The sequence below is a fragment of the Bombina bombina genome, chromosome 10 (genome assembly GCF_027579735.1).
Source record: "Bombina bombina isolate aBomBom1 chromosome 10, aBomBom1.pri, whole genome shotgun sequence".
NCBI lineage: Eukaryota > Metazoa > Chordata > Amphibia > Anura > Bombinatoridae > Bombina > Bombina bombina.
The window spans coordinates 191,305,564-191,373,986 of NC_069508.1; the positions used below are offsets into that span (position 1 = coordinate 191,305,564).

The following is a 68,423-nucleotide window of genomic DNA, read 5'->3' on the forward strand; positions in this document are numbered from 1 at the left end:
TTTTTTCTAGCAAATTATATCCCTAGAAAAACTTAAACTGCACATACCTTATTGCAGGATAACCTGCACGCCATTCTCCCTCTGAAGTTACCTCACTCCTCAGACATATGTGAGAACAGCAGTGGATCTTAGTTACTTCTGCTAAGATCATAGAAAAACGCAGGCAGATTTTTCTTCTAAATGCTGCCTGAGATAAAATAGTACAACTCCGGTACCATTTAAAAACAATAAACTTTTGATTGAAGCAAAAACTAACTATATTATACCACTTTCCTCTTACTACCTCCAGCTATGTTGAGAGCTTGCAAGAGAATGACTGGATATGGCAGTTAGGGGAGGAGCTATATAAGAGCTCTGCTGTGGGTGATCCTCTTGGGAAGAATATCCAACAAGTAATGGATGATCCGTGGACTGGATACACCTTACAAGAGAAATATATATATTTTTTATTGGCTAAAATTTTTTTTGCAATTTTTCCCCCCCAGCTACATGTTGTGCAATGGAGAGGCACAAGCAGGTCTGCCCACCATTACACAACATGCTGCGCCACCTACTGGAGGAAAGTGGTTAAGATCATTGCATGGCCCATTAACTGCTTATTTGAGGCAGTCCTATTTGGGCTGACCCAATCCAGTGAGAGGCATTATTAAAGGGACAGTTTACTCAAAAATGTTCTCCCCTTTAATTTGTTCCCAATGATCCACTTTACCTGCTGGAGTGTATTAAATTGTTTACAAGTAGCTCCTTTACCCTTATAGTGGCATTTGAAATTGTTAATTTAGCATGTGGTATCCCCACCTATTCTGAAAGTTTGTGGCCGCGCGTACCAGCTATAGATAAGCTTTGTAAACACAGCCAGCAGAAGAAATTACACTCCCAGTGTGATAAAGCAGAGAGAAGGTAATAAAATGTTGATTTTCCATTGTTCTCTCAAAGTATTGGTGATTGTTTTAAGGACAGATATAAGATAAAGAAGCAGGTATATGTGCACAATGTGATACAGTAATGAGATCTGATTATACCTACAAGCTTAACCCATTTTATTAGGCTGTGGCTTCAAAACACAAAATCAGAGCTTTAATATACAGAAATAAACCTTAAAAAGCTAATTTTCATACATGTTTTACTCTGCAGTTGGTAAAAAAAGAAATTGTAAACACATTAAGGGAAAAACTATTTTACAGTATACTGTCCCTTTAAGTGGAACTTAGGGTTGGGGCTGGATGTTAAATCATATAAAACAAAAACGGATAAACACAACTTTCATTTATTTTGTTGCTGTCCTGTGAAGCTGCCAGCTTTGCTAAAGGGAAAAAGAGAGTTCTGTACTTCCCCTCTAAGTGCAGTGGAATGTTCCACTGTCACTTCCTTACAGAGCAGGAAGAGATGCAGTCAATGAGCAGGTTTTTAGCCACATCTTATTGAAGTGCTACAACCTTAGATTTTACGGAAAGGGATTCCGTTAGTGAAAATTATAATTTAATGAATGTATTTTAGTGTTTTTTTACTCTCTTACATCAGTTTAAGGATTGTTTTTGTATTTTTTTTACTCAAAATTTACACCCACTAACTTAGCAGCTTGCCTCTCTGTAGCTCTGCTGTTTTATTACTTAAAAATGCAGTGGTCCCTCTCCCCACCCCCTTTTGTGTCTCTATCTATCCCTCTCCTTATGTGTCGTTCTCCCCCATGGTCTCTTTCTCTGTCTCTCTTCCTCCCCCTCTGACTCTCTCATCCCTTATGTGTCTCTCTAAACCTGTGTGTGTGATTGTGCCGCTCTCTCTAACCCTGTGTGTGATTGTGTCTCTCTCTAACCCTGTGTGTAATTGTGTCTCTCTCTAACCCTCTGTGTGTAATTGTGTCTCTCTCTGTCTAACCCTCTGTGTGTAATTGTGTCTCTCTCTGTCTAACCCTGTGTATGTAATTGTGTCTCTCTTTCTAACCCTGTGTGTAATTGTGTCTCTCTCTCTAACCCTCTGTGTGTAATTGTGTCTCTCTCTCTAACCCTCTGTGTGTAATTGTGTCTCTCTCTAACCCTCTGTGTGCAATTGTGTGTGTCTCTCTAACCCTCTGTGTGTGATTGTGTCTCTCTCTCTAACCCTCTGTGTGTGATTGTGTCTCTCTCTCTTTCTAACCCTCTGTGTATGATTGTGTCTCTCTCTCTCTTTCTAACCCTCTGTGTATGATTGTGTCTCTCTCTCTAACCCTCTTTGTATGATTGTCTTTCTCTCTCTAACCCTCTGTGTATGATTGTGTCTCTCTCTAACCCTCTGTGTATGATTGTGTCTCTCTAACCCTCTGTGTATGATTGTGTCTCTCTCTAACCCTCTGTGTATGATTGTGTCTCTCTCTAACCCTCTGTGTATGATTGTGTCTCTCTCTAACCCTCTGTGTGTGATTGTGTCTCTCTCTAACCCTCTGTGTGTGATTGTGTCTCTCTCTAACCCTCTGTGTGTGATTGTGTCTCTCTCTAACCCTCTGTGTATGATTGGGTCTCTGTCTCTCTCTAACCCTCTGTGTATGATTGGGTCTCTCTCTCTAACCCTCTGTGTATGATTGGGTCTCTCTCTCTAACCCTCTGTGTATGATTGGGTCTCTCTCTCTAAACCTCTGTGTATGATTATGTCTCTCTCTCTAACCCTCTGTGTATGATTATGTCTCTCTCTCTCTAACCCTCTGTGTATGATTGGGTCTCTCTCTCTCTAACCCTCTGTGTATGATTGGGTCTCTCTCTCTCTAACCCTCTGTGTATGATTGTGTCTCTCTCTCTCTCTTTCTAACCCTCTGTGTATGATTGTGTCTCTCTCTCTAACCCTCTGTGTATGATTGTCTTTCTCTCTCTAACCCTCTGTGTATGATTGTGTCTCTCTCTAACCCTCTGTGTATGATTGTGTCTCTCTCTAACCCTCTGTGTATGATTGTGTCTCTCTCTAACCCTCTGTGTATGATTGTGTCTCTTTCTAACCCTCTGTGTATGATTGTGTCTCTCTCTAACCCTCTGTGTATGATTGTGTCTCTCTCTAACCCTCTGTGTGTGATTGTGTCTCTCTCTAACCCTCTGTGTATGATTGGGTCTCTGTCTCTAACCCTCTGTGTATGATTGGGTCTCTCTCTCTCTCTCTAACCCTCTGTGTATGATTGGGTCTCTCTCTCTAACCCTCTGTGTATGATTATGTCTCTCTCTCTAACCCTCTGTGTATGATTGGGTCTCTCTCTCTCTAACCCTCTGTGTATGATTGGGTGTCTCTCTTTCTAACCCTGTGTGCAATTGTGTCTCTCTCTCTCTAACCTTCTGTGTGCAATTGTGTCTCTCTCTCTCTCTAACCCTCTGTGTATGATTGTCTTTTTCTCTCTAACCCTCTGTGTATGATTGTGTCTCTCTCTAACCCTCTGTGTGTAATTGTGTCTCTCTCTCTCTCTCTCTAACCCTCTGTGTGTAATTGTGTCTCTCTCTCTCTAACCCTCTGTGTATGATTGTCTTTCTCTCTCTAACCCTCTGTGTGTAATTGTGTCTCTCTCTCTCTAACCCTCTGTGTATGATTGTGTCTCTCTCTAACCCTCTGTGTGTAATTATGTGTCTCTCTCTCTAACCCTCTGTGTGTAATTGTGTCTCTCTCTAACCCTCTGTGTGCAATTGTGTCTCTCTCTCTAACCCTCTGTGTGCAATTGTGTCTCTCTCTAACCCTCTGTGTGCAATTGTGTCTCTCTCTCTCTAACCCTCTGTGTGCAATTGTGTCTCTCTCTCTCTAACCCTCTGTGTGCAATTGTGTCTCTCTCTCTCTAACCCTCTGTGTGCAATTGTGTCTCTCTAACCCTGTGTGTGTGATTGTGTCTCTCTCTAACCCTCTGTGTGTGATTGTGTCTCTCTTTCTCTTTCTAACCCTGTGTATGATTGTCTTTCTCTCTAACCCTCTGTGTATGATTGTGTCTCTCTAACCCTCTTTGTATGATTGTGTCTCTCTATAACCCTCTGTGTATGATTGTGTCTCTGTCTCTCTCTAACCCTGTGTGTGATTGTGTGTCTCTCTATAACCCTCTGTGTGTGATTGTGTCTTTCCCTCTAACCCTCTGTGTATGATTGTGTCTCTGTCTCTTTCTAACCCTGTGTATGATTGTCTTTCTCTCTGACCCTCTGTGTATGATTGGGTCTCTCTCGCTAACCCTGTGTGTGTGTGATTCTCTCTCTCTCTCTCTAGCCCTCTGTGTGTGATTGTGTCTCTCTCTAACCCTCTGTGTATGATTGTGTGTCTCTATCTAACCCTGTGTGTGATTGTCTCTCTCTCTCTAACCCTGTGTGTGATTGTGTGTCTCTCTCTCTCTTTCTAACCCTCTGTATATGATTGTGTCTCTCTCTCTTTCTAACCCTCTGTGTATGATTGTGTCTCTCTCTCTAACCCTCTGTGTATGATTGTGTCTCTCTCTCTAACCCTCTGTGTATGATTGTGTCTCTCTCTCTAACCCTCTGTGTGTGATTGTGTCTCTCTCTAACCCTCTGTGTATGATTGGGTCTCTGTCTCTCTCTAACCCTCTGTGTATGATTGGGTCTCTCTCTCTCTCTCTAACCCTCTGTGTATGATTGTGTCTCTCTCTCTAACCCTCTGTGTATGATTGTGTCTCTCTCTAACCCTCTGTGTATGATTGTGTCTCTCTCTCTAACCCTCTGTGTGTGATTGTGTCTCTCTCTAACCCTCTGTGTGTGATTGTGTCTCTCTCTAACCCTCTGTGTGTGATTGTGTCTCTCTCTAACCCTCTGTGTATGATTGGGTATCTCTCTCTCTAACCCTCTGTGTATGATTGGGTCTCTCTCTCTCTAACCCTCTGTGTATGATTGGGTCCCTCTCTCTAACCCTCTGTGTGTAATTGTGTCTCTCTCTGTCTAACCCCGTGTGTAATTGTGTCTCTCTCTGTCTAACCCTGTGTGTGTAATTGTGTCTCTCTCTCTAACCCTCTGTGTGTAATTGTGTCTCTCTCTCTAACCCTCTGTGTGTAATTGTGTCTCTCTCTCTCTAACCCTCTGTGTGCAATTGTGTGTCTCTCTCTCTAAGCCTCTGTGTGTGACTGTGTCTCTCTAACCCTCTGTGTGTGATTGTGTCTCTCTCTCTAACCCTCTGTGTGTAATTATGTGTCTCTCTCTCTAACCCTCTGTGTGTAATTGTGTCTCTCTCTAACCCTCTGTGTGCAATTGTGTCTCTCTCTCTAACCCTCTGTGTGCAATTGTGTCTCTCTCTAACCCTCTGTGTGCAATTGTGTCTCTCTCTCTCTAACCCTCTGTGTGCAATTGTGTCTCTCTCTCTCTAACCCTCTGTGTGCAATTGTGTCTCTCTAACCCTGTGTGTGTGATTGTGTCTCTCTCTAACCCTCTGTGTGTGATTGTGTCTCTCTTTCTCTTTCTAACCCTGTGTATGATTGTCTTTCTCTCTAACCCTCTGTGTATGATTGTGTCTCTCTAACCCTCTTTGTATGATTGTGTCTCTCTATAACCCTCTGTGTATGATTGTGTCTCTGTCTCTCTCTAACCCTGTGTGTGATTGTGTGTCTCTCTATAACCCTCTGTGTGTGATTGTGTCTTTCCCTCTAACCCTCTGTGTATGATTGTGTCTCTGTCTCTTTCTAACCCTGTGTATGATTGTCTTTCTCTCTGACCCTCTGTGTATGATTGGGTCTCTCTCGCTAACCCTGTGTGTGTGTGATTCTCTCTCTCTCTCTCTAGCCCTCTGTGTGTGATTGTGTCTCTCTCTAACCCTCTGTGTATGATTGTGTGTCTCTATCTAACCCTGTGTGTGATTGTCTCTCTCTCTCTCTAACCCTGTGTGTGATTGTGTGTCTCTCTCTCTCTTTCTAACCCTCTGTATATGATTGTGTCTCTCTCTCTTTCTAACCCTCTGTGTATGATTGTGTCTCTCTCTCTAACCCTCTGTGTATGATTGTGTCTCTCTCTCTAACCCTCTGTGTATGATTGTCTCTCTCTAACCCTCTGTGTGTGATTGTGTCTCTCTCTAACCCTCTGTGTATGATTGGGTCTCTGTCTCTCTCTAACCCTCTGTGTATGATTGGGTCTCTCTCTCTCTCTCTAACCCTCTGTGTATGATTGTGTCTCTCTCTCTAACCCTCTGTGTATGATTGTGTCTCTCTCTAACCCTCTGTGTATGATTGTGTCTCTCTCTCTCTAACCCTCTGTGTGTGATTGTGTCTCTCTCTAACCCTCTGTGTGTGATTGTGTCTCTCTCTAACCCTCTGTGTATGATTGGGTCTCTCTCTCTCTAACCCTCTGTGTATGATTGGGTCTCTCTCTCTCTAACCCTCTGTGTATGATTGGGTCTCTCTCTCTCTAACCCTCTGTGTATGATTGGGTCCCTCTCTCTAACCCTCTGTGTGTAATTGTGTCTCTCTCTGTCTAACCCCGTGTGTAATTGTGTCTCTCTCTGTCTAACCCTGTGTGTGTAATTGTGTCTCTCTCTCTCTAACCCTCTGTGTGTAATTGTGTCTCTCTCTCTAACCCTCTGTGTGTAATTGTGTCTCTCTCTCTCTAACCCTCTGTGTGCAATTGTGTGTCTCTCTCTCTAAGCCTCTGTGTGTGACTGTGTCTCTCTAACCCTCTGTGTGTGATTGTGTCTCTCTCTCTAACCCTCTGTGTGTGATTGTGTCTCTCTAACCCTCTGTGTGTAATTGTGTCTCTCTCTCTAACCCTCTGTGTGCAATTGTGTCTCTCTCTCTTTCTAACCCTCTGTATATGATTGTGTCTCTCTCTCTCTCTAACCCTCTGTGTATGATTGTGTCTCTCTCTAACCCTCTGTGTATGATTGTGTCTCTCTCTAACCCTCTGTGTGCAATTGTGTCTCTCTCTCTCTCTAACACTCTGTGTGTGACTGTGTCTCTCTAACCCTCTGTGTGTGATTGTGTCTCTCTCTCTAACCCTCTGTGTGTGATTGTGTCTCTCTCTCTAACCCTCTGTGTGTAATTGTGTCTCTCTCTCTAACCCTCTGTGTGCAATTGTGTCTCTCTCTCTAACCCTCTGTGTGCAATTGTGTCTCTCTCTCTTTCTAACCCTCTGTATATGATTGTGTCTCTCTCTCTCTCTAACCCTCTGTGTATGATTGTGTCTCTCTCTAACCCTCTGTGTATGATTGTGTCTCTCTCTAACCCTCTGTGTATGATTGTGTCTCTCTCTAACCCTCTGTGTATGATTGTGTCTCTCTCTAACCCTCTGTGTATGATTGTGTCTCTCTCTAACCCTCTGTGTATGATTGTGTCTCTCTCTAACCCTCTGTGTGTGATTGTGTCTCTCTCTAACCCTCTGTGTATGATTGGGTCTCTGTCTCTCTCTAACCCTCTGTGTATGATTGGGTCTCTCTCTCTAACCCTCTGTGTATGATTGGGTCTCTCTCTCTCTCTAACCCTCTGTGTATGATTGGGTGTCTCTCTTTCTAACCCTGTGTGTGATGGTGTCTCTCTCTAACCCTCTGTGTGCAATTGTGTCTCTCTCTCTCTAACCTTCTGTGTGCAATTGTGTCTCTCTCTCTCTCTAACCCTCTGTGTATGATTGTCTTTTTCTCTCTAACCCTCTGTGTATGATTGTGTCTCTCTCTAACCCTCTGTGTGTAATTGTGTCTCTCTCTAACCCTCTGTGTGTAATTGTGTGTCTCTCTCTCTCTCTCTCTAACCCTCTGTGTGTAATTGTGTCTCTCTCTCTCTAACCCTCTGTGTATGATTGTCTTTCTCTCTCTAACCCTCTGTGTGTAATTGTGTCTCTCTCTCTCTAACCCTCTGTGTATGATTGTGTCTCTCTCTAACCCTCTGTGTGTAATTATGTGTCTCTCTCTCTCTCTAACCCTCTGTGTGTAATTGTGTCTCTCTCTAACCCTCTGTGTGCAATTGTGTCTCTCTCTCTAACCCTCTGTGTGCAATTGTGTCTCTCTCTCTCTCTAACCCTCTGTGTGCAATTGTGTCTCTCTCTCTCTCTCTAACCCTCTGTGTGCAATTGTGTCTCTCTCTCTCTAACCCTCTGTGTGCAATTGTGTCTCTCTCTCTCTAACCCTCTGTGTGCAATTGTGTCTCTCTAACCCTGTGTGTGTGATTGTGTCTCTCTCTAACCCTCTGTGTGTGATTGTGTCTCTCTTTCTCTTTCTAACCCTGTGTATGATTGTCTTTCTCTCTAACCCTCTGTGTATGATTGTGTCTCTCTAACCCTCTTTGTATGATTGTGTCTCTCTATAACCCTCTGTGTATGATTGTGTCTCTGTCTCTCTCTAACCCTGTGTGTGATTGTGTGTCTCTCTAACCCTCTGTGTGTGATTGTGTCTTTCCCTCTAACCCTCTGTGTATGATTGTGTCTCTGTCTCTTTCTAACCCTGTGTATGATTGTCTTTCTCTCTAACCCTCTGTGTATGATTGGGTCTCTCTCGCTAACCCTGTGTGTGTGTGATTCTCTCTCTCTCTAGCCCTCTGTGTGTGATTGTGTCTCTCTCTAACCCTCTGTGTATGATTGTGTGTCTCTATCTAACCCTGTGTGTGATGGTCTCTCTCTCTCTAACCCTGTGTGTGATTGTGTGTCTCTCTCTTTCTAACCCTCTGTATATGATTGTGTCTCTCTCTCTTTCTAACCCTCTGTGTATGATTGTGTCTCTCTCTCTAACCCTCTGTGTATGATTGTCTCTCTCTAACCCTCTGTGTATGATTGTGTCTCTCTCTAACCCTCTGTGTATGATTGTGTCTCTCTCTAACCCTGTGTGTGATTGTGTGTCTCTCTCTTTCTAACCCTCTGTATATGATTGTGTCTCTCTCTCTTTCTAACCCTCTGTGTATGATTGTGTCTCTCTCTCTAACCCTCTGTGTATGATTGTCTCTCTCTAACCCTCTGTGTATGATTGTGTCTCTCTCTAACCCTCTGTGTATGATTGTGTCTCTCTCTAACCCTCTGTGTGCGATTGTGTCTCTCTCTAACCCTCTGTGTGCGATTGTGTCTCTCTCTAACCCTCTGTGTGCGATTGTGTCTCTCTCTAACCCTCTGTGTGCGATTGTGTCTCTCTCTAAACCTCTGTGTGTCACTGACGCCGCACGCCACGCTAGTAAAGCAGGAGGAAAAGAGAACTCATTGGGTGATATTATACACCGCATGTTTTAATCTTTTAAATTGTGAGTGTGATTCTTATGTGTGTTTTATGTCACAGACAGACAGTCTGCACTTAGATGCGTTTTTGGGCGCTCTTTTTTTCTCTATTTTTCTTTTAGGTTATTACAACAAGTTCGTTATGGGACTTTTTTAAGGAGCTGCCTGCATTATCAGTATCTGAAAGGAACATGGACTTTTAATTTGGACATTTTTATATCAGATTTGTAAGATCTTTATATTCTTATTTGTACCCTTATTTGAATGTATCCTTCTTACTGTGGATAATACCTGTAGATATAGCTTTATTTTTACTAGAGGTTAACTAGTACATAGATCTATAGTAGCGCCTTGTATACCCTTTCTTTTCTGTGAAACCTCTGTGTGTGATTGTGTCTCTCTCTAACCCTCTGTGTATGATTGGGTCTCTGTCTCTCTCTAACCCTCTGTGTATGATTGGGTCTCTCTCTCCAACCCTCTGTGTATGATTGGGTCTCTCTCTCTAACCCTCTGTGTATGATTTGTCTCTCTCTCTAACCCTCTGTGTATGATTGTGTCTCTCTCTAACCCTCTGTGTATGATTGTGTCTCTCTCTAACCATCTGTCTATGATTGTGTCTCTCTCTAACCCTCTGTGTGTGATTGTGTCTCTCTCTAACCCTCTGTGTGTGATTGGGTCTCTCTCTAACCCTCTGTGTATGATTGGGTCTCTCTCTCTCTAACCCTCTGTGTATGATTGGGTCTCTCTCTCTCTAAACCTCTGTGTATGATTGGGTCTCTCTCCAACCCTCTGTGTATGATTGGGTCTCTCTCTCTAACCCTCTGTGTGTAATTGTGTCTCTCTCTGTCTAACCCCGTGTGTAATTGTGTCTCTCTCTGTCTAACCCTGTGTGTGTAATTGTGTCTCTCTCTCTCTAACCCTCTGTGTGTAATTGTGTCTCTCTCTCTAACCCTCTGTGTGTAATTGTGTCTCTCTCTCTCTAACCCTCTGTGTGCAATTGTGTGTCTCTCTCTCTCTCTCTAACCCTCTGTGTGTGACTGTGTCTCTCTAACCCTCTGTGTGTGATTGTGTCTCTCTCTCTAACCCTCTGTGTGTGATTGTGTCTCTCTCTCTAACCCTCTGTGTGTAATTGTGTCTCTCTCTAACCCTGTGTGCAATTGTGTCTCTCTCTCTCTCTCTCTCTAACCCTCTGTGTGTGACTGTGTCTCTCTAACCCTCTGTGTGTGATTGTGTCTCTCTCTCTAACCCTCTGTGTGTAATTGTGTCTCTCTCTCTAACCCTCTGTGTGTAATTGTGTCTCTCTCTCTAACCCTCTGTGTGGAATTGTGTCTCTCTCTCTTTCTAACCCTCTGTATATGATTGTGTCTCTCTCTCTCTCTCTCTAACCCTCTGTGTATGATTGTGTCTCTCTCTAACCCTCTGTGTATGATTGTGTCTCTCTCTAACCCTCTGTGTGTGATTGTGTCTCTCTTTAACCCTCTGTGTGTGATTGTGTCTCTCTCTAACCCTCTGTGTATGATTGGGTCTCTGTCTCTCTCTAACCCTCTGTGTATGATTGGGTCTGGGTCTCTCTCTCTCTCTCTCTCTCTCTAACCCTCTGTGTATGATTGTGTCTCTCTCTCTAACCCTCTGTGTATGATTATGTCTCTCTCTCTAACCCTCTGTGTATGATTGGGTCTCTCTCTCTCTCTAACCCTCTGTGTATGATTGTGTCTCTCTTTCTAACCCTGTGTGTGATGGTGTCTCTCTCTAACCCTCTGTGTGCAATTGTGTCTCTCTCTCTAACCTTCTGTGTGCAATTGTGTCTCTCTCTCTAACCCTCTGTGTATGATTGTCTTTTTCTCTCTAACCCTCTGTGTATGATTGTGTCTCTCTCTAACCCTCTGTGTGTAATTGTGTCTCTCTCTCTAACCCTCTGTGTGTAATTGTGTCTCTCTCTCTCTCTCTCTCTCTCTCTAACCCTCTGTGTATGATTGTCTTTCTCTCTCTAACCCTCTGTGTGTAATTATGTGTCTCTCTCTCTCTCTAACCCTCTGTGTGTAATTGTGTCTCTCTCTAACCCTCTGTGTGCAATTGTGTCTCTCTCTCTCTAACCCTCTGTGTGCAATTGTGTCTCTCTCTCTAACCCTCTGTGTGCAATTGTGTCTCTATCTCTAACCCTCTGTGTGCAATTGTGTCTCTCTCTCTAACCCTCTGTGTGCAATTGTGTCTCTCTCTCTAACCCTCTGTGTGCAATTGTGTCTCTCTCTCTCTAACCCTCTGTGTGCAATTGTATCTCTCTCTCTAACCCTCTGTGTGCAATTGTGTCTCTCTCTCTCTAACCCTCTGTGTGCAATTGTGTCTCTCTCTCTCTCTAACCCTCTGTGTGCAATTGTGTCTCTCTAACCCTGTGTGTGTGATTGTGTCTCTCTCTAACCCTCTGTGTGTGATTGTGTCTCTCTTTCTCTTTCTAACCCTGTGTATGATTGTCTTTCTCTCTAACCCTCTGTGTATGATTGTGTCTCTCTAACCCTCTTTGTATGATTGTGTCTCTCTATAACCCTCTGTGTATGATTGTGTCTCTGTCTCTCTCTAACCCTGTGTGTGATTGTGTGTCTCTCTAACCCTCTGTGTGTGATTGTGTCTTTCTCTCTAACCCTCTGTGTATGATTGGGTCTCTCTCGCTAACCCTGTGTGTGTGTGATTGTCTCTCTCTCTAGCCCTCTGTGTGTGATTGTGTCTCTCTCTAACCCTCTGTGTATGATTGTGTCTCTCTCTCTCTAACCCTCTGTGTATGATTGTCTCTCTCTAACCCTCTGTGTATGATTGTGTCTCTCTCTAACCCTCTGTGTATGATTGTGTCTCTCTCTAACCCTCTGTGTATGATTGTGTCTCTCTCTAACCCTCTGTGTATGATTGTGTCTCTCTCTAACCCTCTGTGTATGATTGTGTCTCTCTCTAACCCTCTGTGTGCGATTGTGTCTCTCTCTAACCCTCTGTGTGTGATTGTGTCTCTCTCTAACCCTCTGTGTATGATTGGGTCTCTGTCTCTCTCTAACCCTCTGTGTATGATTGGGTCTCTCTCTCCAACCCTCTGTGTATGATTGGGTCTCCCTCTCTCTCTAACCCTCTGTGTATGATTGTGTCTCAGTCTCTAACCCTCTGTGTATGATTGGGTCTCTCTCTCTCTCTAACCCTCTGTGTATGATTGGGTCTCTCTCTCTAACCCTCTGTGTATGATTATGTCTCTCTCTCTAACCCTCTGTGTATGATTGGGTCTCTCTCTCTCTAACCCTCTGTGTATGATTGTGTCTCTCTTTCTAACCCTGTGTGTGATGGTGTCTCTCTCTAACCCTCTGTGTGCAATTGTGTCTCTCTCTCTAACCTTCTGTGTGCAATTGTGTCTCTCTCTCTCTCTCTCTCTAACCCTCTGTGTATGATTGTCTTTTTCTCTCTAACCCTCTGTGTATGATTGTGTCTCTCTCTAACCCTCTGTGTATGATTGTGTCTCTCTCTAACCCTCTGTGTGTAATTGTGTCTCTCTCTCTCTAACCCTCTGTGTATGATTGTCTTTCTCTCTCTAACCCTCTGTAATTGTGTCTCTCTCTCTCTCTCTCTCTCTAACCCTGTGTATGATTGTGTCTCTCTCTAACCCTCTGTGTGTAATTATGTGTCTCTCTCTAACCCTCTGTGTGTAATTGTGTCTCTCTCTAACCCTCTGTGTGCAATTGTGTCTCTCTCTCTCTAACCCTCTGTGTGCAATTGTGTCTCTCTCTAACCCTCTGTGTGCAATTGTGTCTCTCTCTCTAACCCTCTGTGTGCAATTGTGTCTCTCTCTCTAACCCTCTGTGTGCAATTGTGTCTCTCTCTCTCTAACCCTCTGTGTGCAATTGTATCTCTCTCTCTCTAACCCTCTGTGTGCAATTGTGTCTCTCTCTCTCTAACCCTCTGTGTGCAATTGTGTCTCTCTCTCTCTCTAACCCTCTGTGTGCAATTGTGTCTCTCTAACCCTGTGTGTGTGATTGTGTCTCTCTCTAACCCTCTGTGTGCAATTGTGTCTCTCTCTAACCCTCTGTGTGCAATTGTGTCTCTCTCTCTAACCCTCTGTGTGCAATTGTGTCTCTCTCTCTAACCCTCTGTGTGCAATTGTGTCTCTCTCTCTCTAACCCTCTGTGTGCAATTGTGTCTCTCTCTCTCTCTCTAACCCTCTGTGTGCAATTGTGTCTCTCTCTCTAACCCTCTGTGTGCAATTGTGTCTCTCTAACCCTGTGTGTGTGATTGTGTCTCTCTCTAACCCTCTGTGTGTGATTGTGTCTCTCTTTCTAACCCTGTGTATGATTGTCTTTCTCTCTAACCCTCTGTGTATGATTGTGTCTCTCTAACCCTCTTTGTATGATTGTGTCTCTCTATAACCCTCTGTGTATGATTGTGTCTCTGTCTCTCTCTAACCCTGTGTGTGATTGTGTGTCTCTCTAACCCTCTGTGTGTGATTGTGTCTTTCTCTCTAACCCTCTGTGTATGATTGGGTCTCTCTCGCTAACCCTGTGTGTGTGTGATTGTCTCTCTCTCTCTCTCCCTGTGTGTGTGATTGTGTCTCTCTCTAACCCTCTGTGTATGATTGTGTGTCTCTATCTAACCCTGTGTGTGATGGTCTCTCTCTCTCTAACCCTGTGTGTGATTGTGTCTCTCTCTCTCTCTTTCTAACCCTCTGTATATGATTGTGTCTCTCTCTCTTTCTAACCCTCTGTGTATGATTGTGTCTCTCTCTCTAACCCTCTGTGTATGATTGTGTCTCTCTCTCTAACCCTCTGTGTATGATTGTATCTCTCTAATTCTCTGTGTATGATTGTGTCTCTCTCTAACCCTCTGTGTATGATTGTGTCTCTCTCTAACCCTCTGTGTATGATTGTGTCTCTCTCTAACCCTCTGTGTGCGATTGTGTCTCTCTCTAACCCTCTGTGTGTGATTGTGTCTCTCTTTCTCTTTCTAACCCTGTGTATGATTGTCTTTCTCTCTAACCCTCTGTGTATGATTGTGTCTCTCTCTAACCCTCTGTGTATGATTGTGTCTCTCTCTAACCCTCTGTGTGCAATTGTGTCTCTCTCTAACCCTCTGTGTGCAATTGTGTCTCTCTCTAACCCTCTGTGTGCAATTGTGTCTCTCTCTCCCTAACCCTCTGTGTGCAATTGTGTCTCTCTCTAACCCTCTGTGTGCAATTGTGTCTCTCTCTCTCTAACCCTCTGTGTGCGATTGTGTCTCTCTCTCTAACCCTCTGTGTGCGATTGTGTGTCTCTCTCTAACCCTCTGTGTATGATTGTGTCTCTCTCTAACCCTCTGTGTATGATTGGGTCTCTCTCTAACCCTCTGTGTATGATTGGGTGTCTCTCTAACCCTGTGAGTGATTGTGTCTCTCTCTAACCCTCTGTGTGTGATTGTCTCTCTCTAACCCTCTGTGTGTGATTGTGTCTCTCTCTAACCCTCTGTGTGTGATTGTGTCTCTCTCTAACCCTCTGTGTGTAATTGTGTCTCTCTCTAACCCTCTGTGTGTGATTGTGTCTCTCTCTAACCCTCTGTGTGTGATTGGGTCTCTCTCTCTCTAACCCTCTGTGTATGATTGGGTCTCTCTCTCTCTAACCCTCTGTGTATGATTGGGTCTCTCTCTCTCTCACCCTCTGTGTACGATTGGGTCTCTCTCTCTCTCTAACCCTCTGTGTATGATTGGGTCTCTCTCTCTAACCCTCTGTGTATGATTGGGTCACTCTCTCTAACCCTCCGTGTATGATTGTGTCTCTCTCTAACCCTCTGTGTATGATTGTGTCTCTCTCTAACCCTGTGAGTGATTGTGTCTCTCTCTAACCCTCTGTGTGTGATTGTGTTTCTCTCTAACCCTCTGTGTGTGATTGTGTTTCTCTCTAACCCTCTGTGTGTGATTGTGTTTCTCTCTAACCCTCTGTGTGTGATTGTGTCTCTCTCTAACCCTCTGTGTGTGATTGTGTCTCTCTCTAACCCTCTGTGTGTGATTGTGTCTCTCTAACCCTCAGTGTGTGATTGGGTCTCTCTTTCTAACCCTGTGTGTGATGGTGTCTTTCTTTCTAACCCTGTGTGTGATGGTGTGTCTCTTTCTAACCCTCTGATTGTGTCTCTTTCTCTAACCCTCTGTATGTTATTGTCTGTCTCTCTCTCTCATTGTGTCTCTCTTCCTTCCTTCCTTCTCCCCCCCCCCCGAGTGCTTTTCTTTGTTTCTGGCTACCTTTTATTTAATTAATGAATTGGTAGTGCCATCTGATGGTGTGGCTTTATTTAAAGGGGTGGGGTCAAGCGCCCACCATCTTTAAATTTCACCAGCTGCCACTAGATTAAGACATTTTTATATTTACTGAATAAATATGGAATCTATAAGCATAATTTGCAGCATTAAAGTAAAATGTATGTTTTAAACATTTTAATGGGCATGGATTTCTAGATCTCATAATCAGAGCAAGCATTTTGTTATCTGGCAAGAGTTTCTGTTACAATCCTTTAGACTAAAACCAGATGTTTGCCAAGTTGACCAGTTTTCCATGACATGAAACCCATATTTTTTTTTTCATGATTTAGAAAGAGCATGCAATTTTAAATAACTTTCCACTTTACATCTAATTTTCTTCATTCTTTTGATATCCTTTGTTGAAAATCATATCTAAATATGCTCAGTAGCCGATTGGTGGCTGCACATAGATACCTCATGCAATTGGCTCACCCATGTGCATTGCCATTTCTTCAACAAAGGATATCTAAAGAATGAAGGTGTATCCTAGCCACTGCCTCACCAGCCTCTGTCACAGCAAGTCACTGATATATATCCCTAGAAGCTTATTAAAAACTATCCCTTTTTCAAAAAGCTGAAGTGCTATAAAGTAGCACTCACCCAAACACGGCACACACCAAAGGCAGCTTTGAAATGCAGAAATCTTCATGGGGAGAGAAACAGGAACACTGCAAGTTAAAGACCTCACCAAGGCTTAAATGGATTTACGCGCTAAAAGGACAGCCCTCAGACATGGCCCCCCACAACATCCCTTACCAATGACATCACTGTAACATGGCAGCCCCCACAAGGAAACCATAGGGAACGGTTTTCTACCACCTATCGCCACAACAGTGACGGCGGTCACAGAAAAACGGTGGACAGCTAGGAAGATCACCAGCTCTAGTATGACGCCAAAGTAAGCCATCCAAGGAAGGTATTATTTCATAGCAGAGTGACTCCTAGCTCTGTCAACCTAGCAGGCAAGACAGAACTAGGAAGGGGTGGTGTCCCACTGTAAGCTTTTATGGTAAATGAGGGGAGTGAATAGTTCTGTCCACGCCCTTCTGGAGAGGGGGTCTCACTGGTATTATTAGGGGGGCAAAGCAATTATGTATCTAAGAGATTATATATAAAAACACAAAAAGCGGTAATTTGCTTCCCCCAGGAAATTAATCCTGACATGGAAGCAGTAGAGGACTAATTGGCCAGCTTGGTAATAGACTAGGACAAACTGCGCCTCCATAATTTTAGACTGCCAGTTTTAAGAATTGGGTGGCAGGATGCCTAAATCATGGAGTACTAAAAGCACCCTTACCACTAGTACCTGGATATGATAACATCCAGGCCATACCTTTAAAGGGCAATGAATGCTTGCAGAAATTATCTGTAGACCATAAGGCACATCAAGCTAAAACAGCCATTGTAACACTGCAATGGATCCTTCGCCAGATGAAGCCTTACAAAGGCGATTTCACCAGCCATGGGTGCCTTCACACATACAAACTATGACCAAAAAAAAGGTGAACTAGGTCACCAGTTTAAGGAGCATCTGTGGAAACCTTCAAGTTATCTATCCATTGGGTCTTGGAGGTACTAAGAGAATAGCTGCCTGGCTAACATATCAACTATAGTCTGAGTTCCACTTTAGAGGCTGGCAAAAGACTACATTTGGAATAACAAAAAGGTATACCTGTTAGATCAGGTATATATTCAGCACCTTAGGATGTTTTGGGAGGGTTGCTTGGCTTATCCACCGCCAAGGTGCTTAAAGGGACAGTGTACTCAAATTTTTAAGTATTTCAAAATTTGAGTCCATTCTGTTCAGATCTGAGTTAAAATAAAAAGCAAAGCAGGGATAAGTGTTTGTGAAATATCACTCAATTGTATATGTATTTAAAGCCATTATTTCCTGAGTCCTCTTGACTTTACAATAAGCGTCATATTTGACCAGTGCACAAGCGCAAGGCTGCTGTGATATTGTTGAAAGTATTAACAATAAGTCAAGCTGAATGAAAGCTCATTAACATTAATTGATCTCAAGAAATGACAGTTGTGATGGGGCTCATCAATATTCTGTGATGCTGCAGTGGCTGTGCTCAACTTCCTCAAGAGGGAAAATGTGTTTTGAACAATTAATAGTCCCACACAAAATTTGTTGACTAGCAATACAAGTATTTATATCTTTATAACCAAAGTGCTTAAAGTGCAGTCACATTATACCTCACTACACACATTTTAACCTGCTATATTGTAGGGCAGAAGGCACAATATAAAGTGGCTGACACTTGTTAATATGGCCATTTTCACATGAGTGCCATGTAAGGGTCCAGATTAGTGTTGTGCATGTGCTAGTTCACTCGCATACTGCAACATGCATGCACATTTACAGGCTTGATGTGTGCATATTATGGCAAGTTCTTGGATTGCTCAAGGATGCAGATAGGGCAGGTGTATTCAGATGCTCTGCATCACTTGAAGTATGATGATAAACAGAATTTATGCGTACCTGATAAATTACTTTCTCTTGTGGTGTATCCAGTCCACAAATTCATCCCTTACTTGTGGGATATTCTCATTCCCTACAGGAAGTAGCAAAGAGAGCACACAGCAAAGCTGTCCATATAGCTCCCCCTCTAGCTCCACCCCCAGTCATTCAACCAAAGGTTAGGAAGAAAAAGGAGAAACCATAGGGTGCAGTGGTGACTGTAGTTTAAACAAAAATTTTTTTTAAAATGCCAGGGCGGGCCGTGGACTGGATACACCGCAAGAGAAAGTAATTTATCAGGTAAGCATAAATTCTGTGTTCTCTTGCAAGGTGTATCCAGTCCACGGATTCATCCTTTACTTGTGGGATACCAATACCAAAAGCTTTAGGACACGGATGAAGGGAGGGAACAAGACAGGTACCTTAAAACGGAAGGCACCACTGCTTGCAAAAACCTTTCTCCCAAAAATAGCCTCCGAAGAAGCAAAAGTATCGAATTTGTAAAATTTGGCAAAAGTATGCAGTGAAGACCAGGGGGCCCATTTATCAAAGGGCTTGCGGTCCTGATCCGACACTGCGGATCAGGTCCGCAAGACCTCGCTAAATGCGGAGAGCAATACGCTCTCCACATTTAACATTGCACCAGCAGCTCACAAGAGCTGCTGGTGCAACGCCGCCCCCTGCTGACTCGCGGCCAATCGGCCGCCAGCAGGGAGCTGTCAATCAACCCGATCGTATTCGATCGGGTTGATTTCCGGCGGTTCCTGTCCGCCTGCTCAGAGCAGGCGGACAGGGTTATGAAGCAGCGGTCTTTAGACCGCTGCTTCATAACTTGTGTTTCTGGCGAGTCTGAAGACTCGCCAGAAATACGGCCCTTCAAGCTCCATACGGAGCTTGATAAATGGGCCTGCAAGTCGCTGCCTTACAAATCTGTTCAACAGAAGCCTCATTTTTGAAAGCCCATGTGGAAGCCACTGCTCTGGTAGAATGAGCAGTAATTCTTTCAGGAGGCTGCTGGCCAGTAGTCTCATAGGCCAAACGGATGATGCTTTTCAGCCAAAAGGAAAGAGAGGTAGCAGTCGCTTTCTGACCTCTCCTCTTACCAGAATAGATAACAAACAAGGAAGATGTTTGTCTGAAATCCATAGTTGCTTGTAAATAGAACTTTAAAGCACGAACTACATCAAGATTGTGTAATAGACGTTCCTTCTTCGAAGATGGATTAGGACACAGAGAAGGAACAACTATTTCCTTGTTAATATTCTTGTTAGAAACGACTTTAGGAAGAAAACCAGGCTTGGTACGCAAAACTACCTTATCTGCGTGGAACACCAGGTAAGGTGAATCACACTGTAAGGCAGATAATTCTGAAACTCTTCGAGCAGAAGAGATAGCTATCAAAAACAAAACTTTCCAAGATAACAACTTAATGTCTATGGAATGTAAAAGGTTCAAACGGAAACCCTTGAAGAACTGAAAGAACTAGATTCAAACTCCATGGTGGAGCCACAGGTTTATAGACAGGCTTGATCCTGACTAAAGCCTGAGCAAACGCTTGAACGTCTGGTACCTCTGCCAGACACTTGTGTAACAGGATAGACAAAGCAGATATTTGTCCTTTTAAAGGAACTAGCTGACAATCCTTTCTCCAGTCCTTCTTGGAGAAAGGACAATACCCTGGGAATACTAATCTTACTCCATGAGTAACCCTTGGATTCACACCAACAAAGATATTTCCGCCATATCTTATGGTAGATTTTCCTGGTGACAGGCTTTCTAGCCTGAATCAGAGTATCTATAACTGACTGAGAACCCACGCTTTGATAGAATTAAGCGTTCAATTCCCAAGCAGTCAGAAAAACTAAATTTGGATGCTTGAACGGACCCTGTATTAGAAGATCCTGCCTCATTGGCAGTGTCCATGGTGGGACAGATGACATGTCCACTAGGTCTGCATACCAAGTCCTGCGTGGCCACGCAGGCGCTATCAGAATAACCGAAGCCTTCTCCTGCTTGATTCTGGCAACCAGACGCGGGAGGAGAGGAAACGGTGGAAAAACATAAGCCAGATTGAAGGACCAAGGCGCTGCTAGAGCATCTATTAAAGTGAAGGTAAAGTTAGCATCTTTCGATCTTTTCAAATGTAAATAGCCTAAAAAATAATGGTAGTTTAATTCATCAATTTCATTAAAAATCTATATTTACCGATTTATCCGCTTTTTCTAACTCTATTCTCCTCGTTCTGTAATCTGCCCGTATATTTTTTTTTTGGCAGCCAGGTCACGTTGTTCTATTAGCCAATTATCTGTCTGGCCGTTAAGCGGCCGTCATTTGACGTCACTGTATTACTATTCGTTCTGCGCATGCGTTAGATACACTTCGCTTCAAGTGGTAATAGTTTTTAGTCGCGCAGGCGCAAATTGAGGTGAAGGCGTAATGTGCGCAGGCGCAAGAATAAAGAAAATCGCGAACGCGCATTTACCATACGTATAGAGCGGGTGGCAACGCTCTATACGTAATACACCAAGAAAGCAGGAAATAACTGGAAGGAGGAGCTTTAATCGGCCGGAGACGTAAAGATAAAGTATTTATTTTATATATATAGAAATATGTCCTAAAAACTTAGCGATCTTGCTATATTTTGACCAATTAACACAATACTGCTTTCAGTTGCAGAAAACTTTACCTTCACTTTAATACCGCCTTGGGATCCTGGGACCTGGACCCGTAGAGAGGAAGTTTGGTGTTCTGACGGGACGCCATCAGATCCAACTCTGGGGTGCCCCATAGCTGGGCAAATACCTCCGGGTGGAGTTCCCACTCCCCCGGGTGAAAAGTCTGACGACTTAGAAAATCCGCCTCCCAGTTGTCTACTCCTGGTATGTGAATTGCTGAGAGATGGCAGGAGTGATCCTCCGCCCACCTGATTATTTTGGTTACTTCCGTCATCGCTAGGGAACTCTTTGTTCCCCCCTGATGATTGACGTAAGCTACAGTCGTGATGTTGTCCGACTGAAATCTGATGAATTTGGCCGCCGCCGCTAGTTGAGGCCATGCCTGAAGAGCATTGAATATCGCCCTCAGTTCCAGAATGTTTATCGTGAGAAGAGTTTCTTCCCGAGACCATAAGTGCTGAGCTTTCAGGGAGTCCCAGACCGCACCCCAGCCTAACGTCGGTCGTAACGATGATCGTTACGGGGAAAGTAATAAAGAGCTCAGCAAGTAGTTAAAGGGACAGAACACTGTAAAATTGTTTTTCCATAAATGTATTTTAAATGACTTGTTATATCAACTGCAGAGTATAAAATATGTGAGAAATTGCATTTTCAGGTTTATTTGTGTATCTGAAGTAGCTGGTTTTGTGCTTTGAAACCACAGCCTATTACAATGGGTTGAGCTTCAGGTAATATCAGATCTCATTATGTTATCACTTTCATGTACACAGAACTTGCTTCCTTATCTTATATTTGTCTGGAACACCAAAGCTCAATACATAGAGAGAACAATGGAAAATTATCATTTTATTACTTAACTCTCATGCCCTCAATGAGGGTGTAATCTCTTCTGCTGGCTGTGTTTACTTAGGCTTGTCAATAGCATATACGCCAGTATCAAAACTTTCAGTATAGGTTGGGAAACCACAAGCTAAATCAGCTATTTCAAATGCTGAAATATGAGTAAAGGAGCTACTTGCAACCAATTTAATACACTAGCAGGTAAAAAGGATCATTGGGAATAATATAAAGAGGAGAAAGTTTTAGGTGAACTGTACCTTTAAGAGTTTTAGCTTTCTGACCTCCGTCAGAAATATTTTCATTTCTACCGAGTCTATCAGGGTTCCTAGGAATGGAACTCTTGTGAGGGGGGAGAGAGAACTTTTTGATGTTCACCTTCCACCTGTGAGACCTCAGAAAGGCCAATACAATCTCCGTGTGAGACTTGGTTCTTTGGAAAGTTGATGCCTGAATTAAGATGTCGTCTAGGAAAGGCGCCACTGCTATGCCCCGCGGTCTTAGAACCGCCAGGAGGGACCCTAGCACCTTTGTGAAAATTCTGGGAGCAGTGGCCAACCCAAAAGGAAGACCCACAAACTGAAAATGCTTGTCCAGAAAGGCGAACCTGAGAAACTGGTGATGATCTTTGTGGATAGTAATGTGCAGATACACATCCTTTAGATCCACGGTAGTCATATTGACCCTCCTGGATCATAGGTAAGATTGTCCGAATGGTCTCCATCTTAAATGATGGGACTCTGAGGAATTTGTTTAGAATTTTGAGATCCAGGATTGGTCTGAAAGTTCCTACTTTTTTGGGAACCACAAACAGGTTTGAGTAAAACCCCAGTCCTTGTTCTGCAATTGGAACTGGGTGGATCACTCCCATTGTATGTAGATCTTCTACACAGCGTAAAAACGCCTCTCTCTTTGTCTGATCTGTAGACAGACAAGAAATGTAGAACCTTCCCCTTGGAGGAGAGTCCTTGAATTTTAGAAGGTATCCCTGGGCTACAATCTCTAATGCCCAAGGATCGTGTACATCTCTTGCCCAGGCCTGAGCGAAGAGAGTCTGCGCCCTACTAGATCTGGTCCCGGATCGGTGGCTACCCCTTCATGCTGTCTTGGTGGCAGCTGCAGGCTTTTTGGCCTGTTTACCCTTATTCCAGCCCTGGTAAGGTTTCCAGTTTGCCTTGGGCTGTGAAGAGTTACCCTCTTGCTTTGCAGCCGGAAACTAATGAAGCGGGGCCATTCCTGAAATTGCGAAAGGAACGAAAATTAGCTTTGTTCTTTGTTTTAAAGGCTTTGTCCTGAGGGAGAGCATGGCCTTTTCCCCCGGCAATATCTGAAATAATCTCTTTCAATTCAGGCCCGAATAGGGTCTTCCCTTTAAATCCAAGCTTTTGAACATTCCTTTCAGACGACACATCGGCCGACCAGGACTTTAGCCATAGCGCCCTGCGTGCCAAAATGGCGAAACCTGAAGTTTTTGCCGCTAACTTAGCTATTTGGAAAGCGGCGTCAGTGATACAAGAATTAGCTAGATTTAGAGCCTTAATTCTATCCATAATTTCCTCATATGAGGTCTCCGTCTGGAGCGAGTCTTCCAGCGCCTCAAACCAGAAAGCAGCTGCAGTAGTTACAGGAATAACGCAGGCAATAGGTTGGAGAAGAAAACCTTGAACAAAAATTCTCTTAAGTAAACCCTCTAATTTTTTATCCATAGGGTCTTTAAAAGCACAACTGTCTTCAATTGGTATGGTTGTGCGTTTAGCTAGTGTAGAAACAGCCCCCTCCACCTTAGGGACCGTCTGCCATGAGTCCCGCATGGGGTCAGATATGGGGAACATTTTCTTAAAAACCAGGAGGGGTCACAAAAGGGACACCTAGCCTATCCCACTCCCTAGTAACGATATCTGCAATCCTCTTAGGGACCGGAAACGCATCCGTGTAAACAGGGACCTCTAGGTACTTGTCCATTTTACACAATTTCTCTGGGATCACCAAAGGGTCACAGTCATCCAGAGTAGCTAATACCTCCCTAAGTAAAACACGGAGGTGTTCTAGTTTAAATTTAAAAGCCAATGTATCTGAAGCTGTCTGGGAAGGAACCCTTCCTGAATCAGAGACTTCTCCCTCAGACATCAAATCCCTCGCTCCCACTTCAGCGCGTTATGAGGGTATATCGGATACGGAAAAAAAACAAACAAAAAAACACAAGCGAACAGAAAGTAGAGCACTCGCAAAGGGAGACTAGTATAAGGGGCTATTCAGTGGGTATATAATATTAAAACAACATTTATTAAAAAAAAAAAAGATATACTATATAAGTAGTGATTAATACTTAGATTAAAACACAAACAAATAATAAACAGCTGTATATCCACAATGACCCCAGAATGTATACCATAGAAACTCAGAACAGAGGAGGAGGGATTTTTAGGCAGGTATACACCAAAAATTGTTCACGGATTGCACCAAAATATATCTAAAAAAAAAAAAAAAAAAAAAAAAAAAAAGGATTGACCTCAAACAAAATTATACTATCTAGTGCAATACTGGACCGGTGTAGTTCTGTCCAAAATATTCCCTATGACAAAATTAGTATAGTGACTAAGAGGGGAAGTGTAGGTAGCAAGATTCACATAGTCCATACATTCAGCATATTACACAGACCCATTTGTATAGGCAAGAGTGAAGTGTTCACAAACTAAACCAAAAATACGATTAATGAAAGGTAATATATGATTCTATAGATATGTTATAATAAACACATTGACTAGTGAAATGTGACTTGCATAGTTACACTTAGTGGTTGATACAGCCATAGGAAGGCACTCTTCCCACGGCTATATCAACCACTAAGTGTAACTATGCAAGTCACATTTCACTAGTCAATGTGTTTATTATAACATATCTATAGAATCATATATTACCTTTCATTAATCGTATTTTTGGTTTAGTTTGTGAACACTTCACTCTTGCCTATACAAATGGGTCTGTGTAATATGCTGAATGTATGGACTATGTGAATCTTGCTACCTACACTTCCCCTCTTAGTCACTATACTAATTTTGACATAGGGAATATTTTGGACAGAACTACACCGGTCCAGTATTGCACTAGATAGTATAATTTTGTTTGAGGTCAATCCTCTTTTTTTAGATATATTTTGGTGCAATCCGTGAACCATTTTTGGTGTATATCTGCCTAAAAATTCCTCCTACTCTATTCTGAGTTTCTATGGTATACATTCTGGATATACAGCCGTTTATTATTTGTTTGTGTTTTAATCTAAGTATTAATCACTACTTATATAGTAGTTTATCATTTTTTTTGAATAATAAATGTTAAGTTTTATTATATACCCACTTATACTAGTCTCCCTTTGAGAGTGCTCTACTTTCTGTTCGCTTGTCTCCTATTTTTTCTACATTTACTTGAACAGTGAGCACCCTCCCCTGGTATTACTAGTCTGTACTTCATTATATCAGATATTAGTATTATTGTCCCCAATTTGGGTGACTACTTTTATTGGTTAAATTGTGGTAAGCTAATACTTGACGGGGAATCATTAAATACAACTTCCATTACCACTATCCCTATCTTTATTATATAATATCGGATACGGCTACCAAAGCGTCAGAATGCTCATAATCTGTTCTTAAAACAGAGCTATAACGCTTCGCAGGTAATACAGGCAGTTTAGATAAGAAGGCTGTAAGAATTATCCATGACTGCCGCCAAGTCTTGTAATGTAAAAGGGTTAGACGCACTAGGCGTCGCTTGCGCAGGCGTAACTGGTTGTGACACTTGGGGAGAGGCAGATGGGCTACCCTCGTTACCTTCAGTCTGAGAATCATCTTGGGCCACATTCTTAAGTGCAACAATATGATCTTTAAAGTGTATAGACATCAGTACAAGTGGGACACATTCTGAGAGGGTTCCACCATGGCTTCTAAACACATTGAACAAGGATTTTCCTTAGTGTCAGACATGTTTAACAGACTAGTAGAGTACACAAACAGGCTTGGAATCACTTTAATCAAATAAAAAACACAATTTGAAAAACGTTACTGTGCCTTTAAGAAATAAAAAGGCACACAATTTTACAAAACTGAAAAATGCAGCAATCTTTCTGAAATTCTCACAGTATGTAGCTAAAGCCTTAAGATTGCACCCCACGTTTCAAAAAGATTAACGCCTTAATGCCCAAACCGGAACAGCCTAAAGCCAACACCTGGTTAAATCACTACAGCACCTTGCCACAGCCTTGCTGTGGCCCTATCTTCCCTTAGGGATCAGATTTGGGGGGATATAGCTTCTTTTAGGCCCTCCATCAGCAGGACCCTCCATGTGAAACAGCATGAACTTCTCTGCAATTCTAACTGTGCATCTGAGGCAATTAGGCCCCTCCCACTCTACTCCAGAGCTGTGAGGCCTAGTAAATCACTCCTAAGTGACTAAAACAGCCATGTGGTAATAACCGCAGAAAAAAACCCCAAAAGGGCTTTCAAAGTGTCTTGCAAAACAATTTTTCCTTAGCCAAACAATTGTCAACCAGTAAATTAGCCCTATTATGTAAGCATTCAATTCCTTACTAAGTCTGACAATATCCCCATGAGGGGAGGGTAAGCTATGTTCAGTCTCTTCTAGCATTATATCAGTCTTGTCTAGAAATAAATGACTGAACATACCTTATTGCAGATCACCCTGCAAACTGTTCCCCCCAACTGAAGTTTTCTGGTACTCCTCAGTCCTGTGTGGGAACAGCAGTGGATTTTAGTTACAACATGATAAAATCATTTTCCTCTCAGCAGAAATCTTCATCACTTTTCTGCTAGAGTAAATGGTACAAACCGGTACCATTTAAAATAAACTTTTGATTGAAGATAATAAAACAATTCTAACACCACATTCACTTTACACTCCCGAGAGACACCCTAGTGCTTAGAGCCAGCAAAGAGAATGACTGGGGGTGGAGCTAGAGGGGGAGCTACATGGACAGCTTTGCTGTGTGCTCTTTGCTACTTCCTGTAGGGAATGAGAATACCCCACAAGTAAAGGATGAATCCGTGGACTGGATACACCTTGCAAGAGAAATGGAAACTATGAATTCTAAAAAGTTAACTATTCACCACATGCACTCGTTTACTCAACATCTATTGCTACTGCTGATTTTGCACTTCCTTTAGCAAGTTAAAGGCCATATCCTGACTCACTGATTCCAGGAGGGATCCTGAGAGACTCAGTATTTGAAGAATAAGCAGCAAATCAGTTAGAGAACCTCTATTATGTTAAGGCTGTGCATTTCAAAATATTAACCTACTAATTCTAGAGGTAGAGTAAAGATCTAGAACATGGGGTGTTCTGCCTCCTCCTGACAGGAAATATCCCACATGATTTGTAGATCTTCCTATTAGATATACTATAAGTGCATTGAACAAAGTCAATGTAAGGATTTTCCTTATTGGATTCCCAAGTGTCAGCCCCCAATTCAGGATCCCCCCCAAACAGTATCTTATTACCTGCATAAATTATATCCACACTGCTATAGCTTCCACAATAACCAAACATAACATTTATACAAGTTTATTACAGCAGCAAAACAATTAAGTCACATTGGTGTTTACAGAAGTGAATAAGTTTACAATATAAAAAGTTTGTTCCTCAATACAGAATATGTAGACACAAACAAGGTGCTGTACAGCTGTGTAGCAGTTAGGGACTCCCTCAGTTTGCTACACCCACATAAAACCCGTGAGTCCAACACAGTTAAGACCATTTATTTAAAATATATATAAACATGTGTACAATATGCAGTAGGTTAAAACAATAGTGTTATCGAATACTCTGGTGGATAATGCTTTTGTTACTTGCAGCTTTTTCTTTTTCCTTCTTTTTGACAGGATCCATTTCAAAACATTTCCACAGTCTTAAAGTCTCATCAGCTGAAGCAGAAACAACTCTTGAGCCATCTGGGCTCATTGCAAGACTGAGAACCCTGGCTGTGTGACCTAAAGGGGAGAGGGGAATTTTTTTGCAAAAGTCTTTAACAGGTGTTCAAAAAGTTATAATGCAGAAGATCTGCATACAGAGTTCAAGACAAGTAATTTGAGGGACTGGCATTTTTTCCCCTTCATGATTTAAAGCATACAATTTTAAACAGCTTTCCTATTTGAATATCAATTAGGCTTCATTCTCTTGATATCCTTTGTTGAAGGAACAGTACTGGAGCTAGCTGAACACATAAGACAATGGCAAGAGGCAAATTATGTCCAGCCCAAATCAGCTTCCAGCTCCTGCACCTAGTTATTCTTTTAAACAAAAAAGATCTAAGCAAATTACATAGAAGTAAAATACAAAAGTTGTTTAAACCCTTCATGCCAGGGACAGGTGTTTAACATTGGAATGAAGTTACAATGTTAAAGACTTGCTTGAAAAACAAAATCATGAAACATCCTAACAGCATCTAAGGATTTAAACTGTGCTCTAAATCGTGAAGGAAAAAGTAAATTTATGCTTACCTGATAAATTCATTTCTTCTACGAGTCCACGGATTTCATCCTTACTTGTGGAATTTATCCTCCTGCTAACAGGAAGTGGCAAAGGGCGCCACAGCAGAGCTTTATATATAGCTCCTCCCTTCCCTCCACCACCAGTCATTTAAATGAAGTTAGGAAGAGAAAGGAAAAGCCAAAGGTGACTGAAGTTTATAAAAAAATAAACTTTAAATCAGTCTTAAAAATGACAGGGAGAGCCGTGGACTCGTCAGATCATAGAAGACATCAGGTAAGCATAAATTCTTTTTTCTTCTACAAGATGACGAGTCCACAGATTTCATCCTTACTTGTGGGATACAAAACCAAAGCTACAGGACACAGATGAAAGGGAGGGACAAGACAGGGACCTAAAAGAAGGCACCACTGCTTGAAGAACCCGTCTCCCAAAACCAGCAAAAGTATCAAATTTGTAAAAAGTGTGAAGAGATGACCAAGTCGCAGCCTGGCAAATCTGTTCAACAGAAGCAGTTTTTAAATGCCCATGAGGAAGCCACAGCCCTAGTAGAATGAGCTGTAATTCTTTCAGGAGGCTGCTGTCCAGCAGTCTTGTATGCCAGACGGATGATACTCTTCAGCCAAAAAGAAAGGGAGGTAGCCTAGCTTTCTGACCCCTACGCTTTCCAGAAAAAACAAATGATGATTGACGGAAATCCTTTGTCGCCTGCAAGTAAAGCTTCAGGGCACGGACCACATCCAGGATATGCAACATACGCTCCTTAGAAGGGTTAGGACATAAGAATATTAATCAGGAAATCATTTTTCCTTATTAGAAACAACCTTAGGAAGGAAACCAGGTTTGGTATGTAAAACCACCTTATCAGAATGGAAGATATGAGGCAAATCACATTGTAATGCTGAAAGCTCAGAAACTCTACAAGCAGAAGAAATAGCAACCAAAAAAAACTTTCCAAGATAGTAACTTAATATCTATGGAATGCATGGGTTCAAACGAAACCCCTTGAACAGTAAGAACTAAACTCAAACTTCAGGGTGGAGCAATAGGTCTAAATACAGGCTTAATTCTGGTTAGAGCCTGACAAGACTGAACATCTGCCAAACGTTTGTGTAGCAAAATTGACAGGGCAAAAATTCGTCCCTTTAAGGAACTCTGATAAACCTTTCTCCAATCCTTCTTGGAGAAAAGACAGAATCCTGGGAATCATGAGTAGCTCTTGGATTCACACCAAAAAGGAAATTTATGCTTACCTGATAAATTAATTTCTCTTACAATATACCAAGTCCACGGGTTTCATCCTTTACTTGTGGGATACCAATACCAAAGCTTTAGGACACGGATGAAAGGGAGGGACAAGACAGGAACCTAAACTGAAGGCACCACTGCTTGAAGCACCTTCATCCAAAAATAGCCTCAGAAGCAAAAGTATCAAATTTGGAAAAAGTATGAAGGGAGGACCAAGTCGCAGCCTTACAAATCTGTTCAACAGAAGCATCATTCTTAAAAGCCCAAGTGGAAGCCACAGCTCTAATGGAATGAGCAGTAATCCTTTCAGGGGCTGCTGTCCAGCGGTCTCATATGCCAAGCGGATGATGCTGCTCAAACAAAAAGAGGTAGCCGTAGCTTTGACCCCTATGCTTCCCAGAACAAACAGGGAAGATGTTTGATTGAAATCCTTGGTCGCTTGTAAATAAAATTTTAAAGAGCGAACCACATCCAAATTATGTAACAAGCGTTCCTTCTTAGAGGAAGGATTAGGACACAAGGAAAGAACCACAATTTCCTGATTAATATTCTTATTTGAAACAACCTTAGGAAGGAATCCAGGTTTAGTCTGCAAAAACCACCTTATCAGAATGGAAGATAAGGGGAATTGCATTGCAACGCAGAAAGCTCAGAAACTCTTCAAGCCGAATAGCTACTGTTACGGTTGCCTCCAGGCTGGCTGGAAGTTGGACCGTAGAAAAGGATGCTCCTTGCGCTACCCAAAGGATCAGCAGCACCGTAGACACTAACTGCTGCGTAGCCACCATAAGCAACGCAGACTCTATGAACCACCGCTGCTGGGCTGGTATCTCGCCGTCTGCTCTGCGCCCTGGACCTACGACCAGGCTCCAGTAGGTGAACCTCTTCCTTCTGTAGCAATCCCCTTAGCTACGGGGAGTATGAAAAGCATAGCAATCCCTGTAGTGATTATAGCTGAAGCTGTCCCCTACAAACATGAGTCAAAGCTGCAAGTTAGAGGGTCAGAAATAGGTCTGATTAGACAATGGGAAAGTTTATCACTAAACTTAATTAGAGCTGATCCCAGCAAACTTTTATTTAGAATGCTTCTTGAAGCTGAACCAAGTTATCTCTGTAGTTCTGACCGAAGGGTCTGTCACATAGCACACAATGAAACTGAACCAAGTGGGAGAAAGCCAGGGACAAGTCATTTCACAGGTCTGGGGACATAGTCTTAAAGGGGCATTGTTCACCACAGTCACAATGTGTCCCCAGACTGTTCTTAAAGGGCCATACACACCCAATAAGTTAATATGTTTTCAGGGGCACAATCTTCCAGGGGCCATAGTCATGTGGAAGGAGGCTGGCAAATAGGCTTCTCCAAAATCCAGGGAAGCAGGGCAATTTTCCATTTAAAGGGCCAGTTACAAATAGCAGTTTGTAACAGCTACTAAAAACAAAACTTTCCAAGATAAGTTTAAATATCTAGGGAATGCATGGGTTCAAACGGAACCCCTTGAAGAACATTAAGAACTAAATTTAAACTCCATGGCGGAGCAATTGATTTAATCAGAATCAAGCCTGTGTTTAAAGTCTGACAAAATGCCTGAACATCTGGGACATCTGCCAGACGCTTGTGAAGCAAAATTGACAAAGCAGAAATTTGTCCCTTCAAGGAACTAGCTGATAATTCCTTCTCCAATCCTTCTTGGAGAAAAGACAATATCCTGGGAATCCTAATCTTACTCCATGAGTAACCCTTGGATTCGCACCAAGATAGATATTTACGCCATATCTTATGGTAAATTTTTCTAGTGACCGGCTTGCGAGCCTGAATCAAGGTATCAATGACCGGCTCAGAGAAACCCCGCTTAGTTAAAAATCAAGCGTTCAATCTCCAAGCAGTCAGCTGCAGAGAAGTGAGATTTGGATGCTGGAAAGGACCTTGAATGAGAAGGTCCTCTCTCAATGGCAGTCTCCACGGTGGCAGAGACAACATAGCCACTAGATCTGCATACCAAGTCCTGCGTGGACACGCAGGCGCTATTAGAATTACTGAAGCCCTCTCCGGTTTGATTCTGGCAATCACACAAGGAAGGAGAGGAAACACATGAGCCAGGTTGAACGACCAAGGTACTGCTAGAGCATCCATCAGTACAGCCTGGGGATCCTTTGACCTGGACCCATAGCATGGACGTTTGGCATTCTGTTGAGATGCCATCAGATCCAATTCCGGTGTGCCTCATTGACGAGTCAAGGCTGCAAACACCTCCGGATGGAGTTCCCACTCCCCCGGATTAAAGTCTGACTTAGAAAATCCGCTTCCCAGTTTTCTACTCCTGGGATATAGATTGCAGACAGATGGCAAGAGTGAGCCTCCGCCCATCAAATTATCCTTGCTACTTCTATCATCGCTAGAGAACTCCTTGTTCCCCCCTGATGATTGATATACCACAGTCGTGATATTGTCCAACTGGAATCTTATAGTCCAACTGAGGCCACGCTAGCAGCGCGTTGAATATCGCTCTGTTCCAGAATATTGATTGGCAATTGAGACTCCGCCTGAGTCCACAAACCCTGAGCCTTCAGGGAATTCCAGACTGCACCCCAGAAGACTGGCGTCAGTCGTTATTACCCAAGATGGCCTGCGGAAGCACATCCCTTGGGACAGATTGTCCTGCGACAACCACCGAAGAGTCTCTTGGTCCAGATTTATCAGAGATGATAAATTCGCATAATCCCCATTCCACTGACTGAGCATGCACAGTTGTAGTGGTCTGAGAGTAAAGCGAGCAAATGGGATGATCGTCATTGGACTAATGGATTCCATACACTGAGCCACTGATGGCTGATGAATGGACTGCAGAGCCCGGCAAGTATTTAGATTCTTTGATTTTCTGACTTCTGTCAGAAATATTTTCTTATCTACCGAGTCTATCAGAGTCCCCAGGAATGGAACTCTTGTCTGTGGAACTAGTGAACTCTTTCCTACATTCACTTTCCAACCGTGAGTTCTCAGAAATGACAACACGACATCCGTGTGAGATTTGGACAGATAGGTTGACGCCTGGATCAAGATCTCGTCCAGATAGGGCGTCACCGCTATGCCTCGCGGCCTGAGAACCGTGAAGAGACCCTAGAACCTTTGAAGATCCTGGGAGCCATGGCCAACCCAAAGGGAAGGGCCACAAACTGATGTTCGTCCTGAAATGCAAAATCGCAGGAACAGATGATCCTTGTTGATAGGAATGTGAAGGTATGCATCCTTCAGGTCCACCGTGGTCATGTATTGACCCTCCTGGATCAATGGCAAAATTGTACGAGAAGTCTCCATCTTGAACGATGGGACTCTGAGAAACTTGTTTAGACATTTGAGATCTAAAAATCGGTCTGACGGTTCCCTCTTTTTTGGGAACCACGAATAGAACCCCTGCCCCCGATCTGGAACTGGGCAAATTACACCCATATAGTGTAGAGGTCTTTTACACAGCGTAAGAATGCCTTTGTCTTGTCTACAGACAATCGTGAAAGATGAAATCTTCCGGGGGGGGGGGGGGGTTTGGGGGTCGTTGAGATGGAGTCCTTGAATTCCAACTGATTACCCCCTGGGTCACAATTTCCAATGTCCAGGGATCCTGTACATCCCTTGCCCAAGCCTGAGCAAAAAGAGTCTGCACCCTACTAGATCCGGTTCTGGATCGGGGCTGCCCCTTTATGCTGTCTTGGTAGCAGCAGCGGGCTTTCTGACTTGTTTACCTTTATTCCAGGCCTGGTTAGGTCTCCAGACTGCCTTGGATTGAGCAACGTTCCCTTCCAGCTTAGTGGAGGAAGCAGATTATGTTCCTTTTAAATTTAGAAAGGAACGAAAATTATTTTGTTTACTCCTCATCTTGAGGGACTTGTCCTGAGGTAGGGTGTGACCCTTACCTTCAGTAATGTCAGATTTCCTTCAAAGGTACGACCCTATTCGGGCCCGATTTGAAGGGAATAGATAAAAGCTTAGATTTAGACGATACATCAGCTGACCATGACTTTAGCCATAACGCTCTACAATGGCAAAGCCTGCGTTTTTCGCTGCTAATTTTGCAAGTTGAAAAGCAGCATCAGTCAAAAGAATTTGCTAGTTTAAGAGCCTTAATTCTGTCTAAAATGTCCTCTAAAGGTGTCTCAACCTTCAGAGACTCTTTCAGGGTGTCAAGCCAAAAGGCAGCTGCAGTAGTTACTGGAACCATGCAAGCTATAGGCTGTAAAGAGGAAACCCTGATGAACATTTTCTTTAGAAGACCTCTAAATTTTTATCCATAGGGTCTTTAAAAGCACAACTGTCCTCAATGGGTATAGTTGTACGTTTAGCTAAAGTAGATATAGCTTCCTCCACCTTGGGAATCAATTGCCTGAAGTCCTGCATGGTGTGAGATGGGAAACATTTTCTTAAAATTAGGAGGGGGAGAAAACTGTATACCTGGTCTATCCCATTCCTTCTTAACAATTTCCGAAATTCTCTTAGGAACCGGAAAAACAGTGTAAGTAGGTACCTCCAAATAGTTGTCCATTTTACACAATTTTTCTGGAGGAATTGTGATTGGGTCACAATGATCCAGAGTCGCCAGAACCTCCCTGAGCACTAAGCGAAGTGTTCTAATTTGAATTTAAAGGGCACGAAGTCCGAATCTGTCTGAGGTAATAAAAATTTCCTGACTCTGAAAGTTCTCCCTCAGACAAAATCCCTAACCCCCAAATCAGAACATTGGGATGGTGCAGCGGAAATGGCCCCTAAGGCGTCAGTATTTACATTAATATCTGACCTATGGCGTTTGTCTAAACTGCCAGGTTTTGCAGGGTAAAGTAAAAAGACGCCACTATAAGTACTTGGCGTTGCTTGTGACACGTGGGGAGAATTAGATTGCATAGCCTAATTCTCTGCAGACTGAGAACCATCCCGAGGCCCACTTTATTTAAAATTTGATCCCTACAGTGTAAGGCCCTTTCAGTACAAGAAGGGCACAATGTAAGAGGGTTCCACCATGGCTTTTAAACACATAAAACTGTACAACATGTCTGACATGGGAACTCAGACTAGTAACAGCACAAGTCGTTCTCAATCTTTATATGTGGAAAAAAAAAAAACAATTCAGCAAAAACGGTTATTGCGCCTTTAAGAATAAGTGTACACTGTTTTGCAAAGTCGTTAAAGACTTAAAAAAAATGAATAATTTCGTTGATATGAGAGCCTAATGTGCTATCGGATATTGCGCCACAAGTAATAGGAGAGTTAAATATTTAGGAAATTAGGTAGCAAAAACGATCTGCAGACAATTTTCACTCAATGGATTCTGCACCTCGCCACAGCTCTGCTGTGGCGCCTACCTGCCCCCAAGACCTATCAAAACGATCCGGTCCCACTCCAAAATACAGCCTCACAACCGGAGCCAATGGCTGCTAACTCTCCAGAAACTAACTGCGCACTGAAGCGTGAAAATAGGCCCCGCCCATAATGTCTGATGAACCGACAACTGAGAAAACCGCATGGGAAGCGTTTCAACAGTAAAAATATGCACACTGCTTTTTTGTAATGAACATGCCATGTGAACCCTACAGAAAAATTAAACTCAGCCTCAAGAAACCCCATAATCTTAACATTAGGTGTTTCCTAGGCTGCCCTCGTGTCTAAAACCATAGCCCTTAAGTATCCCATGTTATCTTGAATGGGATAATACAGGTTACTACAGTACCACCCTTTTTATATAAGGAATACTGCTTACCCTTTCCCCGCATGGGAAATACATCAGCCAAATTCTGATATATCAGGTCTCAGAATGTAAATGACTGCACATACCTCGATACTGCTTGCAGCAAGAAAACGTTCCCCAATACTGAAGATTTTGCTTGTACTTCCTCACCAGAACTTGAGAACGAACATGGATCTTAGCTACTACTGCTAAGATCAGACTCAAGGCATGATTCTTCCATGTCATGCCAGAGTTAACATTACTCACCGGTACCATTTAAAATAAAATTCTTGAAGAAAAACTAAATTTTATCACCACAAACTTTACCCTTCCTATTGCTAGCATAGGCAAAGAATGACTGGGGGAGGAGCTATATAGCCGCTCTGCTGTGGTGCTCTTTGCCACTTCCTGTTAGGAGGAATATATCCCACAAGTAAAGGATGAAACCAGTGGACTTGGTATATCTTGTAAAAGAAAAAAAAAAATTATTATGCCATCTTATGATTGATTCAGGCATGTAAACCTGTCACCAGAAAGATCTAAGTATCGATGACCGAATCAGAGAAACCCCGCTTAGACAAAATCAAGCGTTCAATTTCCAAGCAGTCAGCTGCAGAGAAACTAGATTTGGATGTTGGAAAGGACCTTGAATGAGAAGGACCTGTCTCACTGGAAGTTTCCATGGAGGCAGAGAGGACATGTCCACTAGATCTGCATACCAAGTCCTGCGTGGCCACGCAGGCGCGATTAGAATTACTGGAGCTCTACTATTGGTTCCGAGCAATCACCCGGGGAAGGAGAGGAAACTGGAAACACATAAGCTAGGTTGAACCACCAAGGCATCTAACAGTTAGGCCTGAGGATCCCTCAACCTGGATCCGTATCTTGGCATTCTGTCGCGACGCCATCAGATCCAATTCCGGTCTGCCCCATCAGAGAATCAGTGAGGCAAAAACCTCCGGATGGAGTTCCCACTCCCCTGAATGAAAAGCCTGACGGCTTAAAGTCTGCTTCCCAGTTATCTGTCAGCAATCTACATCCCAGGAGTGTACAAGAGTGGGCCCCCGCCCATCGAATTATCTTGGATACTCCTCGTTCCTCCCCAACGATTGATGTAAGCCACAGTCGTGATGTTGGCCGACTGGAATCTGATCAATTTGACCGAAGCCAACTGAGGCCACGCCTGAAGCGCATTGAATATTGCTCTCAAATCCAGAATATTGATTGGAAGTAGAGACTCCATACACCCTGAGCCTTCAGGAAATTCCAGACTACACCCCAGCCTAGTAGACTGGCATCCGTTGTCACTATCAGCAATGAGGGTCTGCGGAAGCACGTTCTTTGGAACAGATGCTCTGGCGGCAACCACCAGAGTTTCTGGTCTCTTGGTCCAGATTTATCAGAGGGGATAAATTTGCATAGTCCCCATTCCACTGTCCGAGCATGCACAAATGCAGTGGTCTGAGATGAAACAGAGGAAACAGAATGGCCATTGCTGGCACCATCAATCCAATTACTTCCATACACTGAGCCACTGATGGCCGAGGATTGGACTGAAGTGCTCGGCATGTATTTAGAACCTTTAACTTTCTGACCTCAGTCAGAAAAATCTTCATGGCTATAGAATCTCAGAATTCCCAAGAAGGGAACCTTTGTCTGGAATTAGTGAACCTTTCTAGATTCACCTTCCATCTCAGAAAGGACACTGTATGAGACTTTGTTAGATAAGTCGCCGCCTGAATCAAAATATAGTCCAGATAAGGAGCCACTAGAACCTTTAAGGAATCCTAGAACCTTTGTGAAGATCCTGGGTGCTGTGGCTAACCTGAAAACAAGAGCCACAAACTGAAAGTGTTTGTCCAGGAAGGCAAACCTCAGATACTGATGATCACTGTGAATAGGGATGAAGGTATGCATCCTTCAAGTCCACGGTAGTCATATATTGACCCTCCTGGATCATTGGTAAAATTGTACGGATAGTCTCCATCTTGAAAGATGGGACTCTGAGAAAGTTTAGACTTGAGATCTAAAATAGGTCTGAACGTTCCCTCTTTTTTGGGAACCACGAAGAGATTTGAGTAAAACCCCTGTCCCTGTTCTAGTCGTGGAACTGGACGAATTACTCCCATAGTAGAGAGGGTCTTGTACACAATGTAAGAACGCCTCTTTATCTGGTCTACAGACAATTGTGAAAGAAATCTCCCTCTTGGGAGAAAACTTTTGAATTCCAGTTGATACCAGTGGGTCACGATTTCTAGTGCCCAGGGGTCCTGAACATCTCTTGCCCAAGCAAAGAGAGTCTGCCCCCTACTAGATCCGGTCCTGGATCGGGGGCCACCCCTTCATGCTGTCTTGGTAGCAGCAGGCTTCTTGGGTTGTTTACACTTGTTCCAAGCCTGGTTGTGTCTCCAGACGGACCTGGCCTGAGCAAAAATTCCATTCCTGTTTTGTGGAAGAGGGTACTCCTTTAAAGTTCCAAAAGGAACGAAAATTATTTTGTTTACCGCTCATCTTAGCAGACTTACCACCCTGAGGCAGATGACCTTTACCTCCAGTAATGTCAGAAATGATTTCCTTCAGCTCAGGCCCGAATAGGGTCTTACCCTTGAAAGGAATAGCCAAGAGCTTTGACACATCGTGCGAGAACACGATTTTAACCATAACGCTCTACGTGCTAAAATGGCAAATCCTGCATTTTTTTGCCGCCAGCTTAGCAATTAGGCGGCATCTGTGATAAAAGAATTAGCTAGCTTGAGAGCCTTAATTTTATCTAAAATATCCTCTAAAAGGGTCTCAATTTTAAGAGACTCTAAGGTATCAAACCAGAAAGCTGCTGCAGTAGTAACTGGAACAATGCAGGCTGTTCTAAAGAAATGATTTATTCATCAGGGTTTCCTTTTACAAGACCCTCTAATTTCTTATCCATAGGGTATTTGAAAGCAGTGGTCCTCAATAGGAATAGTTTTATGCTTAGCCAGGGTAGATATAGCTCCCGGCACCTTAGGGACAGTTTGCCATGAGTCCCGAATGGTGTCTGATATGATACATTTTCTTATTAGGAGGAGAGAACGGTATACCTGGTCTGTCCCACTCCTTGATAATCTCCGAAAATTCTCTTGGGAACCGGAAAAAACAGTGTAAGCAGGAACTTCCAGATATTTGTCCATCTTACACAATTTCTCTTGCGATACCATAATAGGGTCAGTTATCCAGAGTCGCTAAGACCTTCCTAAGTAACAGGCGGAGGTGTTCCAGCTTAAATTTAAAGGACATGATGTCCGAATCTGTCTGAGGTAACACTTCCCGATTGCAAAAGTTCTCCCTCAGACAAAAGTTCCCCTAACCCCCAACTCAGATCCCTGTGAGGGTACATCGGAAATAGCCAACAAAGCATCAGAGGACCCAGTATTCACATTGATTCCTGTCCTACTGTGTTTGCCCTGCAACACTGGTAACTTAAATAATACCTCTGTAAGGGTAGTTGACATATCTGCAGCCATATCCTGCAGAGTAAATGAATTGGACGCGGTTGAAGAAATAGGCATCGCTTGGGTGGGCGTTAAAGGTTGTGACACTTTGCAGAGAATCAGGATATGCCGCCAAATTCTCCCCAGACTGAGAATCATCCTTAGGCACACTTTCTTTACATAAAATATGCTTCTTACATTGTAAGGCCTTTTCAGTACAAGAGGTACACAAAGTAAGAGAAGGTTCCACAATGGCCTCTAACATATAGAACAAGGAGTTTCCTCAAGCTCAGACAAGTTAGACTAGCAATAGCCACAATAGTCGTTTAACCTTATTTATGGATTCAAAGAATTTAGAAAAATGTGTACTGCACCTTTAAATAAAAGCGCAACAGTTTTTTTTGTACTGCACCAAAACGAATTTTTAGCACTAAAAAAAATTGCAGCATATGAGAAAATGCTAAATCATCCTTTAGAGTCTTATTATGAAAATAAACTTTAAACGATAACAGCCCCTGCACCTTGCCACAGCTCTGCTGTGGCGCCTACCTGCCCCCAGGGTACTCAAGATTGACTCAAGGATCCGGTGACTTAAATTCAACTTTAGTCCCCACCGGACCAAGTGCCTGCTGCCTCTAGAGAGAAGAAAACTGCGCACCTGAGTGTGAAAACTAGGCCCCGCCCACCATGGACGTTGCTGCTTCATAACTGCATGGGAAGCGGTTTGTAATAAGCCATGTGGTCCCCTTCACTCACTTATCACCCAATGTTAAATATATAAAGTGCCACAGCTGCCCTTTCCCAGTGTCAAGCCCCTAGAGATACATACTGTAGCAGTTCAATTATGTATAAAACAGGAATTTCAGTAACACCCTAATCCATATAGGTCTACTGCTTACCACTTCCTGGGAATAATGTCAGCCAGTTCTGATATAACAAGTCTCCTCAGAAATAGACTGAACATACCTCAATGCTGCATGTAGCATGACACCATCCTCCACACTGAAGATTTCTTGCACTACCTTCAGACGCTCTGTGGGAACCAGAATGGATCTTAGTAATGTCTGCTAAGATCAACCTCAGGGCAAAAAAACAAAACTAAACACAAACCACCACAACCCTCTTCATTCCTCCTGGGAATCCAGACTGACACTCTCCCTGAGGAAAATAGTACTCACGGTACCATTTTAAAATAAAACCTCTTTATTGAAGAATCCAACACCTCACTTTACCTCTTCCTATTACTAAGACAGGCAAAGAATGACTGGGGTGGATGGAAGAGAGATTGATAAATACACACAAAGCTCTGCTGCTCTTTGCCACTTCCTGTTAGGATAAATTCCACAAGTAAGGATGAAATCCATGGACTAGTCATATCTTGTAGAAGTGCAGTGCATGGACACACCCGTAAATCCTTCTGAGCACTGTATCAGTGTAGTCATTTAGGGACTTAAATGAGCACATGCACGTTATTGAATTACTGTACAACAACCTAAAACAGCCCATACCTACCTTTAAGCTCAGTTACTTTAGCCATGGTAGGATACTTCCATACGACAAGCAGATTCTGTGCAAAGCCGTGACCAGAAATAAGTTCTTTGTAATTTGAAGACCACAGTATAGAACAGACCTGAAAAGCAAAACGGGGTTTACGGTTACATTAAATTTAAATGCATTTCAGTTTTAATTAGGCCTTTCACCAGAAACCTTTTTGCAGCTTCAGCAACACAGAATTTCACATAATCCCTGGGCACCTGCATAATTAGGTCATTGCGGACGCTATTTGCATCACTAAGAAAAGCATGCTGCTGCCCAGCTCTGAACAGGGGCCCAATGTATGAATTCAAGTACATAGGAAATATGTACATATGCTCTGTTTAAAAAGCTCAGACACAATTTACTATAAGTTTTGCAATAAGTATGTATTAGCAAGAGGGGTTCTAGTCAAAATTGAAATTGCTTTAATCATTCAGTAGCTCTCACTGGGAGTGTGTATCAACAGCATTTAGACAGGCACCAGAGCTAGACGTTCCAGATGCGAATGTGTCGGTCATTTGTTCCGCCCACCAGTGGCTAACACGTTTGATTGCCATGGACACCAGGCAACAGCCTGAGAAACAGAAATATCAGTATTATACCCACTAAAGGGCAAGTGACTTAATACTGTACACAAGAGGTTTTGACTAAATGGACAGACGTCAAGTTGATTACAAAAGGGCATGCAATTTTTAAACAGCTTTCCAATTCACTTATTGAATTTGCTCCTCTTTGCTCTCTTGGTATTTTTGTGGAAAGCTAAATCTAGGAAGCTCATGCTAATTTGAGGCTGTTCAACTGCCTCAAGTGTATTTTGACCACCACGCTCTGTCTCAGATAACATTGTGCTCACTCCCATGGAGTTAAGAGTCTGCTCAATTGGCTAAAGTGCAAGTTTGTAAAAAGAACTGAGATAAGGGGCAGCCAGCAGAGGCTTAGATATGAGGTAAAGTACAAAAAGTGTAATATAACCTATGCAAAACTGGGGGAATGGGTAATAAACTTTGTCTACTCAAGAATTTTTTTTTATTTTCGAAAGAATCCCTTGATTAGCCAGTGCTCCCAGTCAAAATTAACCCAGAGCATTTTCAGTTATGACCAAATCTTTAGCTGTACTTCTGTTTCTATAAAAAAAGCTCTGAAATGGTGATTTTACTAAACCCTTTGTTAAACAGAAAGTGCTTATTACAAAAGTGCTTCTATTCAAATTTGAAGTATACTGCTGTGTATTTAAATTTTGGTCAAAAAACCTCAAATCAGTTTCCACTTTAGGGTTTGCAAAAAAAAAACAGTATAATTGCTGGAAACAAATAAAACTTTACTACCAATACAACTTTGCAAACTAATACTGCTGTATAACGTATAGCAGAATTTATTAGTGCTTGACCCCCCCAATAAGCACTACAGTGAATTCCCAAACAGAGACTAGGGACCACTAAGACAAAGTAATTTTTTGGGGAAAGGATAAGACTTAAGCGCTTGTGCTTAATTACCCAATGAGGAAAGATACCTAGTAACACGTATAATACAAATAAAAGGGTTGTTTATTTAGATTAAAAGATCAAAATACGTATATTTGAAAATACAATCTTAACAAGATATTAAAGAATTTGTAAATATCACTACACACACAACAAAATATAAGGCTGTAAGTTAATTATTTTTATGGATACAACATTCTGATCCTCATAATAGAGTGAGTTACTCTTTGAAGTGAAATATGGGCCATTTGTAGATTGACCGTAGTATCCACAAAGATAGTTAGTTACGTTAGCAGTATACACAATAGCACTATAGCGATGTTTGTAGGATTTAATTAGATATGGTAATAAGAAACAGGTCGTAACAAATCTGATAGTTAGGAATGTAAAGTCTTGGTGAGACAACCTAAAAAAAAAAAGTTGGTATCTGGAGTGTAGCGAGTGAACTCTGTTACAAGGAAGTCTGTTGGCGAGTACAGTGGAGGGTTTCTGACCTTATTTGATTTATGATGTCTTGGTGATTTTTTCGGTCTGTCCTTATCCAGGTTTTTTTTTTTTTTTTAATTCTTTAATCCTTTAGGTGGTGTGCTACATCTATTCACTTCGAGTCGGTTTCTGTTTCAATGTGGTGTGATGATCCGTCCGTTGTTTAAACTGCTGATCGGCATACCTCTTATTGGGTTTCTCTCCAGAGCTTGTTCCTGATAAAAGATACTTGGCGGTCCACTTTTCTGTGCACTGAGAGTACACTGTGCGGCTGGCGAGGAGTTAGGCTAGCGACCACTGCTTCAGCGGTTTTAGGTGAGAACTGCAGGGATTCTACCCTTGTGGGATTTGCAAGGCTGTGATTCATCATCAGTTGTGTCCCAGTTCAGTGATGATTTGAACAAGATTCTTTGTTTTCCAGTAGATGGTAAAGGATATATGGATAACACTTGCTCCAGGGATCTTGAAAGGAAATTTGCCTACAATCGTTTCACCAAATTGGCTTCATCAGGCCCGGTTGATTCATAGCCTTGCAAATCCCACAAGGATAGAATCCCTGCAGTTTCTGACCTAAATAACCGCTGAAGCATCGGTCGCAGCCCAACTCCTCGCCAGCCGCACACAGTGTACAGAAAAGTGGACCGCCAAGTATCTTTTACAGGAACAAGCTCCGGAGAGAAAAACCCAATAAGAGGTATGCGATCAGCAGTTTAAACAACGGACGGATCACCACATTGAAACAGAAACCGACTCTAAGTGAATAGACGTAGAAAACCGCCTAAAGGATTCAAGTATTAAAAACCCTGGATAAGGACAGACCGTAAAAAAAAAAAAAAAAACCCCAAACCGAAATCAAATAAGGTCAGAAAAAAACCCTCCACTGTGCTCACCAACAGACTTCCTTGTTCACTCGAGATACAAATTTTTTTTTTTTAAAGACTTTCCATTCCTAATTATCAGATTTGTTACGACCTCTGTTTCTTATTACCGTATCTAATTAAATGCTACAAACATCGCTATAGCACTCACTATCGTATAACCAGAATATTTTGTCCAATTGACCACATACTTCTATTGTATATACTGCTAACGTCAATAAATAATTTGAACTAACAATATCTTTGTGGATACTACGGTCTATCTACAAATAGCCCATATTTCACTTCAAGAGTAACTCACTCAATTTATGAGGATCAGAATGTTGTATCCTTAAAAATTATTCAATTACAGCCTTATTTTGTCATGCTGTTTTTATATATACAATTACGCTGGAGAAGTTGATTTTTATGGTTGGCCAACCAGTGATATACACAATTTGTTCTTTTAATATCTTGTTAAGATATTATTTTCAAATATATGTATTTTATGATCTTTTAATCATCTAAATAAACAACCCTTATTTATTTGTATTATACAGTGTTACTAGATATCTTTCCTCATTGGGTAACTAATCACAAGCGCTTAAAGGGCCACTGTAAGTAAATATTTTCTATGCCCGTTACTAACCAACTACCCCAAATATTGTTTTTATCAATAGCATTTCATTAACATATCTCTACCGTATATCAGAAATCTTGTCTGCAAGTTTAATTGTTTTCCAAACCCACTCCGTGGGTATCCTTTGCTCTGTACCAAGCTGTTTACAATACCTAGGTTTCAAAATGGCGCTTTAAACACAAAGTTATTGGTTTAAGTATTTTGACATGCAGTGCTGAAAATAGTGGGTAGGATAACGTGACATCGGCGAATAAAAGATACAACTTTTAAAACGTTATGAAACTTTGTTTGAGAAAATATAGGTCAGTAGGTTTTAATTCATGTTTAACTTTAATATGTTGTTTAGCTTAAAAACAAGAGAAAGTAGTCCTTTAAGAGTCTTATCCTTCCCCCCCCAAAAAAAATTACTTTTCTGAAGTTGAGATTACTTCATTAGACTCAATAGTGTTTACCCTCACAGCGCATAGTTTATTAACCAAGTAACTACCACTAAGACAAAGACTGTAACATTTATCTACATTAGGTTATTACTAAGGGCTTGCTAATAAGGACATGAGAATTTAAACACAAAATGTCTTTCACCAATGCAACTTGCTGTCAGTTGTAGTAGATATATGGGACTTAGAGGCAAAGTAAGGCATTTCTGCTTTTGACCAGTTATCTGCCACTCCAGAGTTGAATTAAAGCATGTAGTTGTCAGGCTTGCGCTATAAACTGCTATAAACGGCTTTAGTTACCAGTTAGTTTATATAACTTGTATTACTTTTTAAAATAGTCTCTTAACCACAGCACATACACAAGAGATACAGAAAACACCAACGCACACAATCTGGTGGGTTCAGACACAAGTTATGAACAGTATAGAGCAGGTAAAATACCTTAACAGCAGCTAGATGTTGTGTGAAAGTTTGCACCGGTGAAAACTCGCCACTGTCACCTTGGACTGCAGGCCAGACGTTCACCAAGTTGTCGTTCCCACCACTGGCTAGATAGCGACCATCTGGAGACCATTTGAGGCCACTCACCTCTTGAGTGTGACCTTCTAGAGTGGCAACATGATGCTCAGCTACCCTTACATCATGGTGATGTATGTGACCAGTCCGAGAGCCACTGGGGAAGAGAAGGAAATAAGTGGGCATAATATTTCACTTTACGCATCTGACTAAGCTCTGCACTAATCTCCTGCATTCTATGGTGCTTGAGAGAAAGCACAACGATAAGCCAGAATCTTAGACTCTAGCTTGTGACATGGGCCATTAAAAAAGGGACAGTGAACACTATTAAAAGACATTTGTTGTGTTGATATCGACAAAGCAATAAGGTTTAAAAAAAAAAAAAAAAAGTTTATAGCAATTATTTCTCAATAGCCAAACTCAACCCACCATTTGCCATTTTGGAGGAGCCAATATGGGCTTCAGTCTGCAGAGACTAGCCACAGACCTAACGTTAGAACAAACCAAACTGTTTTGCAGTTAAAGCCTTTTAGGGGCACCAGGTGCAGTTCAAGCTCTGAGTTAGAAATTGCTCCATTTTTTATTACACATTAAAGTGAATGTAAACTAAGTGCCCTCTAAGATTATTTGATACTGACATTTAAAGGACGCCAAAGAGGACACAATTGGAAGCTGAATTAGTCATTGTTCAGCTAAAGAAAGCAGGAGATGCAGGCAGAGAATCAGCGTTATATTTACCACTTTGAAAAAAGTATTTTAATATATGAGCATCTTTGTAAACTTTATTGAATTAAAGTGTCCCTCTTTTAACAGTATTTGATACTTTCCTTCAGTTAAAGTTTATATTCACTTTAAGATGCTATGTTATCCAATATGTGATAGCTAACTGGCACCCCTGATGTTTCAGAATTTCTTACAAGATGTTCCTTTAAACATTATCTGCTGCAATGTTAAAGGGACAGTTTAGTCAATTACTTAAATCTGCTTTGTTCCCTTGGCATTTGTTGAAAGCTAAATTTAGGTAGGCTCATATGCCAATTTCCAATCCCTTCAAGCCTGCCTCATATCAGTGCATTTTGACAGTTTGTCAGACAGCGCTAGTTCATGCGTGCCATAGATACAAGTGCTCACTCAATTTGTGAGTCAGCACTGATTGGCTTAAATGCAAGTCTGTCAAAAGAACTGAGATAAGGGACAGTCTGCAGGGGCTTAGATACAAGGTAAGAGGTAAAAAGAATATAAGCGTTTGTGATGCAAACTAACGGCTAGATTTAGAGTTTGGCGGCCAAAGGGGTGCGTTAGCTACGCATGCTCCCCCCCCCGCACCTTTTAAATACCGCTGGTATTTAGAGTTCACAGAATGGCTGGGTTTTCAGTGCGTTAGGCTCCAAAAAGGGAGCATAGAGCATAATTTAACACCACTGCAACTCTTGATACCAGCGGTGCTTACGGACGAGGCCAGCTTCAAGAACGTGCTCGATTCCCCGATAGAAAACAATGGGGCTGTTTGAGCTGAAAACCTAAAAAAAAACCTAACACCTGCAAAAAAGCCGCGTTCAGCTCCTAACGCAGCCCCATTGTTTCCTATGGGGAAACACTTCCTACGTCTGCACCTAACACTCTAACATGTACCCTGAGTCTAAACACCCCTAACTTTACACTTATTAACCCCTAAATTATAATTTATATTGTAGCTATATTAGGATTTATTTTACAGGTAAGTATTTAGCTTTAAATAGGAATAATTTATTTAATAAGAGTTAACTTATTTTGTTAGATTTAAATTATATTTAACTTAGGGGGTGTCAGTGTTAGGGTTAGACTTAGCTTTAGGGGTTAATACATTTATTAGAGTAGCTGTGAGCTCCGGTCAGCAGATTAGGGGTTAATACTTGAAGTTAGCTGTCGGCGATGTTAGGGAGGGCAGATTAGGGGTTAATACTATTTATTATAGGGTTATTGAGGCGGGAGTGAGGCGGATTAGGGGATAATACATTTATTATACTAGCGGTGAGCTCAGGTCGGCAGATTAGGGGTTAATTGTAGGTAGCTGGCGACGTTGTGGGGGCAGATTAGGGGTTAAAAAATTTAACTATAGTGGCGGCGATGTGGGGGGGACCTCGGTTTAGGGGTACATAGGTAGTTTATGGGTGTTAGTGTACTTTAGAGCACAGTAGTTAAGAGCTTTATAAACCGGTGTTAGCCCAGAAAGCTCTTATCTACTGACTTTTTTCTGCGGCTGGAGTTTTGTCGTTAGATTTCTAACGCTCACTTCAGCCACGACTCTAAATACCGGCGTTAGAAAGATCCCATTGAAAAGATAGGATACGCAATTGACGTAAGGGGATCTGCGGTATGGAAAAGTAGCGGCTGAAAAGTGAGCGTTAGACCCTTTAATGACTGGCTCCAAATACCAGAGGGCGGTAAAAACCAACGTTAGGAGCCTCTAACGCTGGTTTTGACGGCTACCGCCCAACTCTAAATCTAGCCGTAAGGGATTATCCATTTTTAAATACAAATTCTGGAATAGACATTCCCTACTGTGTAGGTAAAGCTTGCAAACATTGTCAGTATCACCTCTGAAAACTGTTAGCTTCTCATTTTCAGTTTAGATGTAAAATTACAGAAAAAAAAAATAAAAAAAAATTTCCTTACTCTACTTTCTACTACACATAGCGACAGCCTACTCCAAATACCCATTTCCCAGCTTTGTACAACCAGTTATATTCATATACTTTAACCCTAATATCTGCCAGTTTCTAAGCTCCTGCAGGCTGACTTTATAGCAGTGCATTTATAAATCACAGCAATATACTGCTAGTGCATGTGTGCACTAGATAATTGTGCTTAGCCCCATGGAGTTATTCATGAGTCAGCACCAAGTGTCTAAAATTCATGTCTGAATAGCAGTGATAAGGGGGGGGGGGGTGGGGGGGGGGGTCTGATTACTTTGTATCTAAGCCTGTACAGAAGTACATAAATGTAACAGTTCAGGTTATGTAAAAAAGGGACATGAAAACCAAATGTTCTCATAATTCAGATAGAAAGTGGTTTAAAATTGCCTGCTTTAATTTACTTCATTCTCTTGATATCCTTTGCTAAAAAGCAAATCTAGATAGGCTCAAGTAGCTGCACATAGATGCATTGTGTAATTTGCTCACCCATGTGCAATGCTATTTCTTAAACAAAGGATATCTAAAGAATAAAAGCAAATTCGAATGTTTAAAATTGTTCTCTACCTAAATCATGAAGAAAAATAAATTATGTTTAATGTCCTTTTAAAACTGAGGAATGGGTGAGGAAAAAAAAAAAATTTTAAAAAAAAGAATTACCTGATCAATTTCTTTCCGGACATTGAGTCCACAACGTCATTCCAATTACTAGTGGGATATTGGACTCCTGGACAGCAGGAGGCAAAGAGCACCCTAGCAAAGCTGTTAAAGGGACACTAAACCCAATTTTTCTGTCATGATTCAGATAGAGAACACAATTTTAACCATTCCAATCTACTTCTAATATCTAATTTGCTTAATTCTTTAGATTTTTAAAAAAAAATTCACATGGGTCAGCCAATCACATGAGGCAACTATGCGCAGCCACCAATCAAGCCGCTACCTGAGCCTATCTAGATATGCTTTTCAGCCAAGGACATCAAAAGATTGAAGCAAATTAAATAGAAGTAAATAAAGTTGTTTAAAATTGCATGCTCTTTCTAAATGAAAAAAAAAGTGGTTTCATGTCCCTTTAAGTGTAACTTCCCTTACCGATAATCCCCAGTCATTCAACCGAAGGAAAATGGAAGAAACACACATCTAGACAGAACTAGCCTTCCAAGCATTCAGCTTCATAGAATCTAGGTTTGGATGGCGGAAAGGACCCTGAATTAGGTCCTTTTGCAGAGGCAACCTCCAAGGCGGCTGAGATGACATCTTCACTAGGTCTGCATACCAGATCCTACAAGGCTATGCAGGAGCTATTAGAATTACCAATGGTCTCTGGTTTGATACGAGCATTAACTCGTGGAAGGAGCGCAAACTGAGGAAACAGGTATGCTAGACTGAAATCCCAAGGAACTGCCAGGAGCATCTATCAGAGCGGCTTGAGGATCTCTTGCCCTTGAACCGTACCTTGTAAGCTTAGTGTTCTGCCATCAGATCCAATTCCAGCACCCCCCATTTAAAGTGTTAACCTGGAACACACCTACAGATGGAGAGCCAACTCCCTGGGATGAAATCTGTTGAGGAAATCCACTTCCCAGTTTTCCACTCCAGGAATGTGGATGGCAGATAAATTGTGAGCTTTCACCCACTGAATAATTTGTGCCATCTCCTTAATGGAGAAGGAACTCAGAGTCCCTGCCTGGTGGTTGATGTAAGCCACTGATGTTGTCAGACTGACATCCGATAAAAAACGGACTAAAGACAGTTGAGGCCACGCTGAAGATAGCTCAAAGATGTTTATGGGAAGAGAAGACTCTTCCAAAACCACAGGCCCTGAGCCTTCAGAGAACCCCAAACAGCTCCCAGCCTGACATCTGTAGTCAAAATCTTCCAGAAAGCAAGTGCCCTGAGACATACACCACAAGAGTCTTGTTAGGGTGTCCAGATTTATCCTATATGACAAATCTGAACGCTCTCCGTTCCATTGACTAAGCATGCAAAGCTGCAGCGAACCGAGCAAAAAGGTATGTCCATGGATGCTACCATAAGACCAATCACCTCCATGCACTGAGCCACTGATGGCCAAAAGGCAGACTGGAGAGAAAGGCAGAAGCAAGAAGTTTGGATTTTCTGACCCGTCAGGAAAATCTTCATGGACATGAAATCTATTGTACCTAGGAAACTGTTGTAGTTGGAATTTGAGAACTTTTCCAAATTCACCTTCCACCCGTGGGAATGTAGAAAAACCCCAGCATGTCTGTATGAGATTGAGCTAGTTGAAGACACCTGAACCAAGATATCTAGGTAAGGTGCCATTTCCTGGGATCTGATCACTGCCAAGAGTGCCCCCAGAACCTTTGATTATGGAGCTGTGGCCAGATCAAAAGGGAAGCACAACTGTTTGCCCCAAAAAAGCAAACTTCAAACTGGTGATGTTCCCTGTTAATGGGAACATGAAGGTATGCATCCTAGAGTCATAAATTGACCTTCATTGTACTAAAGAAAGAATGGAACGACTAGTTGCCATCTTGAAGGATGGGACCCTGAGACATTTGAGGCACTTGAGATCTAGGCTTGGACAAAAAGTTGCCTCCTTTTTTGGGGACCACAAATACATTTGAATAGAATCCTAGACCTTGTTCCTTTAGCGGGACTGGTACAATAACTCCCAGGGAGGATGGGTTCCTTTATGCAATTTAAGAAGGCATCCTTTACCTGGTTTGAGGATAGTCTTGACAGGAGAAAATGTGCCCCTTTGAGGGCAACACCTGAATCTTATTCTGTAACCCTGGGATACAATGTTAACAGCCCAAGAGTCAGCGGAAGGCTTCTTGTTCTGCTTTAACTTATTCCAGGGCTGGCTGGATTTCCAAGAGGACCTGGATTGGTCTGGTGAGGAAGACTTCTGTCCCTTAAGTTGTGAAAGGAACGAAAATTAGAAGTCTGCCGACCCCTAGGCCTATTCGTGTCCTGAGGTAGGAAAGAAACCTTTCCACCAGTAATCTCTGAAAGGATTTCCGCCAGACCAGGACCAAACAGTTTTACCATTATAAAAAGGGGTAAAAGCTAGAAATCTTAGCCCACAGTCTAATAATCTGCATGTTGTCACAGATAAAGGTATTGGCTAGTTTGAGATCTTTGATCCTTTCTTGTATCTACTCTACCAAAATTTCATCTGTAATAAGTTCAGACAAGGCATCGCACCAATAAGATGCTGCTCCTGCAACCATGTCGCTACTCTGCAGGTTGCCACTGTAATCCTTTATTTATATACATACTTTAAGTAAGCCTCTAGTTTCTTATCTATGGGATCCTTCAAAGAGCAACGATCCTCTATAGGAATGGTAGTTCTAAGCCAGAATAGAAATAGCTTCTACTTTAGGTACAGTCCCAAATAGTCAGCAAACAGGAAATGTCCTTAACAGGGGAAGGGTAAGAAAAAAAAAAAAACCTGGTTTATCCCATTCCTGAGAAATAACTTGACATCTTCCTTGGGACAAGAAAAACCTCAAAAGATGGACTCAAACTATCAAATTTAGAAGACTTCATGGGGTTGGCAGAAACTGAAGGTTCAAAGTTGTCTAAAGTAGCTAGAAACTCCTTCAATAGTAACCAGAGGTGTTGGAGGTTAATTTTTAGATTTAAGCTTCATGTTCTGAAGATTTTTCTGCTAAAGTCAGATCTCACCTTCAGAAGCTACTGAAATATTCAGACATCTGAGAAAGATTAGCTAATGCAGACCGAGTCAGAAGCCCAATGATGGGAAAGCTGACAAAGCCGCTGTTACCGCAGAAGAAATATGAGCGGCAAAATGCCCAGGTAAAACAACCCAGGAGGATGAGAGGACACAGTATTAGAAACTATTAAAGCTTGGGACATTTGAGGATAAAGCCGAGGCAGGTCACGCACAACATGATCCTGATAGACAGTAGGCTCAGAAGGGAGTAATTTATCCCTTAGTTTTAAAGTCTTGGTTAAACAAGGAGGGAAAAAAAAAAAAAAAAAAAAAAAAAAAAGGCATAGGTAAAACAATTTGGGCCTCTAAACAAAGAACATTTATCCATGGAGATTGACTGATCTTGTTCAGAGTCCATGGGTTAGGTAACAAGTAATTGCAAAATTACAGAAATTAAGTGAATAAAAAAATAAATTTAACATAAGGAAACATTTAGAACAAAAACACCTCAGACTGCCTGAGCTCCTACTGCCAAAAGTAATACCCCACTAGTAAGAAAAGACTTTGAAGAGACCCTCTCCTCTTGAACAATCCAGGTAGACTAAGCAAATAGACGAAACTAAAGGAGCTGGATTCTTTCCACAGTAGAAAAAGTTACTGAGGTTGCAACAGTACCGCTAAACCAGAAGTGCTGGTGTCACAAGAGCAGGGCTTAAAATAAAGTGTGCAACATTTCTATGCAGAGGAAAAAAAAACAAAAAAAAAAAACCACACACGAGTGAAAAAGCAGTCTAAAAACTGCTTTACCACTTCATACCAATAAGCTCTAAACAGTTCAAAGCCAGATAAGTAAATAAAATTTATCCCTTACTATGTAACTCCTTTACATCCCTTAGCCAAATGAGAACTTTCCCTCAAGTCTTTAGTGTGCCAATATATATTGCCCCCATATGACTAAGGGATTATTATGTCTCCTAGATAAAAAAAAAATGGAGGGTTAACCTCTTAAGTGCTGCTGTCCTTCTGTACCTAGAAGGCAAAGGCACTTACCTTAAGATCCAGCTGCATAATAGATGCTGATCCTTAGGTGTGACAGGCACTTTGCTCCCTGTCATGGACCTGTAGGAAAAGAAACAGTAACCAACTCTGGCTCTCAAAGGGGTAGCAAAGTATTAAAAGTAAAGCAAAGACTTTGCCTTGTAACTGCTAAAAGCCACCACTACTTACTCAAGAGATTGATGTGGACACAGCTAGACCCCAATCCTTGCTTGAAGGGAAATACCCATAAAAGATTTTCTTCAGACACCAACTTTGCCCAACCTCCATTGACAAATGCAAAGAGAATGACTGGGGATTATGGGTAAGGGAGTTTACATTTAACAGCTTTGCTGGGGTGCTCTTTGCCTTCTCCTGCTGGCCAGGAGTTGAATATCTCACTAGTAATTGGAATGTCATGGACTCCATGTCACAGGAAAGAAAGGGATTATCTTTTTCAAACAAAGATTAAAAATTAGTAATCAATTCAACAGATCATTTTGGCATAAATAAAATTTTATTTTCCCCAGACATCAGTACAAGGACATTCAAAATGTCCTACTACACAAGCCAAATAACCATGATTCCTTAGTTACATTTTAGGCTTTACTTATTTTGTAATGGAGGTGCTTTGCAAACAGCAGCTCATACCTGGATAGGATGTGGTTGTTCCAACTCAGTGCACCAACACGAGATGAATGGCTGACCATATTACGGAGGCGTTTTTGCTGTTGAACATCCCAAAGCTGTTGAAATATTAGACTGTTAACTTGACATTTCAATAACGCATAAAATGTTTAATTATTGCAATACATTATTTTGCTGCCTTTTGTTTAAAATAAAATCAAAAAAAGTAAATTTATGCTTACCTGATAAATTGATTTCTTCTACGATATGACAAGCACACAGATTTCATCCTTACTTGTGGGATATTAACCTCCTGCTAAAAGTGGCAAAGAGCACCCCAGCAGAGTGAGTATATATATATATATATATATATATATAGTCACGGATATCAGACGGCTAAGGCTACCCCCCTACAACCTCACCCCTGTTTCTCAGTGGTTTTGCGCTCCTCAGAGCAACCACCATCTCTGTAAGCTGTTTGCTTTGTGTTCAGAGAAAAGCTGGTGCATGACCAGGAAAACCCTTCTAGGCTGGCCGGGCTCCTGGAACTCCCGGTCGGCTGCCTTACGACACCAACCTAACCCCTCTCAGGCTGGCCAGGCTCCTGGAACTCCCGGTCGGCCACAGGACAGCAGAACACCCGCTAATTTTAACCCAGGTCGCTCCAGCAACCATGTGCCCCAGAGCTCCGCTCTTTTGGGCATTAGTAGTCCCTGGGGAGTACAAGGGGTGGGGGAATTTCCAGAGGAGAGCTCCTTTTGGAACTGGGGGTTTTTGACACCCCTAACTTCAACGGACTAACTCCGGTCCCCAGTAACGAATCATGCTGATTTTTGGACTGTGGCATCTGGGGACTGAGCGCTTTAAAATGACACCCTGGAAGTGCCGCCGCTCCACCAGGATCACCCGAAACTGCCACCCCTATGTATTGGGATTATGTGAGACTGTGGCTCCTATGGAGGTGCCGGGTTGTCTAGAGGGGCAGGAAAATAGTGGGATTGTCCAGGGTCTTATCAAGATGAGCTGACTGTATAAAAAGGAGTGTGTTTTCAATAAAATCAGTTCCTGTTAAACCTGAATGCTAGACTCTAGTTATTTGGGTTTGCTCCAGCTAAAAATCACTTTTCCTGGGCTACATAGCAGCCTGTTCCAGGCAGAGGAAGGACACTGACAGAGCTACCTAGTTTGGTAGCTGGAGTCTGCCACAGGGTGGGACCCCGAGTACTGGTGCTGTTGGGCATCAGGGGTGGCTACAGGCTGTGGTCACTTGCCAGCTACATAGCTGCAATCGGCAGGGAGGAAGCAGGACCCGTTTGGCGGAGCTACCCAGTCGGGGTATCCGTCACATACACACATCTCCTCCCTTCCCTCCACCTCCAGTCATTTGACTGAAAGTTTAGGAAGAGAAAGGAAAAGCTAAGGTGCAGAGGTGACTGAAGTTACAAAAAAAAATTCAAATCTGTCTGAAAAATGACAGAGAGGGCCGTGGACTCGTATTGTAGAAGAAATCAGGTAAGCATAAATTTCCTTTTCTTCTACAAGATACGACGAGTCCACGGATTTCATCCTTACTTGTGGGATACAATACCAAAGCTACAGGATACGGATGAAACGGGAGGGACAAGACAGACCTAAACGGGAAGGCTCCACTGCTTGAATAACTTTTCCTCCCAAAAACAGCCTCAGAAGAAGCAAAAGTATCAAATTTGTAAAAAGTATGAAGAGACTACCAAGTTGCAGCCTTGCAAATCCGAACAGAAGCATCATTTTTAAAATCCCATGTGGAAGCCACAGCCCTAGTAGAATGAGCCGTAATTTTGTCAGGAGGCTGCTGTCCAGCAGTCTCATGCCAGGCGGATACTACTCAGCCAAAATGAGGTAGCCGTAGCTCTGACCCCTACGCTTTCCAGAATGCAAGTTAAACTTCAAGGCACGGACAACGTCCAGGTTATGCAACAGACGCTCCTTAGAAGGATAGGACACAAGGAAGGAACAACAATTTCCTGATTAATATTCATATATTAACTTTTAGAAGTGTACTGCGCCTTTAAGAAATAAGTGCACAATTTCCTAAAACGTTAAACACTACATATAAATATTCAATTGGCCCAAAAATTATTGCACCCTATATGTAAAAGGTGAAATTACCCTCAGACATTTTAACCAAAAAAAAAAAAAATACCCTGCACCTAGCCTACCTGCCCCCCAAGGTACTGCAAAATTCCACAACAACGATCCCAGTGAACAGAACACAAGTTTAGGCCCCACCAGAGCTAATGCCAGTCAGAGTAAACTGCGCGTCTGAGCGTGCAAAATAGGCCCCGCCCATCATGGACTTCATCCTAACAGTCCAGAATAACCGCATGGGAAGCGGTGTGGAAAAATAAGCCATGTGGTCCCCTTATAATCATGTAATAAGGACTTGCAGCCCTACTGACTTTTGTTAAGTATAAAATATCAAGCTGCCTCTCCCAGTGTCAAAGCCATATGTCTAAGCATTATGAACAAACATTGGAATTTCAGTAACACCCTCAGTGCACAGGTCTACGGCTTACCCCTTCCTTTGCAGGGAAAAAAAAAAAAAAAAGTCAGCCAGCTCTGATATACCAAGTCTCCTCAGAATAAAAGACTGAGCATACCTCAATGCTGCTTGTAGCATGACACCGTTCTCCACACTGAATATTTCTCTTGCACTACCCTTCAGCAGCTCTGTGGGAACCAACACGGATCTTAGTTAAATCTGCTAAGATCAACCTCAGGGCAGAAATCTTCATTCCATATCTCCCTGAGGAAAATAGTACATACCGGTACTGTTTAAAATAAAAAACTTCAATTGAAGAATCTAAAACTAATACCTCACTTTACCTCTTCCTAGTACCAACACAGGCAAAGAGAATGACTGGGGGTGGAGGGAAGGGAGGAGCTATATATACACACACAGCTCTGCTGCTCTTTGCCACTTCCTGTTAGGAGGTTAATATCCCACAAGGATGAAATCTGTGGACTTTTATCTTGTAGAAGAAATAAGCATGCTTGCTTTACATTCTCCCAGGGATGTTTGGGTTAATACTTTTATGCAATTTAAAGCTTTTGCTTACCCCCAAGCTAAAAAGCTTGGCATGTGATTTGCCATTCCAAGACTGGTGCTTAATCTCACCTGGACTTCAGAATTGCTTGTACCCACTGCAAGATAATTCCCTTCCTTAATCCAAGACACTGATGATATATAGTCTTCAGAGTGCTCCATCTGCATCAAGAGTACTATTTCTCCTGATATGTAGTTCCATAGATAAACAGAATCACTCAGCGCAACAGCAAGAATGTTCTGAGAGCTCCAGTCTATCAAGTTGAGATCTGGGGAAGACACATTTAATTAATAGAAATAGAATGTTTGTCACGCCAAACACCTGTGTTTATTTAGCTTAGCCTTACAGTAATCATTCCTGATTTCTGGAGCATCTAGTATTCTGTCAGGCATGGAGGGAATGTATCTGCCAACTTTCTTACTGGAACCAGGAGTAGATTTGAGTTGACTGTAGAGAACTTTCAAGTTATTCTGATATCCTGCAAAACAGAAGTTTTAATAAAGGTGCAGGGACCATATATCCAGAATACAATCTACCCCCTCCTACATTACAAACCTTCAGGTGCATTTTGGAGTTTTCCACCAAGCCTTAAAATTTTTGCTTCTTCTACATCAAAGCCATTCAGGTTCATAGCCCAGGCTTTCTGTTGCTCCTGTAAATACATGAACTTCTGTAAAACATACCCATTTGTTATCAGTCAAGTGTTTTCTATAGAAGTATACAATACCTTTTTGGTAGGAGAGTCCTCTGTTGGCTCATTCTCTTTGCTAAGGAGGAAGCTTGCCACATCCATCTGCATTGAATTGCGGCTTGGAATAAAACGATCACCACCAGCTTTTGAGGGTGTACCCTGCACTTTATGCCCCGTTTTGCCTATATTTTTTTTTAAAAAAAGTTAAATTTAATTTTAAATACTATAATATGGAAATTATAAAAATGTTTCCTTTGTTTTATTTACATAACCATCTTAACATGATGAGACACCATCCAAATGGATTTGATTACATAACTGGACCTGTTCCATGTTAAACCCATTACATAAGCAGGGACATAATTGTCAAAAATGACAGGTGAAAGATTGCAGCAAACATAACTTACTAAAAGCACTTCAATGTCCCATATGCTGTGCATGCCCCTCACACCAAGCAGTAATGTCACTGCAGCAACAGCTTAAAGGGACAGTAAAGTCAAACTTAAATTGACTGGATAGAACATGACATTTTAACAACTTACTTCTATAACCAGTTTCTTAGCTCTCTAGGTTCACTCTGCAACAAATGATACCAAAAGAACAAAGCAAATGGGAAAGTATTTTAAAACTCTGAATCATGAATGTTTCATTTAGAAATTACTGCCCTTAAAAAAAAAAAACACAAAAAAACACCACTAAATGCAGTAGAATTGCATAACTAACAAGTGCACAATAAAAAGGACAATGCAACACTTTTCTGAATTTCAAATAAGCAGTAGATTATATTTCTGGCAATTTAATTTCTCCCATTTCACGGCCCCCTGTATCATGTGACAGACATACCAATACGTATACCCTCTGAGCTTGTTCCTCAGAAAGTGTATATGCAGTTTTAATACTTTCCAACGTCATTAAGGATTTTGACTTGCGTGTCCCTTTAATTTGGACCATGAGTGACAACTGACTAGGCAGGTATGCCATTTGGTGCACAGGCCATGCACAAACGTAAATGCAAACAAGTAGCATAACATCCTAAATAAGCTAGGCCCCTGCATTTCCATTTTAAATCTCGTTAGGTCCAATTCAATTTTGTTCTGACCTAAACCTAACCACAATGACAACTGCACACAAACCTGGCGTCTTGGACGGAGTTTTGCTTGGGCCATAGGATCGGTTTGACGCCTTCATGGGTGAAATGATGCTGCTGTTTGCAGATGTGTTTCCAGACGTACTGCCACCCTCCTTTGCTTTCCTCTGCCATCGTGCAAGGGGAGCATTTGTGATCGGAGCGTCAAGTTTTATGATACTATTCAGGTCAGTCTCAAACACAAACTGCGACATGATTACCTGTAAGAAAAACGCAGTATGAATGCACATATGATCATGCCACAGTAGTAGTGGCTGATTGTGTTCTCTCATAGCTAACGCTACACTATTAGGTGTTGCCAAAATGCTCTTTAGCTAGAGGGTGTACATGTCCCAATCATGGATTTGATTAGAAAGGGACAGTATATACATTGTAATTACCAGACATTGGATGTGTTGCTATAGAACACGGCCAGGTTTAACATCTTTTTTTCAAAAGCCAAACTCCATCTGTCTTATTTGGAGTAGAAAGTCTGGGCTTTAGTCTGACTACAACGCTAGTCAGTGTAAAGCAATTGTTTGCGGTTCTAATAAATCCAATAAAGGACAGAAATATAGCAGAAGGGTGTATGTCAAGCCCTGTGAATTAGAAATCTCAATTTTTTACATTTAAAAAAATACAAATTAGATAAAAATATATTGCTTAATTGCGCATGTATGTATATTCTCTCTATCTCAAGGTGTTTACTGTCCCTTTAAAAGGGAAAGGTAAAAAATTATATAGCATGGTTGCAATTAAATGTAAAATAGAAGCATTTTTGCAATATACTTTCATTAGCAAAAATGTTTCTAGTAAAAGTAAGCACTGTTTCTGCAGCATACCCACATATCCTGTTAAAGCCTGTGCACCAGTATTTAAACATGCTCGCCCAGAGCTGGCGGTGGTGTGCATTGCTTCTGTAGACAGTGAGTCAGCAGTGGCTTTTGTGACAATCTGAGCAGGCCTGGTGTTTGAATAACTTACTAGAAGCAGGTTTTGCTAATGAAATAAAGTTGCAAAATGCTTCTATTTCACATAGAAATTTCTTTTTTGTCCTTTCTATCCCTTTAATTTCCTTGTGGGCAACATTGCATGTTTAAAAAACAGCTACAGCAGACTGCAGCATGACGGTTAGAGACAAAACCACTGTAAAATAAAACAGTTCTCAATCATCATTTATATTTTTTTCTTTTGGCATAATTTTAGCATATAACACATTGTAACAGACTGCTGCAATATAGTACCCAAGATGTGCACCCGCCTAAAGCCATCTAGATATCCTTTTAAAAAGGATACCAAGAGAACAAAATCTATTCAATAAGTTAGTTATTGCATCCCCTGTCTGAATCAAGCTTAAAGGGCCAGTAAACCCACCAAATAGTGCAGAATTATATAACATTAGGTTAGCACCAGCTTTTTAAGTCAAAGTCAGTATTTTACAGACCACCGCTCCTGGCTCTACTGAGCGGGTTTTGAGTTTCTCTAAGCGCATCAGGCACGCTGTCTAGTCACAGCCCGCCCGTGCCAATAAAATGAAGGTAGCTCGCTCCGCTACCAGACCAGGAGGGAGCTAAATGCATTTTAATGGCACGATCGGGCCTGCTGTGACTAGACATGCCTGATACGCTTAGAAAACCCCCAGACCTGCTCAGAAGAGCCAGGACCGGTGGTCTGTAAGATACATTTTTGTAGAAAAATATCTGACATACTTTGATTTAGAAAGCTGGCACTAACCTACGTGCAGAAATGTGTAACATTTGGTGGGTTTACTGGCCCTTTAAAGGGACAGTAGACACCAATTGTTATAACTGCATGCAATAGACACTACTGTAAAGAATATGCACAGATACTAATCTAAAAATGCAGTATAAAACCTTAGAAGCTTCCAGTTTAGCTATGATTAAAAGGTTACTGGAACACCCACTGCAAAAGGGAAATAGACACCACCCCCCACCTGCATATGAAAAGACCCTTTACACAAAAAGGAGTAAATATACTTCTAAAACTTTGGGGCTTGGTTAGGAGTCTGAAAATCAGATCATTGTTCTTTAAAAATAAGCAAACCTATACATAAACCCCCCCCCCCCCCAACTATATAGGCTATTTAAAAATGATCTACAAAACATTTATGCAAAGAAAAATCTAGTGTATAATGTACCTTTAAAATTTAAAGGGACAGTCCACTGCAATTTTGTTTAAAGCTATATAATCCATTACCCACGCCCCAGTTTTGCACAGACATGGTTGTATTAATACACTTTACCTCTGATTACCTTGTATCTAATCCTCTTGACACACCCTGATTACATGGCTAATTTTCTATTGACTTGCATTTTAGCCAATTAGTGCAGTGTCAGCCACAAGCATGAGCACAATGCTATCTATAAGACTCACATGAACTAGCAGTCTTCTGTTGTGAAAAGGAAATAAAAAATAAAGCATGTGATAAGGCTGTCTGCAGTGGTTTAAAAACAGGCAGAACATTTGGAGGTTTAAATGTTATAAAGTATATTAATCCAACAGTGTTGGTTGTGCAAAGCTGGGGAATGGATAGTAAAGGTGTTGTCTAGATTTAAGAAAAGAAATGTTGGTGTTGACTGTCACTAATTTCTCTTTCAAAATGTCACCCATCAGAATGGCCAGTTCAGAACTTCAGCCATTAATTACATTTATAACTCCCTTGATGTAGGGTCAGGAGCCACCTATATAAAAATAAAAGCTGCATCAGTGACATTAACACCCCTTATTTCAGCTTCACCACAAATAACTGCTGCACACAACGCCCCCCTCAGTAGTTACAGACTCCTCACGTTACACATTGATCGCCTATTGCTGTTAGATTGAGGGATTGTTTATGCTACTTGAACAAACAATGCATCCTCTCAAATACCACGGTGGTTGGAGGAAACCATAACTGCTGAGATGGATTGTACGAGACGTTGCGGTTTTATTGCAATCAGTTCGTTACATTGAATATAAAGTACACCACACGATAATACCGGACACTAATACATGAGACCTGGCCGCAGGGAGCTACCCTTTATTGTGACTACTAACAACTCGCTTGTGTAAGGTGAGTACGAGGTAAATAACCAGGCGCATTGTGCCCATTCACTAATAACCCCTGTGTGTGTGAATAAGGGAACTATACCGGGCACAGAGCGCGAGTAATTTGTTCCCCATAACCAGAAGCTCCCACTTACCACACAACCAACCGGCTCAGCAGTTTCTGCCTATTCTCATGGAATGCTGGGAAATTAGAGCAACGGTCAAGCTGCCTAACGCTTTACATGCGTTTGTTTTAAATACCGCTGCAAGTTCTGATTGGGAGTCAGCTACACAGTAACCCTGACAATGAGAAGCAGCTGGGCGAGAAATCTACTCGCTGATTGGCTGAAGCTCTCAGGTTAGTAGGCGGGACGTTATTCGTTTTTCGCCATTTTGCTTTCTGGCAACCTGTGTTTGTGGGTTTGTGTAGATGGCTGGCATTTTATTTGCTAGAAGCAGCTATAACCAAGTGACCATGTGTATACGTCTGTTTACTTAGAGCATTTCATTCTACAGCTGCGATTGGGATGTGCACATGCAAAGAGCATGAGTCATTTTAATAGTAGGCTGAGCATAATGGATCTGCGATCTTTTTCTAGAAATTCAGTGGCTGATTTATACAGCCGTATATATATATATATAGACTTAATAAAATAGAAGCTGAAAGCATTTTTCACAAAAAAATAAATGCCAAAACAAGGGGTCACAATCTAAAGTTAGAGGGTATTAAATTCAGGAGAAATTTGAGGAAGCATTTTTTTACAGAAAGGGTGGTGGGTTCATGGAATAAACTTCCATTTGAGGTGGTAAACACAAAAACTGTAAAGGAATTTAAAAATGGCGTAGGCTTACCATAATTTTTAAAGGTGAAACTGGGACCACCTGGTGCGGCGCCAGTGGGGGTGTGGTCAGGGGCGTGGTCAAGGGACATGGCAATTACCGGTCCCTTTAAAGTAGTAGCTTTTATGTGCGTAATGTTTTGTGGATACTCTACCCTTCTTCAGTCAAACACCAAGTGAATCACGCAGTTTAAATAGACCATAACACCACCCCCTAGTGAAAAAGGCACAATTACATTGTTGTGGCAACCCATACACAACATTAGCAAATAAATCATTCATCTAAATCTCAGATTCTAAATAATGCCAAACATCAGGCATAATTACCAAGTTCATAAAATAGTGACAAGCATATACATCACACAATTTAATTTCTGCAGTGTAATATGTGTTTTATGTGTCTAATTAAGGAACAGAACCGGATACTGATAAGGCATTAATACAACATTGAATGTAATAAGTAAAAAAGAAACACATACCTCCTAAAGCTGTTTAAGAGGCTACTCTATAACATAATGCAGGAAGATTACAGCCAAAATGCTATTCTGCATAAGGTAAAGCAAGATCCACGCCAAAAATCCTACCTGTCTGCACTTCCTGGTCATACCCATATGATTCCCCTAAACGTGTATCACCGGTGATGTCATCAGGGGTCAGGGGGTGTTAAATTCTTAGAAAAATCAACCAAGTAGTACTACAAAATTAAAAAAACGCTATGCTGCTCACTCAGCCTGTATTACTAAATGTAAACTTTGAAGGACACGAACATTAAGCTAAGCAGGGCTGTATGTAACAAAGTACCAGCATCCAACTATGCTGGAGAGCCGCAGCCACAGACTCACAGTCCGGTCATTTTGAATAATGTGTTCGGGTTTCAGGCGGTCTGAAACCCGGACACATGATTTGAAACCCAGAGTTGGCAACCCTACTGGGACAGAATGAACAACCGGGTGGGACACTGGGACAGCGCCTCCAAACAGGGACAATCCCAGTAAAAGTGGGACTTCTGGTAAGCCTATGCATAAGGCTATCCTAAGGAAAAAGTAACATGTAATATGGGTAGACTTGATGGGCCTTTTTGGTTCTTATCTACCGTCAAATTCTATGTTTCTCTCTCTCTCTCTCTCTCTCTCTATATATATATATATATATATATATATATATGTGTGTGTGTGTGTATATAGATGTGTGTTATATATATATATATATATATATATATATATACAGGACGCAATAAGCAATATTGCTGGAGCGCACTAACATTAGAGCGCACCTTGATCTTACAAGTCCATGACAAATCACATTTACCAGAGAAAGGTTAGCACAACCGACATGGCTCTAGCATTGCCTATACTTTCAATGGATATTGTGACTGCGCTAAATAGCGCTCATATTTCTTTTACAAGTTGAAAGTTATAGGTTGCACTTGAGCGCTAGCAGAAAATGTGCTAGAATATTTAGCGTGACTTGAGACCTGAAATAAAGTGTAAGGGTTAAAAAAAAATCACAAAACAAATCAAAAACATATTAAAATATTACTCATATATACACTTTTTAATAAAAAATATAATTTTTATATTTTTAAAAATGTTTTAATAGGGTTAAAAAGAGAAATGGGATATATACACAATCACTCTCTCTTTCTATATATAGCCGTATATATATTCATATAGAGCCGTATATATTCATATAGATATATATTTTACAAAAAAAAAAAGAAAAAAGAATCATATATGTAAAGAATAAATTAACATTTTCTTCTATGTGAAGAACATGAATGTAAAGGATTCTAGTGCACCTTTGGCTTTAGCGCAGCTGATCTAGAACAATGTTGGGGTTAGTGCGCGAGTGATAACTAATAAGGCTTTTTGTAGCGTGTCCCATAGAAGTCTATGGGGGGAAGGATTTAGCTTGGTCACAATATCTGAAGTCCTGAAATTAGCGTGCTAACTTTTTTACTTTCAACTTGTAATAAGCAACCTAATGGGGCATCCTTCATTTTTTACTTAAGAGTGCAGTTAGCATGCAAGTGGGAAAAATTATAGAGCACCACTTGTAATCTAGCCCTTAGAGTATATTTTACATATAAATATAGTGACAGAAAGCAGGGCTTGGTAATAAATATATAAGACCGACTTTCTGTTAAGACCCCCAGGGAAACAAAATTATGTGTTTGAATTGTGTGTTTGTAACATGTTCTGGGTACCTGGGGTGAGGTATTTGGAGAGAAGGGTGGGCAAATACTCCAACAGCTATGAAGCTGTCCAGGTCAGGTTTTTGATTAGGAGCTTGTTAATTGCAGGTGTGGCTCATACTTGCAGCTCCTAGAGTTTAAAAGGAAGCATGCCTTAGACCTATTAGACTGTTAACCAACCAGGAGAGCTATTGCCGTGAACTGTTTAAATAACTTTAAGCTATATATATATATATATATATATATATATATATATATATGGTATATACAAGTAGAATCCTAGAAGAGAACTTCAGGAAGCTCTGGGTCCACTAGCGCTCCAGATAAGAGGTTACAAAATAAACCTCAAATATAGAGAATAACATATAATTAATTCTGTGGATGCAAGAGACTGCAGCCCACCGAGAGCGAAGGGAGATTCTCTATATCACCCCTCTAAATAGGGAGATTCTCTATTTCACCCCTCTAAATAAGAAATAGAAAAAGGAATAGAAGGTAGGCGCTGTCAAGCATACAAAAAATGCAATAGTACAATACATGCAAATATGTAAACAATATGCAAGTGATAATAAAACACCACATATACTAAAATAAAGGCTGAAAAAAAATATTAAATTAGTAAAACATATAAAAAAATAAATGTGAGAAAGTCCTTAAACACATAGGTAAAGGCACATTAAAGTTCATATATATCCAGATTTTCTTAATTAATCCAGTCCCCCAATGGGTTTGCACTTACTTGAAATGACCTCAATCCATATGAGGTAAGCAAAAGACTTAATCACTTGTAGTTACTTGTCAAAACACGCTGTCAAAAGAAGCCTCTTGTGTGAATAGAGAAAACACCTTCGAACCTTGGAGTGTTTCACAGGTTAAAAACTTTCTGATCCTCTTTCACAGTGGTGAGATAGAACTTCAACATCAAGCCACACATACTAAATATCATTCCCAAAAGGTTCATATAATCCGGTGTGGAATCATCTAGAGTGGGTGAGTTCTCAGTGGTGGGAGGTTTGTACCTCAGCACTTTTCTCCGGTCGCCTAGGATCGCTGCCCGCCGTTCCCAGTCATCTACTATATATATATATATATATATATATATATATATATATATACACCTCCTGCATCTGCACGTCTACTTCATAAAGGACAACAACCAGGGTGCTAGGTCAAAATAATCTGTATATCTGTATAAACTCAATGAGGGACTACATTAGATTACAAATAATCCTCTTGTTTTAATAAGACATGATAAACATGGTGACGTTTTGAGGTACTCAGGCCCCTTCCTCAGATCAAAAATATCTTAAGCCCCACCCCCAAACAATTCAAAAAATGGCACCAAAGAGTGGTAACCAAGGTAACCTAGCAACAGTTGCTATGGTGTTGTTAATACAAATCTTACAGTGTATTGCACACATATTCATATTCTCAAAGTGAAAAATCAACTTGTGATAAAACATATAACCCAATTGTGTTAAACAGCGATTCCATATGTATTGTGCAGCAATAATATTGTGAGTATCTGCAATGCAAAATGTCAGTGTCATGAGTGAAAACTACATGCACCAAATCACTTTGGCCGATGCACAGATGTAATTCCGAATGATTCAGAGAACCGCTTATGGCTACCAATACTACAGTATGTTATCTACATCCCTCCATCTTTCCTTCCTTGTGTTTAAGAGCCTTTCTGGGAAGCTCCCACCCTACCTGAGCAAAATGCTCTCCCCGTTTATTCCCACCTCCTATAACCTCCGATCCAGTACCCGCACATTATTTAGCGTGCCTCAATACAAAAAGAAAGCAGCTCAATCCTCCTTTTCCTACAGAGCACCACAATTATGGAACGATCTCCCGCACACTTTCAAACCTTCCCCAAGCCTAATATCCTTTAAGAGATCCCTCTCTACATATCTCAAAACAGAATGCACCTGTCATGGTTGATTATATATTTCCTACCTGTTCTATGTTACATTTTTGCATATATTGTGTATTATTATTGTTTTTGTATTTTATTGTACCCTATTGTATCAATGCAATGTTTTGTGGACCCGGGACATACATGAAAATGAGAGAAATCTCAATGTATCCTTCCTGGTAAAATATTTTATAAATGAATATATCTCAGTAGAAAAACACAGTTTAAATGTTTAGTGAAGAACTCCACTATTTTACCTTCGGTTTAGTGCACCTTTGGTTTAGCGCTTGAGTGATAACCAATAATGGGCCAGGTTACAAGTGGAGCATTATCTTAACGTGCGCCCATAAAGGGGCAAATTTGCCTGTTTACGGGCACACGTTAAATAACCAGCCATGACAAGTGGTTGGTTAATGCTACCATGAGGTCATGATTTCGTGAGGTCATGTTCACATTGTGCTGTACTTGTAATACCAGCGCACATTTGCGTGTGATGGTATTACTAAGTGGAGTGCAAATATCGCGCTTGTGTAAGCGCAATATTGGGCTCCACTCATAATCTGGCCCTATGTGAGGAATTTAACACACCTGGGTTATCCGACATCCAGATATTAATATGCCCTAGGCTTTTGCTACAGTATATTACTTTAAATTTTTTATATGAGCACAAAATATTGATTTTATTACAAGACCAGAGACTCATATTTTGCTTTGTTTCTTTTACTAGTTAAATGCAGTTTTAAAAGTATACATAAATAAATACAAATAACTGTCAATATTTGAAAAAGACAGTAAAAATAGAGTACAGATAAGTGACCAATAACAATAGAGAACTGATTAGACCAAAACAAAGTAGCCAATCAGGTTGATAAAATATCCTATAAACTGTCCAATATACAGCAACAAATCCTCTTTCTTTTACTGCTGCAGGAAAGATAAGTATTGTGTTATTTGAATATCGCAATATTATTTAACTTATTTTTGTTATATTTATTCTTTTTGTCTCTGTTTCCGTTTTTCTATAAACTGTTTATTTGCATATATTTATTTATATATTTATTTCAATTATCTTGTTCTTGTTTTATAACATTTATTAACATTTTTCGTTGGTTTATTTATTTTTTATTTTTATTATTTTGTATTATTCCCCTTCCGGTTTTTATTGCAGCCCTTCGTTTTGCTGTTTACCCTTACGTTGCTCTGTTTTTTCTTTTCCTTGCGGTTCTACTATTTCTTCTACGACGCCCATTTTATCTCATCGGCTGTATGCACATGTGCATGCGCACTCACCTCCATTTTCTATTGCGTACTTCCGTATATCTTTTCCCTGCCCCTTTTCCTCACTACAGCTGTGGTACTTGGCTCAGATAGTCGCAACTTTGTTGCGCTTTTGAGTAAAATTCAAGCTGTGTCAATATTGTTACTGTCTATCTCCTATTTTATTGTCTGTGTCTCCATCTACTGCCCTGTCAGTATATTACACATTAGTTTTTTTTTGTTTTTTAATTTATATATATACATATATTTAATTATATTTTTATTGTCATTTCCTTAGGATCATTGATTATATATAATTAATTTGTCCTTTAGTGACTTGTTTAATTAGTAATTTAGTAAATTATTAGATATTTCATTTATTATATATTAAAATTCATTTATCAAATTAATTTATTACTTAGAAAATTTTTATAAAAAATTGTTCAATATGTCTCAGAATACTGAATTAAACCCGTCACTTAATACTGAGGGTGTTCAAAAAATGATTGATGTCTCTATGAATTCTATGTTAGAGAAAATCACATTTTAAATTAATAAATCATCCTCTAAAAAGGCGGCTAAAAAGAAAAGAACCGTTTCCAGTGCTGTTAAAACAAGTAAAAAACTGGTTAAAAAATCTCGCCAATTGGCTGCCAGTGCTTCTGTTCCTTGCAGAAAAGGAAGAAAAACAACTGCTTTATCCTCTACTCCCAAGAGGTTACTAATGGGAGAGGCTTTGTGTAAGGTATCACCCTGTATAACAGGGGGAGTAGATTATTCTCTACTTCTGTTATAAGCCTGATATCCAATTTGTACTTACGTTTGCCACACAGTCTCACACCAGACCTGAATTCTATGGATGTTAAAATCAGAATTCGATTATGCTCATTGACTGTGGCATGACGATATAGTCATTTTAACAAGGCAACACGTAGGTATGTAAGTAAAATACTGAGTAAGAGAGATGATGCAGCTAGGATAACAGGAGCTGGCTGCAATTATAATGTTAATAGTAACAAGGTGTAAGTGAGATCCTGGTAAGTTCAGATCTGATCTGACATAGGAGTGAGAGCAATCAAAATACTTCCACACAGGTGAAAAGGTTCCAGCAGTAAATGGATCGAGAAAAAGAGGTTTAAAAGTATATCCTTTATTAGTATCCGTAAAAAGTATACTGTGTAAGTATCACAGAAACAAACTTTGCAGTGTCACAGCCAGTAAGCTGGTCTGTTAGATATAGAGCTTTTGGGCTGACTAGCTTACTGGCTGTGACACTGCAAAGTTTGTTTCTGTGATACTTACACAGTATACTTTTTACGGATACTAATAAAGGATATACTTTTAAACCTCTTTTTCTCGATCCATTTACTGCTGGAACCTTTTCACCTGTGTGGAAGTATTTTGATTGTATCATTGTTTGGCGGCTTGCCCAGGCTTCAAACCGCTCCCAGCAGCATTACAAGCACTCTCTCTCACTGGATGTACTACACATCGCATATACTACAGAAGGTATTTTCAACTATGCAGTGATTTACAGCGATGCTATTTTCCAGGGCCCTATACGAAAGAAGGAGGGTGAGTGAGTTTCTTGTAATTTGATGTGTTTGATTGGACTTCCATTATTAAAATTACCACTATATATCGAAAAAGTGGGATTTTACTTTACTGTCTGACAAATAAAGGGGCTGTGAAAAAATAGGGGTTACAGGATCTATTGGAACCTTGCATATATTTGTATACACAATTATTACACCTGACTTACCTCTGAATGAATACAGCTCCCCTGTCTCAGCAAATTCAAACACATCACTTATTCCCTTAAGCCTGTGTCTGACACAGATACAGTGTATTCATTTTGGGAAATAGTTCAGTGTTTTCTCTTTTATAGGAGTGAGAGCCACAGTTCATTACCACTTAGCACTCAAATGTAAGGTTCAGTAGATATGCACAAAAAGATGACTGGTTATTAGAAAGTAACCTCCATATTCAGAGTAGAACAAACAGGGGGGTTAATAGGATA

General features: G+C 41.3%; 1 protein-coding gene across 1 annotated transcript; it reads right to left on the reverse strand.

The window, feature by feature from the left end:
* Window positions 1–26,927: 26,927 nt before the first annotated feature.
* Window positions 26,928–60,469, reverse strand: CDC20 (cell division cycle 20). Its single transcript, XM_053693607.1, is given in 13 exon segments — window positions 26,928–27,368; window positions 39,803–39,924; window positions 40,277–40,314; window positions 40,316–40,354; window positions 40,356–40,400; window positions 44,169–44,400; window positions 52,266–52,360; window positions 55,399–55,595; window positions 55,674–55,805; window positions 55,883–55,979; window positions 56,055–56,200; window positions 57,152–57,365; window positions 60,348–60,469. Coding segments are annotated over 12 exon segments (1,527 nt in total). The 5' UTR covers window positions 57,360–57,365; window positions 60,348–60,469; the 3' UTR covers window positions 26,928–27,192.
* Window positions 60,470–68,423: the final 7,954 nt, after the last annotated feature.